This window comes from Populus trichocarpa, chromosome 8 (assembly GCF_000002775.5).
Source record: "Populus trichocarpa isolate Nisqually-1 chromosome 8, P.trichocarpa_v4.1, whole genome shotgun sequence".
NCBI lineage: Eukaryota > Viridiplantae > Streptophyta > Magnoliopsida > Malpighiales > Salicaceae > Populus > Populus trichocarpa.
In genome coordinates, this window is record NC_037292.2 from 16,658,061 (window position 1) to 16,730,149 (window position 72,089).

The 72,089-nt window shown below is 34.8% G+C and overlaps 3 protein-coding genes, 1 long non-coding RNA gene and 1 other non-coding gene across 9 annotated transcripts; 3 read left to right on the plus strand and 2 right to left on the minus strand.

Annotated features, from left to right (window-relative positions):
• Positions 1 to 11,522: 11,522 nt before the first annotated feature.
• On the minus strand, positions 11,523 to 16,962 carry LOC112328494 (uncharacterized). 3 transcript variants are annotated; one of them, XR_008059773.1, is made up of 6 exons: positions 15,097 to 16,962; positions 14,479 to 14,831; positions 13,270 to 13,378; positions 12,630 to 12,682; positions 12,117 to 12,404; positions 11,523 to 11,959 (listed from the first exon to the last, which is right to left on the minus strand). It is a non-coding gene; the product is annotated as an uncharacterized LOC112328494 (long non-coding RNA). The 3 variants fall into 3 exon arrangements; XR_008059775.1 differs by having other exon boundaries at positions 12,630 to 12,868; XR_008059774.1 differs by lacking the exon at positions 12,630 to 12,682.
• Positions 16,963 to 31,907: 14,945 nt separating this feature from the next.
• On the plus strand, positions 31,908 to 37,562 carry LOC18101852 (probable serine/threonine-protein phosphatase 2A regulatory subunit B'' subunit TON2). Its single transcript, XM_024607256.2, has 12 exons — positions 31,908 to 32,276; positions 32,534 to 32,625; positions 32,879 to 32,941; positions 33,044 to 33,142; positions 33,440 to 33,598; positions 33,728 to 33,799; positions 33,940 to 34,072; positions 34,712 to 34,776; positions 35,562 to 35,637; positions 36,175 to 36,276; positions 36,389 to 36,581; positions 36,980 to 37,562. Exons 1-12 carry the CDS (start codon positions 32,138 to 32,140, stop codon positions 37,215 to 37,217), a joined length of 1,431 nt encoding a protein of 476 aa, XP_024463024.2. The 5' UTR covers positions 31,908 to 32,137; the 3' UTR covers positions 37,218 to 37,562.
• On the plus strand, positions 36,727 to 36,842 carry LOC112328542 (small nucleolar RNA snoR104). The gene has a single exon (XR_002983558.1). It is a non-coding gene; the product is annotated as a small nucleolar RNA snoR104 (small nucleolar RNA).
• A 172-nt stretch (positions 37,563 to 37,734) lies between the features above and the next one.
• LOC18101853 (uncharacterized) lies at positions 37,735 to 40,285 on the minus strand. Of its 2 annotated transcripts, none has more exons than XM_006380133.3 (5): positions 39,844 to 40,285; positions 39,439 to 39,564; positions 39,269 to 39,326; positions 38,558 to 38,811; positions 37,735 to 38,449 (listed from the first exon to the last, which is right to left on the minus strand). In XM_006380133.3, the coding sequence occupies exons 1-5, from the start codon at positions 40,203 to 40,205 to the stop codon at positions 38,380 to 38,382; spliced, it is 870 nt and encodes a 289-aa protein (XP_006380195.1). In that variant the 5' UTR covers positions 40,206 to 40,285; the 3' UTR covers positions 37,735 to 38,379. The 2 variants fall into 2 exon arrangements, with proteins under 2 accessions (XP_006380195.1, XP_024463026.1); XM_024607258.2 differs by having other exon boundaries at positions 37,735 to 38,438; positions 39,844 to 40,252.
• An 889-nt stretch (positions 40,286 to 41,174) lies between these two features.
• Positions 41,175 to 47,625, plus strand: LOC18101854 (anaphase-promoting complex subunit 7). 2 transcript variants are annotated; one of them, XM_024606026.2, is made up of 18 exons: positions 41,175 to 41,380; positions 41,462 to 41,530; positions 41,602 to 41,652; positions 41,738 to 41,869; positions 42,163 to 42,225; positions 42,296 to 42,435; positions 43,045 to 43,129; positions 44,073 to 44,132; positions 44,786 to 44,831; positions 45,226 to 45,299; positions 45,387 to 45,437; positions 45,520 to 45,720; positions 45,801 to 45,845; positions 45,975 to 46,068; positions 46,239 to 46,384; positions 46,509 to 46,738; positions 46,885 to 46,945; positions 47,091 to 47,625. In XM_024606026.2, the coding sequence occupies exons 1-18, from the start codon at positions 41,312 to 41,314 to the stop codon at positions 47,175 to 47,177; spliced, it is 1,704 nt and encodes a 567-aa protein (XP_024461794.1). In that variant the 5' UTR covers positions 41,175 to 41,311; the 3' UTR covers positions 47,178 to 47,625. The 2 variants fall into 2 exon arrangements, with proteins under 2 accessions (XP_024461794.1, XP_024461795.1); XM_024606027.2 differs by having other exon boundaries at positions 41,176 to 41,380; positions 42,320 to 42,435.
• Positions 47,626 to 72,089: the final 24,464 nt, after the last annotated feature.

Sequence of the window (72,089 nt, forward strand, 5' to 3'; positions counted from 1 at the left end):
TAATTAGTATTTTCTTTGAATTGTTTTAATTTTCTATGAATTTGGATTTGATTTGATGCAATTAAGCATGAAAATATCAATTAGATTTGATATCATGAATTATGTTTAATTTTTGTCAAGTATGCATTTGTATTAAATTTTAGGAATTCGATTGAATTTGTTATGAATTTTGCTAACTAGATTGAGATGATGCAATTTAGTAAAAATTATGTCCAACCGACTAGAATTCAATAGTTAAACACATCAATCAATCCTTTAAATTGTGAGATATGCCTGCATTCACAATGAGCATTTATCATAAATTAAAGATATCTTATATTATCAAACTTGTTATTATAAAACATGTTTAAGTTAGGGAATTTAATGATACTTTAAGTGTAATATGATGATATAAAATTTGATAAAAATGCACTTTTAAATACTAATCACCCCCCCAACCAGCTTATTACTGGTCCCTAGTAATTAAAGCGTTAAAGTAGAAAAACAATGTACAAAATCCAAAAAGTAAGGTATTCATCATTCAACTTCCATTAATCTATCCAAATAAACAAACTCTCATTAGATTTATTTATCTGCTTCATACTTCTTAAACAAGATATCAATAAACCTTCCTTTTGTGCTCAATAAATCAACACATAGTTATGGGGCTTTGCTTGGATGAAAACACAATTTTGTTCTAATGTTTTTCTAAGGTTAACTTTCTTGGGTTGAGATTTATTATCTTCTTTTCTTTTCTTTTTCTTTTTTCTTCTTTTTTTTGTTATGTTTTTTTTTAATATATTTACATATAACTTAAAACACAATGCATCTTTAACACATGTAATAAGCTTTAGGCTAATGACTCCCAGACCAGTTGGTCTTAGGGCATTAGGTGTTGAGACACCCCTACGAGCTTAGTAACTCGGGTTGCAGATACTGATATATAGATAGTGCAATGTTTGATTCCCTTAAGCTTTTCTCCTCAACCCATGTAACAAGCACTGGGCCAATAGCTCCCAAGTCAGTTGACTTTAGGGTATTAGGTGTTAAAACACCCATTCGAGCTTAATTGCTTAGGTTAGGGAGGCTACAAAACCAAATTTATCTACATTTTTATTATCATCAATATTATATTTTGTTTTTTTTTTTTTACAAATTATATCGTATCCATTTCCCTTAGTTGTTACCTTTAACAAAAGAACATAATTAATGTAATAATCCAATGTGCAACCCACAATCATATGTTAAAGTGTGTGTGTGAAAATGAAGGTTTAAGAATACTTGTTAAATGAGTATATGAGCAGAATCAAGTGATAACAATGCGAGAGTTTGTAAACCTGAATATTTCAAGAAGTGTTATGATAGACTTTGATAAAAATGTTTACTAAGATGTGTCTCAAGAGTCAATAAAATTCCTCCTTACTCTGGCATCCTAACAATAACAGTTTTGTCAAATGGTTTTAATAACAACAAAAGGTTGTTTTTTTTAAACTTACGACTACTACCCTCTCTCCCCAACCAAAATGAAACATTGTCCTCAATGTTCTAAGGTAGACAGGTAGAGTATAGAAGACATCACCTGAAGCAGCGACTACTGACAAGCCTGAAACACACTTAGACAAATATAAGAGATAGCAAAACAAAAAAATATTATGCTATTAATACAACAAAAAAACACAAGTTTTTATAAACTAGGGCTCAAATCCAATCTAAGTTTTTTACAGCTTTTCATAGTTGACCAATTTATGCGACTCATGGATGGATCAAGTACAGGAATGAAAGACTGTAGTTGATCAAGCAGTTGTTCAGCAGTGGCAGCAGAGATTATGATTTGTCGTGCCAAAATTGTTAGAAATTTCTGTTCCACAGCTTGATCAAGAAAAGACAACAAATTATCATAAAAACCATTAACTTTTAACAAACCTATAGGTTTATGGTGAATGTGAAGTTGGGCCCAAGAGGAAATATGAAAGATCTCTTCCAATATGCCTAGACCACCTAGTAAGGCAATGAAGGCATCAATATGGTTAAACATTGCATTCATTCGATCAGACATTGTGGAGAGCTGTAGTTCCTCTCCAATTGTTTTTCCAATGAAGTCCTCTTTTGCTAAAACTTTGGGGACGACCCCCAAAACTTGACTGCCTCCTAAAAATGCAATTGTTGACACACTCCCCATTAACCCAAGGCTGCCTCCCTCATACACTAAATGAATCTTTCTCTCGGCTAGTACCCGACCAAGATGATTTGCTGATTCTAAAAACTCTCTTTCTTTCCCAAGACTGGATCAACCAAAAACACAAATATTTCTTATTTGATGACTTGAGGAACCTGCCATTTCTACACACTTCTATATATGTTGAATGTATGGGTTAAGTAGAAATAAAGGGAAGGAAGAGAAGATTTTATAGATGAAAAATTGAAAATGCAATCATACCACCTATATGTAGGCCAGCTAGAGTCTCACCCTCTCTCTTTCTTTCTCTTTTTTTTAGAACATGTGTATGTACAAGTAGTTGTGATTGTGGCTCACATATTCCCTTGGTTTTACGTCCAGGAATGGCTTAAACACCCTCTATGGGTCGGGGATAAGCTTCCCATCCAGTTTTCTTAAAAACTGACAAACAGAGTCTTTTTAGTCAGATTCCTAAGACTAAGTCGATCATGTTCTTTATGAAAATGGGGTCATAAATCATGAATTGCATGATGCACATCTCCACTAGGATGCGTCTCAAGAGTTAATAGAAGATTATCTAAAAACTTCTTACTCAGGCCATCCTTAATGAATTGTATTTTATCTTCATGGTTTATAGATATCATTCCTAAAGAACGACATTATAAATTACAAGTCCATCTGGCATATTGGTGATAGACTTTCAGTCGTTTTGCGTGACGTTTCTTTGCAAAAGTGCTTTTACCTGTCCCAGGCATATATGAAATAAAAGAATTGGAAGACTCACCTAATAATCGGACCGTTGCTTCAATCATCCAACGAATATCTTCAGGAATTCCATGGTTCATTAACAACCTTAATCTTTCACACCTAGCACGGTAAATTTTTGCAATCGCATTTGGAGGCAAAGCGGGAAAACACTTTTTTAATTTTTCAAGAGTGATGTCTATTTTTTAGATGAGAAGTGGAAAAGAGATTCAAAGAAAAGAGAAGGAACAAAGAATTGAACAAATATATACACAGATATCAGTTATCATGGGAAACTGAAATAACCGACTTAAGAGTCACGGAGTACCGTTATCCACCATTTGACCAGGGTGAGAGAGACTAGCAAAACAAGAGTAAAAAAGAAACACAAAAACAATGTGAGAAAAAAATAATAATCATTCTTTATATACAGGATCACCTAATTCAATGGAGTCATTTTCAATTGAAAAATTATCAAAGTAAACTTTCAAACGATGTCCATTTACCTTAAAAACATTGTCATTCTTTGGATTCTCAATATCAAAGGCCCCATAAGGATACATATGTTTCACAATAAATGGACCGCCCCATCTTGATCTTAGCTTTCCAAGAAATAAATGGAATCGAGAATTATAAAGCAAAACTTTTTTACCAATATCAACGTTTTGATAATTTTCACAAGTTTTGCAGAATGTATGCGTGTCCTTGAACATGGTGGGCCAATAAAATCCACATTATAAGATTTTTGCAGTTGTCTTCTTTGATGAGAAATGACCCCCACATGCCTTAGAGTGACAAAATTTAATGACATTGCTTACCTCATTGTCAGGAATGCATCTTCGAAATATTTGATCAGGACAATATTTGAATAAGTAAGGGTAATCCCAATAAAAATTCTTCAAAAACTTTCTTTTGTCTTGGGTACTCTAATGATTTAACATCTTTAATAGATTTTGGTGTTGGTGAGTTGGCAATTAACTCGATTTTAGATTTGTCAACCTCAATTCCTGTTGATGAAACAATAAGACCAAGTACAATGTCGTTTGTTACCATAAAATGACATTTTTTCCCAATTCAGCACAAGATTCTTCTCTTCACACCTATTCAAAAAATTTTCCAAGTTAGTTAACCAATCATCAAATGAATCACCAAAAACAGAAAAATCATCCATAAAAATCTCAAGAAAACATTCAACCATATCACTGATTATGCTAAGCATGCATCTTTGAAACGTGGCTGGTGCATTACATAATCCAAAAGGCATCCTTCGATATGCAAAAGAACCAAATGAACATGTGAAAGTAGTCTTTTTTTGATCTTCCAATGCAATTTCAATTTGGTTGTAACCTGAATAGCCATCTAGGAAACAATAAAATTCATGACCTGCAACTCTTTCTAGGATTTGATCCATGAAAGGTAAAGGAAAATTATCTTTTCTAGTCATTGAATTAAGTTTTCTATAGTCAATGCACATGCACCAACCAGTAATAGTCCTAGTTGTAATTAACTCATTGTTCTCATTTGTTATCACAGTGACTCCAGACTTCTTGGGTACAACTTGGGTAGGACTTACCCATTTGCTGTCAGAAATAGGATAAATGATTTCATTATCTAAAAGCTTAATGACTTCATTTTTCACTACTTTTTTCATATTAGGATTAAGCTTTCGTTGCATTTCTCTAGAGGGTTTAACATTTTCCTCCAAATAAATCCCGTGTGTGCAAATCAAAGGACTAATTCCTTTTATGTCAGCTGTGGTCCATCCTAATGCATTTTCGTGCATTTTCAGAAAACACTTCTTCTTGTTGGATTCATGTGATTTCTAAGTATTCTAACTCGATTATCTTCATTATTCTCATTATGAAGCGACTGATTATCCTCTTTGGCTATGTTTTCTGAAAATGATGAGGATTTCCTAAAAAGTCTACCACTTAATGTGCATGTCCAAACTCTCATGCAAGTGCAGAAGGAAAGAAAAAGAAAAGGAAGAAACAAAGAAAAAAATTAGAAAAACAATAAAAGTGAAAAGAAAAATAAAATAAAATATATAATTTATAAAGTAACTTACCTCCCTGGCAACGGCGCCAAAAACTTGACACGATCAAAAGATTGATGTCTTATCCCAAGTGCAGGAGTGTCGAAGTAATAAATAACTCGGCAAGACCGGGGTCGAACCATAAGGAGGTGAACTATATAAAATTATAAACAATAAATGAAAAGAAGTTAAAGAGAACTTTTGAGATGTAATATTGATGTAAAGATTAAACAAGGATAAAAAAATTGTCAAGGTTAGAGGATCCACTAATGGTATTTCAAACAAGTATAATATAAACTCTTTTTATTACTCTTTTTAACTAAGTATAGTAAAGAAAATGAAAAGTATAAACAAGAGATTAATATAACATAAAATAAAACTTGAACATTATAAAATACAAAGAAAGAGAGTAGAGTGATCTTGATCTGAACACCAAGATGTCTAAATGTATGGCAAATGCCTCCTTTTATAGGCTAAAATTCGGAACTATTGATTTGATAACTAATTATTGAGTGGGTGGCCACCTTTTGACTTGGTGACAACCATTATCTTCTTGTCTAAACAAAACGTCATTACTAACGTCAGAATTTGAACAGATAGTCTTCATGAAAGTTCTGGGCATTTGTCTCCGCTTTCCAACAAAATAAGAATGAGCTCTTTGGACTTCTAAAACTCGAGATATGGGCTGAACATTGAGCAGTGTCTGGGCTGCAGGACAGATTCCGACATCTCTTTCGTTGCTACAATATGAGCTTGAAAACTGCTATTTTGAATTTTGGACTCTTCATGAAAATTTTAGGCCTATGTCTTAGCTTTTCATCCATATAAACTAGACCTAAATCAAAGTTTTACAGCTCTAGTTATGATCCAATAACCGAATGGTATTCCAGTTTGAATTGAACCAGCATCTCTTCTCCAAGCTTAGCCCTCTCTTTGTCTTCTCAATTTCAATAGTTAAACAAACCAATTAATCCTTTGAATTATGAAACATGCCTGCATTTGAAATGAGCATTTACCATAAATTAAAGATATCTTATATTATCAGACTTGTTATTATAAAACATGCTTAAGTTATGGGATTTAATTATACTTTAAGTGCAATATGATGATATAAAACCTTGATAAAAATACACTTTTAAGTACTAATCACTACACACATGTGTTTCGACCTTTGTCCAAAAATATCATCAACTCAATACAAATTTTATTGCTACTGCTAGAACAACCCTTGTGGGAATAATCTTTCAATGATGGTTGCAAACATACAAGATAAAATAAAATTACATTACAAATATAAAATATCATATAAAAAAGCATGGGTTGCAAAATAAAAGGTGTTTGAGCATCTTTTTAGCTCACATAAGGAGTCTTTTGAAAAATTATCAAAATGTGTTGGAAATAAAGGAATCAAATCCTGGAGTTATTAGTTCGGCACACAAAAAAAATCTTGATAATAGTACAATGGTTTTTTAGATAGTTATTTTTTTTTTTTTTGTCATTCATAGCTTGTATTGAAGGTTTTAAATACTATAGACCACTTATCAGTGTTGATAGCACACATTTATATAGACAATATAATGAAAAGTTAATGATTATAGTTACTTTTGATGCAAATAATAGGATATTCCATGTTCACATGTTCTGGCATATTGTGCTGAGAATCACTAAGACTTTATACAATTTGTCAATGATCATTGCATGGTTCAGAGCTATAGATTAGCGTATGGCATATCATTTTGTTCATTACCAGACAAGTTAGAATAAAGTAATTACAATAAATCTCGAGTTGAAGCAGACTCGTCTAGATGAAAATTCAGGTGTGATTGATGAATTTTTGCTCGTTTTCATAACAAGATGGGTGCAAAGGAGGGTCATGCACATTATAGGTGTGGCATATACAATGACACATGCCATGATAAAAAAAAAAAAAAAAACATGCCTTAATCGACAACGTATGTATGACAATACAATTGTATGACAAATATTTGGTCAAATATATTATGATATTTTTGCAAAGCATATTAAACATGTCTTATACAGGATAAAGCACACATGAGGTAGCAGATCTTCTTCTCATGTTGAATGGCCACATTACGACAATGACATTCCCGGAAAGCATGAAGATGACATTTACGGAGAGCATGTCTATGATTATGAAAAGCATGAGTCATATAGTACATGCCTATCAGACCCACTGATACTTCAGTCATGTTGTTGCGGGAAAGACATTGATCGAACGATATTTTCAACAGGATCGTAAGAATATTTAAATATATTTTTTCATTACTTAACAGTGAAGGTATTATATATTTTAAATTGTCATGCAAGATGAGACCATGATTTAACTCTTTATGATGTCATGGTAGAAAATGAGGTTACTTAGGCATAAGTAGGAGCAGAATGTAGTCGTGCTCTTGACGAGCCCGGATTATCCAGTAGACAACATAAACGTAAATAGATAAATGGGTTATGTTGATATGTTTTAGGATTTCAATTACTAGAATGTTGTATTATTTCAGTATTTAAGATTCATTTTGCATGTATATATGTTTTTTTTTCCATTCATAAGGCTACTTGTGATTATAAAATGTGAGAATTTATTGTGTTTAGTTATTGTGGTTCTTTACAAGGTTCTTTAAGCAAGACAAAATTTTATATATTGTTTCTATATAAGGAAAACTTTGCCTAAATTTTGTTAAAATTAAAAAAAATACTCTCTAAAATTATTAACTAAATTAAATATCAGATTAACAAACTAAAAAATAAATCTTTTAAAACCCTTTTTTATTAGACTTAGATGGAGGAAAATTTGTTGCTAGAATTTCTATGGAATAGATCCCAAAGTTTTATTTATATCATAATTTAGAATCGTAATATTTAATTAATATGGTTGTTAGAAACATAACATTAATTATATATTATATTTCTAAAAAATGAAATTAATTAAATACCACGGTTATGAAAAATAAAATTTAAAAGTATTTTCAGCAAAACTTGTTATTTCCCTATTGATTTGCGGTTTCTTTTTAATTTATAAGCTAATTGAACAATTTGTCCCCGTATACTCAAGTCATGCCTGTGTATCCCGAGTACAAGTAATTACTATTTCACTGCATGGAAAGATCTTCTGCTAATTTGTCAAACAGTAAAAGTCCTTTCAGCCAACAAAAACAATTTTAAACCAGCAAATGGGACACTGCCACGTAGCCTCAAGAAGACCAAACCTAGTACTTAGACTACAGAACTTCGGACACTATTGCCAAGTCATCACATGGGCCCACGCGATACTATTTCCAAGTCATCACATGGGCCCACCTAAGACTCGAGCTAAGCCAGAGTAAAAGCTCAATCTTCTTTGTAAATCATGAATGGACACGTGTCAGATATCTGGACGTGTATAAGTACGATGAAGATGCACGGGGAAGATTTGTCGATGAATGTAAATTATTTGGGCCTGCTTGTAGAACAGTGAAATCGAATCTTAAAGTTATATCTGGTCAAAGATTCATTCTCAACTGTTGGATTTAGATTGGATGGTGGAGAATGAGAAGAAGCCTCTGTCCTTTGTTCTAGTTTTAGGGCACCCACCACCCATTTACGTACTTCCTTGCCACAAGTTGCCAGCACCTTTTTACATCTGTCACATCTCCCTCGTGTTATTAAACCCGGCCAAAAGTTATTCCGGCTAGATACTCCGATCATGAATTAGACGTGTTAAACTAGGCTAGTTTATATTAATAATTCTGAATTAAGTTTGTTAAGCTAGGTTAGTTCGTATCAATATTTTTTTTTAAATGTTAAAATAATGTTATTTAAAAAAAAAAAGTAAAGTTAATAGATCTTGACTAGATCAATCACATCACAATTAATTTGTGTTGAAAAATACTTTTAAAAAACACCTTGCATTACAATACTAAACACATACTTAGTCAAACTATGTTAATTTTAAAATGAATTTTTTTAGACCTATACCGAGTCAGGAGGGCAGGTTAACTGAGTCTCAAATCAACCTGTTAGGCCAAACATATTTAATAATAATGATCTTTGTATTTCAAATATAAAAATATAATTAAATATTAAATCTTTTTCCACGTAGTGATAAGAGATTATACTCTCTTATTAGACAATTGAAAAAAAATTTAGTGATTAGTTTATATGTATTTTAAAAAAAAAAGATTTTCAATTTTTTTAAAAAAAAATTATAACTTTCAGGTTTTTTCTTTAAATTTCATCCTTTAATATTTTATTGATTTTGAATTGATCGTCATAATTTATTTTGGCTTTTTTTTATGAGATTATCGTAGTATAAAAAAACATATTGATATTTGATTGATGCTTAATTTTTACAAACATCTATTTTTGTTATCATATCATCTAATAAAAAAATAGTTTAAAGAAAACAAAGTTTTTAAACTAGAGTACATGATCTAGGTCACGAGTTTTACGGGTTCAGTCATGAAGTCCAGATTGATTCAATATGTTATCATCTCAATATTAAAAAAAAATCATCTTAAGATTTTTTTTAAAACCTAAGTATGTTTTTACTGGTCATTCGAGTTATTTTTGTACCCACCAAGTTAATTGAATCACAAGAAGTCGATTCTGAAGATTTTAAGCTTAACTTATGGTGTTAGATAATAACAAAGCCAAGTACTTTCCTTCTTCTTCTTCTTTTTCAAATTCCATATTTCAATTTTTTAAAAAAGTTTTTTTTTTTTAATCAATGTCATTCTTCAATATCTGATTGATTTTGAATTAGTATTCATAATTGGCTTTCAATTTGCTTTCTATGAAGTTATTGTAGTTTCAAACAAATATCTCAACATTTGATTGGTGCTCAATTTTGTGAGTATTTATTTTTATTATCATATCATTAAGTAAAAATTAGTTTGAGAAAACAAAGTTGTTAAGCCCGATGGAATCCATGATCCGATCATGAGTTTGGCGTAAGTTGTGAAGCCCTCATCGATCTAATATGTCATCGTCTTAATATTAAAAAAAAAAGATGCATTTTGAGTTTTTTTTAAAAGCCAAATCATGCTTTTTACCGGTCATTTAGATTGTCTTTGAATCCGTCAAGTCAACTAGATCGTGTCATAGCAACTCTCACAGAGTTAATTTTAAAACAGGGCTAGGTAAAGAATCGAATCAAATTCAAGGTTAACCTATTAGATCAAATTTAATAACAATATCAAATAGTTCATTGCAACTTAGATTTTAAGTTCAAATTTTTTTTTATCTAACCCGCAACATGTTCTGATTCTGAAAACTAGTGTTAATCTACAGAAAGATGACAAATGATTTATAATCAAATGGAGTGTGAGTTCTACATTACAACAAATTATGATTTATTTTTTGAAATATTAGTATAAAAAAAAGGATATGAAGGGTTTTTTTATTTTAAAAACTATAGTTAGTGATATAAAATAAGTTTTTTTTTTATGAGTGGCATCATAGATATTATAGACGAGAGAAATATGTTCAAGATTAAAGGGATAAAACTTTGTGATATAGAAAACAAAAGGGGCTAAACTAATTCTTTATAACAAAAATTATTCACATCTAACATCTAACCATAGTTTGGAAACATATCCTGACTTGGATCATTACCATAGTTTGGAAACATGATAATAACTTGAATCATTAATTTAATTTTTTAAAAAATATCAAAATAATATAAGATAAACAAGTTTTTTATCAAGTTTTATTCGAGTGGACTAAATCCTTTGTGAGTCAATCCAAGTTTTTAACAAATCAAATCTAATTAATTTTTTTTTATTTAATTAATTTAGGTCTTAGATAGCCAACTTCTGAGCCGGCATGCCGACTTATCAAGTCAATTTTGGTTTTAAAGCTATGCACATTGAAGTTGCAATGAAATTGTTTTTTTATTTTTTTGTTAAAATCATATGGGATCTTATTAAAAAATTATAAGTTATTAACTTTTTATACAATGACCACTATAATATACACTGCAAAAGCTATACCACTGTATCTTTTTTGTCTATATATATATATATATATATATTCAATTTATAACGAAATTTTCTTTCTAGAATTAATAAAACATTATGTTTACCTAATCAACCAGACATTTTAATAATTATCCGACTGTGAAAACTTCTTAAAAAATAATTTTGAAGTAGAATATTTCATTATATGTAGATGATCACCATCGTAAGTTGTTTATATCTTCATATATGGTGAACTATTTTATTGATTCACAAAAAAATTGGAAAACATTTTTTTAGAAACTATTTGGAAAAGAACAAATTTACCCCCAAACTATTTGATCCAACTGACAAGGGGTGGATTACCCATCCAGTGCCTGGAAATCCTGATATATTAGAGTTATCCAAATCCAAATCGATTGGATCCAAGAAAATGAATTCCCATAACGAGATCTTGTCATGTAATTCCTTAACCAATCAGTTCGTTTCGAGCAGTATATAGTGACGGCAATTTCACTCTAACCTGAAAACCAGACGTAGGAATTTTTTAGAATTGATCATATTTGGATAAAACTCAAAGGTAAAAAGAAGTTAGGTTTCAAGTTCAGAATGAATATTACCCGAACCCGACCTGAAATAAAGAAATAATCTCAAATTTTGAAAAGATTATATATATACTAAGCTAATTATATACTAAATAGTTCTAAGTTTTAACATTCGGGTTCAGGTTATGGATGCCCAACCGATCAGGTTCAAGCTCATATATCGAAAATCCATACCCGTCCGAGTTCAAGTCAGGAATTTGATAGTAATTTCAGGTTCAGGTTTTGGTATGAATAGTACAAATCCTCCCGATCAATGGATATACATTGTCATCCTAGTGTGAAGGGCTGTACCGGTTGGATTGCAGCACCAAAGTCCTCCAGGGGCAAGAAAGCAGAAACGAGGATCCACCACGGAAGCAAATTGTTACATACCTGAATTCTTGTCCTAGGGGTAACTCCCACATGAATTCAAGAAGAGGTCGACATAAAGATAGCATATCCATCTGTTTGTCACATCTACCACTTGTAACTGATGAGAAGAGGCAGGAAATGGAAAGAAAATCGGTCTGAGAAAATTATTCAACAAATTCAGTCAAGGAGGTTTCACAAGCATTATTTAAATTTGAGCGAGATCTATTAAACATCACCCCTGCAAATAATAGAAGGATAGATAACTAGATACTGACCTCTAGCATTTTGTGCTGAATCTATGATTTAAGTTCTCTATCTCAAGTAATCTCATTATCAGACATAACAGGATTGGGCCAAAAGAGCTTTGAACTCCACTTTCATTTGCCTTTGCTAGTGGTAACTAGTATCACATCTTCCCAGATGGCATATGTTTGCTTTACATGGTTATTCTATGTGGCAACTGCTGAACGTCTGTAGCAACCTGCATGCCATCAGTCGGATGAAATAGGCCGCAACCACGATCTGCCCACTGTGGAAAATTGCACATGAAGCTACTTCAGAGCCTGCAATGCAATTCTTCAACCCCTTAGAGCTCCAACAAATAGAAAAAAGTAACAAAGGATTGCTAAAGTGTGTAACCCAAAGTAATTTCAGAAATTACGCTATAGCAGCTAGTTAGCACCAAATAAAAGCAACAATGCCATTGGTATAAGAAAGTTGTACACAATGCATTGACAGTTGTATAAACAAGAACAGGACAGCGGGTTGGTTTTATGCTAGTGGCTTACTTGCAAATATTCAAGGAAAAGCTTTACTATTTCTCTGAAGAAGTCCCCTTTTTCTGTCAATAAGCAGAAGAGCAATAAATTGTGGTCACTTTGCTCCATGTAGGTATTCTATCATTATGGTCATGATACTAAGAAACTCAGTCACTATACTCTTGGCATTAAGAACAGAAGGATTACTCCCACTCCATTTGGTAGGATCAAATGATAACTTCTTCACATTCGATAGACCAATCAGAATTCTGCCAACAATGGACTAGAATAAAATTCTATTAAAAAATGACAATCATTAAAAAAAAACTTCAGGTGGACATGAGGTTGGCTTGAGAAAAGAATAGGACATCATGAGAAATGAGTTGTTATCCACTTAAAAATTGGAATCTCTGTTGAATCAGTTACAAGCTTGTGGGCTTCAACAGAGGCAGTTAAGGACTCAAAGTTGATAATGTACCTTACCTGATTTACATGGTCTCACCAATGTTAGTGGCAACTAACCGTGATGGAAGTTTGCATGCTAGAATCTATGAAAGAACATACTTTGAGTGCATATATGTCTGTGTGTGTGTACATGTGTGAGAGAGAGAGTTTAAGAAAGTCATGGTGAGCTAAGTTGACACATCAAGAGGATAAAAGCTCTACGCACCTCTCCAACAATCACAGAGTCACCTTCCTCGACTCCCATCTTCAAGAGTGGCTTGTTAACACCAAAAGCCTCCAACACATGTTGGAATCTTCTCTCAGAATCTTTATATCTGTTCAAAATTATGCATTAAAAACTTCAGATGCAACACAGAGTAGAGACAACCAGGAGGAAAGGATGTTATCTGAAAAATATAAATTATGTAATCGACAATATGCCAGATCTAATGGAAACTAACAACAAAAGTATAGTCAAATGTCAAATGGGAGGCAATGATCACGCACAAGCATTCAAGTTCTGGCAAATTTTGTTCTATCATAGAGTAGCAACTGAATCATTGATTAAATATGCACAAACATAATTGGAGAAAATGGATCCTTAATAGAAAATAGAAGCAATTGAATAGAACCAGGCTATTAAACAAGATGATGATTTTTTCCCAATCAATGAAAACCAGGCAATTTAAATGCAAACAATAATACAGAAATGAGAATCGTACACAACCAAAGTTACACAGTTCCTGATGATTCTGTATTCCAAACAAGTTTAATTCATTCCGGCAAGGTTCTACTGTGCCTAATCATTGTACGGATACTAACATCCACAAAATGCTCATGTCAACTGAATTGGCCAACCCAGGTAAACAATGCAGGTTTGCGGTTTGGTGATCCATTGGCCAGGATAGAAAAGAGGAGAAGAAAATTCAATTTGAGATTCCAGTAAAAAATGATAGCAAGGATTTTGCACGCTCGTCTACCTGGACTGAAACCTAACGTAGTCAGCATCACCTTGCTAGGTTACTGGAACATATGTTCAGACAGAAGACATATGAATACATACAGTATAATCTGAAATCATATTTGGCAAGCTGAGGTGAGATGAACAAGAACATAATCAACCAAAGATTCTTACACAAGAGGTGACAGAAAAATATAGTATAAACAGCCCCAACTACATGCCATGTATAGGATGCGTTGTCATAAGAGATTTCAAAGTCAATGATAAGAGCTCTTTGCTGCTTTTGTACCATATCAGAAACATGATTCAAATTTCAAATTTTCTGGATGGGTCCAACCTAAAACAGATGAAAGCTCTTCAAGAAACTGTAGGATTGAAATAATGGATATGAAACATGATTTTAAGAGCACAAGCATGACTACTAAGCCTTTACTAAAGTCAATTTAAAAAATAAATCAGATGTAGAAATTTGACCTTCAAACCCCTTATTGGCTTCTTTACTTTCTTGCAGAAGCTTATGAGCAGCACGGATCACTTCATGTGTACCTTCTCTCTTCACAGCACTCGTGCAAAAAGTCTGGATCCCATGTGCTTGTGGTTTTCCTTGAATAACAGCCAGTTCTCATATGCCTCCAGCAGGTCCATTTTGTTGGAGGCAACTACATAGGTCTTCTCAGGAAGCTCAGGACTCAACATTTCCAGCTCAAGACAAACAGAATAAACTCAAATTCTGGCTGCTGTGAAGAGCTATCAGCAGAAATATCAAACAAATAATAGGAGAGGATGATGCCCATCCAAAAGGCGAGTATGAAGCCCATCCAAATGTCCTTAATGAAAAAGACAAGAAAAGAAAGAAAATAAGAGAACCATGGGTGAAGAGATGGTAGATATGGATCACATTGTTACATTAATTCAAATTATCATTCATGAGCTCTGTCTAAGTTCACTGTTGTTTGATCAACATTACTCAGTTTTTTATCTTCTTATCAAACTAGACTATGCACTAAGTCACTGATCCAATTGTCATAAAAATATCATGCACATCACGTGATTTGCAGTGACCCAAAAGAACTCAAGGATGGAGAATCTTACAGCGGCAAGGCAGGACGGCATGACAAGCTCAAACTACAAAACTTAGTGTTGTAACCACAGATCTGATAATTAAATTAGCTGTAGCTCATGATAGAACGCCCGTACCAGGGCAGAACACCTTTCAGTGTGTAGTAGAAACTCTGACCTAGACCAAAACCCCGATGCGCTTCTTCAAGTAAACCTGGAAGGTCTGCTAATACCATTGTAGAATCATAATCAAATGAAACTACACCCAGGTTAGGAAGTAAAGTAGTAAAAGGATAATTTGCAAATGCCAGCTGAGCAGCACTTTGTGAAACTCGAAAGTGTGCTCTTCCCAGCATTTGGGGCACCCACTATTCCAACATCTGTGACCAGCTTTGGCTCCGGCTCCGACCACCTGTTCATGCACGCCATTATTTCTTATGAGCACATATCAAAATAAACTCTTCCAGAATATATAGCTATATCCCTCAAGCCTAACAAACAATTGAAATTTAATAACTTTATTGTATTAACCTCGACAATATAACCAAACATAGCATTCTTAGTCATGCAACACTAGATAAACCAACTCCAGCACATTAAAAATGCAGAACGTTAGCAGAAAGATCAATCACTTTAATCAAAGCAAACCAATCGGAGTTCAAAATGTATATTATACTGACTTGTCACCATTCTCATGATCATGGCTTTAATCAAAGCAAAGCAAGATCAATCAAATTAAATCACAGTACTACAAAAAGTATCAATACGAAAACACTATGCCAACAAGCCAATTCAAACACTTAAAATCAAACAATTTATAATACACACACAATCCAAAAGGCAACCTATAGAAAGTAGCCCTAACAACTAACAGTGAAACACAAATCACGATTAAAAATACACTAACTATTTCTAAACCCTCTTCACCATTCTCCGCAATCTTAGGTTCCTTATCACTCCCACACTTCAACGCAGCATTCCCTCTCCCACCAGGCATGACCACAACAAAACCTCCTCATTCCCAGACTCCCTAGCAACCATCCTCGCCGGCACTTTCACCACAACATCCTCTCCTTTCGCTCCATCCATGCTCATCCCTTGCCCATGGACCCCTCTCCCCGTCCTATAATACACTATATTCCTAAATGGAAACGAAGAATTCATTGAACCACCAACTTCTACAGAAGCATTCCATCCTCTACATCCATCCCCTCCAGACGGTCCCCATTGGCACAAATTTCTCGCGCCGAAAAGCCAACACTCCATTCCCACCGTCTCCCGCTTTGACATAAATTTTCTCCCTGACAAAACACCGCGTCACAGCCAACAATCTCTCCTCCTTCCCGACTTCTTCTTCACCCTCAAAATCTAACAAATTCACATTTCCCCGTCAGCAAACTCCTTCATAAAAGCCATCGCTATTACAATCATTCACAGTTTCTTCTTCTTCCTCCTCCTCGCTCTCATACTCATAATCGTCGTCTTTTCCTTCTTCAAAATCTGCATTAATTTCAAACACTTCAAATCGCCTGGAATCGACACGTAAATCACCATTCAGCCCATCGTGAGTCCTGAAACGCTGCGTTTCCCGTCCATCGTCGAGTTTGACTGCATTAGAGTCGGAGAGCTTTACTTCTTTTGGTGCTTCAGATTCGAAATTAAAATACGGAACGGTGCAGTGTTCTAGAGGATGGAGGCGAGCCAGCGTCTTCGCCGGCGGCGGAAGTGATTGTTCGCGGCGGGGACTTGAATTTGGCCTTTTGAGGTTTGAATTTGCGGTTGCGATTGGTGTTAGGGTTTTACGGTGAGGCTTTGTTAGCGTTAGGGTTTTGGATTTTAGGGCGGGAAATTGCTTGGAGAGAAAAGGAGAAGGTAGTTATTCTGGACTATTATGGAATGTATAATATATAATAAATATTATAAGCATTACTATAGTGTTATAATTTCTATTTTAATTATTATGTATTGTTTTACATATATATATATATATATATATATATATATATAGAAAAGGATTCGCTAAATCAAAAGTTAAGCCTTTTAATTATTCTTAACTTGGCATCAAAGCCTTCTGTCATCAGAACTCTTCTCTCCCTCTCCCCTTTGTAACTGGTTTTTTCTCTTCCTCTCCTAAATGGATTCTACCGTTGTTGCCGCTGACTTTTCCCTCAACACTAGTGGTGCATCCATCTATAAGTTGTTGTCGATGGTGTTCTTCCACAGCAGCAGTAACCTTCGCTTGCAGAACACGTCAATGACTCCTCGCATGTTTCTGTCGTTTCTCTACACATTATGGGAACACAAACTCCAGATATCGTCGCTCTATCCAACACCCATCAAGTTGTTTCGTTGAAACTTACAAACACAAATTATCTCTATTAGTGAATGCAGATGAAGCCCTATCTTCTTGGTCAAGATGTTTTTCACTTCGTTGACGGCTTAGTGTCGTGTCCCCCATCTCATGTTTCTGATGGTTCTGTTAGTTCTTCTTCGACAATCAACCCTTCTTTTCTTCGTTGGAAGCAACAAGATCAACTTATTTTGAGTGCATTACTCTCCTCTCTCTCCGTGGATGTGTTGCATCTCGTGGTAGATTGTCATACCTCGCAATGCATTTGGCGCACTCTTGAGAAAGCTTTTGCGTCTTCGTCTAATTCTCGCATCATGCAACTTCATGGTTCCTTTTAAGATCTTCAGCAAGGTGACTCATTGGTTAGTATATACATGCAGCTAGCAAAATCGTTATTTGACGAATTAGTTATTGTTGGTCGACCCATGTCTCTTGAAGATTTTAATCTATATATGTTTTGTGGCCTTCGTAGTGAGTTCAAAGACTTGGTAACGAGTCTTATAACCAAGACAGAACCGTTGTCGTATGCTGACCTTCACAACCATCTTCTTACCCATGAATTTTTGCACAAAAACTCCCTTCATTCCATGGACGCAAATTCCTCTTTGTTGTTTTCACCACCGCTGCTGCCAACACCATAACCCTCTGTTCATCTTGCTATGTCTCATCATAACTCAAATTTTAGTCATAACAGGGGGGCATTCTTGTGGCAATTGGCGCCCCAACAGTAACCGCTACAATCACTAGAACAGGTTCTAATCTACTGCAGACTTGAGGCCAAACAATTGGCAGCAGAATATGTGCAACACAAGGGCTAGACAGTAGAATGTTGGGTGCCAATTGTGGTCAAACTTCAGCCACACAACTCCTCATTGTCCCCAGTTTCACAGCAGTACCCAACAACTCTCTCCTCATCTTGCTATTGGGAACGTTTTTACCGCAACATAGTTCCCTGATACCGGTGCAAATCATCACGTCACACCTGATCTTACAACTCTGACCGATTCTGCAACTTATCTTGGTAATGATCATTTGCATGTTAGTGATAGTAAGGGCCTTGACATTGGACATACCACATTACATTCCTCAAAACATATTTTTACATTATCTAACGTTCTCCATATGCCTCATATTACCAAACCATTATTATATATTCAAAAATTATGTCGTGATAACTATGTTTATTTTGAATTTCATGCTTATGTGTTTTATGTCAAGGATCTCATCACCAAGGAAGTTCTCCTTTTCGGTCAGAGTAATGATGGTCTCTATGTTCTATCCGAGTCTTCTGCCACGTCAATTCCTCAAGCTTTTTGGTCTCATTACCTCTTCATGACTGTTGATCTATAGCATCGTCGTTTAGGTCATCCTACCCCTTGCATTTTAAATTTGTTAGTTTCCAACAATAAAATAGTATGTATTTCTATGCGTTCTCTTTCTTGGTGTCAAGCTTGTCTATTAGGCAAGTCATCGTGTCTGTTGTTGCGACCTACAGGTCATAAAACTATTGCCCTACTTGATTTAATATTTGGTGATGTTTAGGGTCCTGCCCCTATGTTTTCTTCTAATGGTTTTTGTTACTTTATTATATTTATTGATGTGCATACCAAACATATATGGTATTACCCTCTTGTTGCCAAATCTGATGTGTTTTCCATTTTTCATTGTTTTTAAACACTTGTTAAGCGTTAGTTTTCACGTTAGATTAAATATGTTCAAACTAATTGGGGTGGTGAATATCGTAGGTTAAATTAGTTTTTTCAGACTATTGGTATTCATCACCGGTTAATATGTCCTCATACTCATGAATAAAATGGAACCGTTGAGCTTCGTCATCGATACATTATCAAAACCGACCTCACTTTTTTAGGCCAATGTAGTGCACCACTATGGTTTTGGAACTATTCCTTTGAATCATCGGTATATCTTATTACTCGCATGCCTACTCTTGTTCTCCAAAATAAATCACTGTTGAGTGTCTGTTTCGTCGTACTCCTAAATATAATTTTCTGCAAACTTTTGGGTGTCTTTGTTTCTCCTTTTTGCGTCCATATCATGCTCACAAATTGGATTTCCGTTCCTTTCCATGTGTGTTCTTAGGGTATAGTTCATCTCATCTTGGTTATCGCTGTCTTGATTTAGCATTTCAACGTATTTATGCTCCCGTCATATTCGTTTTCATGAAGATGTCTTTCCTTTTGTGAATTCTGAACAGATAACACATACACCAATACCCTCCACACAACATACACACCTCTCAACCTTGAATCCTCCCTAAAATTTTCATCCTACTACTCCACAACCTTGCCAAACCAGCACCCTTGTCCTGCTATCTACCGCAACCCAACAAACCTATCGCTTGCCCATAGATTTTGCAACCACTCCATTACCACTTAGCCTTGCCATACTGTCACCATCTGCTTGTTTTTTCAATGATAATTATGCAAGAATAGGTTCTCCATCACCAGATGTTCATGCTTCCAGGTCTGCTCTTGTAGAACAGACCAGTTTTGCAGCAGGTTCGCCGGGGTCTGCTGTGTCAACCAGCCCCTCCACAGAGTCTCTAGCTGGTCTGCAACTTTGTGTAGATCTCTCCTCGTATCCTCTTCAGCAACTTACAGGTACAGGCTCTTCTCCTCCTCGACCAGCAATTTGGCAACGTCATTGATCCTCTGTCCTAGGCAGCCAAAGACAACACTGCCAACAACAACTACCACCGCCACTACTGCTCCCATCAATCGGGTAGCATCTCCTCCTACTCATGAACCAATTGCTTTTACTGATATTAACAGGTATAATAAGGCTTGGTATAGTTCTATGCGCGAGGAAATTCAGGCTTTTCGCGCTAACAAAACTTGGAGCTTGGTGCCTTTTTCATCCTTTAATGAATGTTGTTGGTAGTCGGTGGGTGTATAGAATTAAACGCAGAGTTGATGGCAGCATTGAAAGGTATAAGACACGCCTAGTTGCTAGATGTTTCACTCAGTAAGAAGATATTGATTACTTTGAAACCTTTAGTCATGTTATCAAACAGGGGACCGTCAGATTAATCTTCTTCATTGTGGTTTCGTGTGATTGGAAAATTCATCAGCTTGATATCCATAATGCATTTCTCAATAAAGTTCTTGACGAAGAGGTCTACATGAAACAACCTCTAAGTTTTGTTAATTCTGCTCTCCCCTCTCATGTGTGTAGATTGCATAAGTCTTTATATGGTTTAAAACAGGCTTTGTGGGTTTGGTACACTCGTCTGAATGACTTTCTGCTATCAATTGGTTTTCGCACCTCCAAGGTTGATACCTCATTATTTATCTTCTCTGTTGGTACTGATATTTGTTATCTCCTGGTCTATATTGATAATATTTTACTTACGGGTAACAACTCTCTTATGCTTAAACGCTTCATACAGTTGCTGAGCTCAGAATTTAAGCTTTGCGACTTGGGTACTGTTCATTATTTTTTGGGTATTGAGATTCAGTCTACTGGTATGAGTCTTATGCTATGACAACATAAATATACACTTGACATCCTCACTCGGGCTGGTATGATATCTTGCAAACCTGTTGATACTCCTATCTTTACCTCTAAAGCTATCATACTGCCAAATCCTTTGTTTTCTGATGCTACACGTTTTCATCAAATTATGGGTGCTCTTCAATATCTCACTTTTACGAGACCAAATATTTGTTTTACTGTTAACAAAGTCTGTCAGTTTATGCATGCTCCTACAAATTCTCATTGGGTTGTCGTTAAACATATTTTGCGTTATCTTAAGGGTACGATAACACATGACCTACATATTACTCGTAGTTCTTCCTTTGCATTACATGGCTTTATAAATACAAATTGGACAGGTAGTATTGATGATCGAAAATCTACGGGTGGTTTTCTTGTGTTTTTTGGTCAGACGCCGATTTCATGAAATCAGGTAAGCAACATGCAATTACTCGCTCCTCTACTGAAACTGAGTACAAAGCCTTAGCAGATGGCACTGTTGAGGTTATCTGGCTTTAGTATTTATTAACATATCTTCATATTCCATCTGTTTCTGCTCCTATCATTTGGTGTGATAATCTTAGTGACACTTATTTATCTATGAATCTTGTTTTTCATGCTTGCACAAAATATATTGAGCTTGATTATCATTTTGTCCGAGATAGAGTTGCGAAGAAGGAGATTCAAATTCATTTTATTTTCTCTCAAATCAACTTGCATATGTCTTTTACTAAGCCACTTCCTACTGCTTTGTTTGCTGCTTTTCGTTTCAAGTTTCGGGTCGATCCTTCATCCTTGGTTTGAGGGGGCATATTATAGAATATAAACTATATAAAAAAATATCATAGGCACTACTTTAGTGTTGTAATCTCTACCTTAACTATTGTATATTGGCCTACACATATAAATAGAAAAGAATTGGCTAAACCAAAGGTTAAACCTTTTAATTATTCTCAACTCGGACAAGACTGTAAAAAAATATTTTTGATACCACACTAAAAATATGTAACTTGTATTATAAAAATAAATTGTAAAATTATAAAATTATGAAGAAAATTTTTTATGTATATTTTAAATATCTTAAAATATATGTTTCAAATAAAATTTTATATATAATTTAAGTAATTAAAAAATACAATAAAATTATTCATATCTATAATTTTTTATTATATAACAATTAATAAACCTAAAACAAACAATATAAAAATGTGTCATATAAACTAAAACTAGTCTTATTATCTTCTTCTTCATTGACTTAGGTTTGAAGTCCACCCTTACTTCACTAAAAAAAACAAGGAATATTCATCAATACTAAGTTTAAAAGTATTTTCTAAACACATTAAAAAAACTTTAAACTCCATAATATTTAATGTCACTAAATAAATTCTTATTAATAATAAAAAAAATTCTTTTCGACAAAAAAATTATAGAAAAATTCAATATGAAATATCTCATCGCAAGTCCTACTAATAGGTCCCACAAATCTAATGGTTAAGACTCTCCTTCAGTGATAAAAAAAAAGAAGATAAAACTAGCATTTATTTTAAATTTCTAACAAACAAATATAAAAAGATTGAAAATTAAAAGAAATGAACCAAAAAGAAAAGCTTTGACTTAATAACAAAAAATAAATATGAAGCTGCTTTTAAATTACCTTCACAGCTACACATAATAGCATATCAATAATTCTTGGCTCCCTGCATCAAGAAACTCACATAGAATGGGAATAAGAAAAACTAAAAAACAATTGTGTACATTATGCTAATTGAAGAGAGATAATGGTGGTGAAAATGGTTTTTTTTTTTTAGAAATTGAAATCTTTCAAAGGCAAGGTAGAGGAAGATCTGCAAACCAAACAAGAATTTAAGAAAAAGAATTCTAGAAAATAAGGAGAAGAAAGAAAGAAAGAAAGAAATATTTAGAGGTTATGTGTAGTTAGACCTCGGGAGATTGAGAGATACTGAATGCAATTTATTAGAAAAAGAAATAAATATGTGAGAGAAAGGGAGAGAATGAAGTGAAGTGAGGGTGGACTTGTCAAATTTAAATTTATAGTATTTTTTATATTTTTGATCATCTTCCTTTTAAAATGTAAAGACATATGTAAAATCACGAGTTTACTCAATTTTACTTGATTTTTCTAAATTTTTAGATTTTAGTTTGATTTTATCAGTTCTTGAGTTTTTAAAACGATTTTCATTATAAGAACATATTGGCTTGTAAAATCATATGATTTTACTAGTCACCTCATAATTTTAATAACATTGATTACAAATATGGAAGCTTTTTTTGTACTTAACTGCTTACTAAATATCAAAACAGTCTTTTACTTTGTTTACAATATTTTTCTTTTTCATTTTTTTTTCAAAATCCATGCATGATCCCGCGACTTTGTATATTTAGTCAAAATGGGTTCTTTACTTTGAATTGTATCCGTTTGTTTCTAGAATTACACTTTTCTCGAAACCACTTTCCATATTTTCAATGTTTGGTAACCTTAAAAAAAGTTGATAAAGGAGATAATGTTTTTCGGTCAAAGAAAAAATTAACTTTCAAGAAAAGAATGTGTTTTTCTTTTGTTTTATATGGAAAACATTTTCCAAAACCTTTTTTTTTTAAAAAAAAAAACAAGGTGAAATTACTAAACACTATCTCATTTTTTTTTACTATTATTTATTTTATTTAAAATAATTTATGAAATTGAATTTTTTTTTTTAATTTCATCCTCCTTCAACTTTTTTATTTTTCAGATTAGTCCCTATTCTTTTGATTGCTATTTGTTTTATTTGAAATAATTTATGAAATTTGATTTTGTTTTTCAATTTTATCCTCTTTCAACTTTTTTATCTATCCAGTTTAGTTTCTGTTTTTTTATTGCTATTCATTTTATTTTAAATTATTTATGAAATTTAGTTTTTTTTCAATATCGTCCTCCTTCAGGTTTTTTATCTGTCAAATTTAGAATGGCATGACCAAACACTGGAAAATATTTTTTAACTTATTATCCATGACACTGTCAAAAATAAAAAATAATCTACTTTCTAGGAATCTACTTTTCATGGGAACCATTTTTTTTTAAAAAAAAATACTTTTCAACAAACAAATAAGGCTAATTATAGAAAACCTTTTCTTTTCTTTTCTTTTTCTTTTTTCATACAATGGTAAATTGTCAAGAAGTATAATTTACCCAAAGTAATGTATATTAAAAAAACACAATAGGTGGAACCCAATTATCATAAACACTTGGTGTTAGTATAAATTAATTTATTAAAAAAAGTCACAAGTGCGTGTGTGTATTACTCGGAACAACCAACCTAGTTGATGACCTAAGCTATAGGCCTAATCAACCTGCTTGATGAATTTTTATTATAGCTGAGCAAGTGCAGATTAGAGGTTGATTTGGCCTCAGGCTTAGGCCATCAATCAACCAAATCAACTTGCTTGATGAATTTTCATTATAGCTGAGCAAGTGCATATTAGAGGTTGATTTGGCCTCAAGCTTAGGCCATCAATCGGGTTAGTTGTTTCAGCTTTATTTCTCTCTCTGTTTTTTTTTGTAGTGATAGGTGTTTACATTGATGTTGACTATTAATTTTCATGAATTAAAATTTTAGAGTTATTGAGATATTGGCCAAATCTTTAGGGAATTTTACAAATTTGGTGTAAATTCCAAAAGATCCAAAGGAAAATCAACACATGTATTTTTCTAAAACCATGCTAATTTTTTTATATATATCTATAAATAAAAATGCAATTTATATAAGGATTGGGTCGTATGCAACAAATATAAATTATTATTATTTTAGGGTTATATTTAGCAAAACTTCAAAACAAAACTGTCAAAACATGCCTAAAGATGTGTTTGTCAAACACGCCCTCAAGCTAAAATTTCTTTCATCAAACAATGGCAAACCAAACAAAGCTTTAAGTATTTGACCTGGTTTTGACTCGACCAGGTCGACCCGAAAACACTAGTTCAATCATGAACCAAACCAAAACACAAGGTTTAACCCAAAACTAAACCAGAACAGAGATTTAAATCGAAACAAATCAAAACTAAAAAAACACAAAAAAATGTAAAATTTTCTAACAAAAACAGATCAAACATCAAGGGAAATGAAGAACATTCAAACTCAAACCCAACAACGTAAACTTCAAATCAGACTAGATTATGGGCAATAAAAAGCAAGGTTTTATTCGTAATCAAGCATAAATTAAAAATCAAACATCCATTTACATCGATTATTACTCAAACATCATGATTTTTTTTTTATCAAAATAGGTTTTAGTTCAAAACCAAAACTATATTAAAACCCATAAAATCATTTTATTGATGCATGAAAACCCTAGATTATTTACTAATGATGATATATGAATTTGTAGAAACAAAATTCAAATCAAACTGAAACTTAAAACTAGCACTCAAGACAATGTTCTTCGGATGAACGTGAAGAACATGAACCTAAGTTGCCCAGAAAACCCGACATATACTGTCAAGCCTAGAAAATACACTTTAGACCTCTAGACTAAGCTCTCTTAGCCCCAACAAGCCACATTATCATAAACAAACAAGTTTGAATAAAAAACACTAACAAATAACCTCGAATCATCAAGAACATGTATAAGATTTCAACTTTCAAAAGTGCAGCCTTATTATTAGCCAACAAAACATCAAAACTCAATCCAAAACTGACTCTTTAAACACTTGAAACCTAAACTAAACTAAGGAATCAAGAACATGAATTAGGAACTTAGCAAAAAACCATCGAACACCTACTGCTACCTTGGACAGATTCCAAAACTACCATTTTTTTTGTCAAAACCAAACACACAAACACCTTTTAAACATCCTAGGAACATCTATAACAACTTCAAAATAGGATTAATCAATCAAAATAATATTTTCATTCATCAATCTACATAAATGCTAATACATAGAATAATGCCAAAAAGATTCAAAAACAACATTAAACATTGAAAAAGCATGGATGGGCAAGTCAGATAACTCCACATTTGAGTTTTTACATGGTTATACCTTTTGCAAGTTTGTTGGCTTTAGGTTGCTATTTTCCTTCTCTTTTCCTTCCTTCTTTCCCTTTCCCTTTCTATTCTTTCCAAAGCTTGCTAGACCTTCTATGTTAGGTCTTCAAACCTTCACACTAGGGTCTTATTTTTACAGAGTATATCCTTATATTTTTCTAGGGTATTTATATGTTTTTTCTAGGTTTTATTTTGGTGGATTCTCTCAATGATAGACCAAAGCTCAGTCCTTTGATCAAAATGAGAGAGCTCTAGACAAATGTTAAAAGTTGGAACCTTTGTCCTTTAATGGTTTTTGGGGATGATGGTTTTGCCTAGGTGGTTTTCTCTTTCTTGGAGACAAAGACATGTATTTCTCACTTTCTAATATTAGATGAAAGATTTATAGCTCTTGATAAGAACCCTCCAGGAGTTTTTAAGTGTGAACACATGAAAAGGTTAAGTGGTTTTGCACAAATGGGTATCTCAGTCAAGGTTGACTGAGTTGACCACTTTTAAGGCTTTATTGGAGAAACTCTGATGTAAACATCATCAGAGACCGCCTAAACTTGGTAGAGGAAATGCACACCTTTCTTTTTTATGTATCTTTGCTCTATTTAGAGGTTTGTAGCTCCACATTCATTTGCTTGAAAATGCCAACTCGATCAGCTTAGAATATGAAAATGTAGTGATTGTGATTAGGGAAAAGATGTTGGAGATGTTTATGGCAGAATTGAGATGTAAACGTCTAATTTTATAGAAAATGAGGTTATAGAGGTGATGTTCTTCTTCCATTTGCAAAAAATCTCATGCCATTCGGAGGTCTAGAACTCCACAAAAAGCTTTTAGAAGGTGTTAACCCGATCATCCAAAACTGTCAAGGAAAGAGATAAACAATGGGTGAACGACGCGTCGTCTAGGTTAAACCCCTAGAAATTTTTAATTTGTCATTTGAAGGATTTCATTTTAGTCTTTATTCTTCTAATTGCACCTGTAATTGCCTCTCAAACTCTTAATTTCATTTAATTTCACCCCTGTCAAATATAATCATTAGTCCCAAAGTTTAACGTCAGTTTCATCTTGGTCCTTGATTTTTGATTATGCATTTGGACTCTTAATTGACCATAAAACATTCAATGTTTTTATAATTTGGTCACTGATTTTTAATTTCTTCAATCAAACCCCTATTTGGCTATCAAACTTTAATTTTTTCACAATTAAACCCCTGATTTGACCAATTAAATTTTCCAAAGTCCAATTTTAGTCCTCAAACTTCAATTTCTTCTAATTAACACCCAAATTGACTCTAAAAAACTGATTTTTCTTGCAATTAAGTCCTCAATAAAATTAATTAAGCCTTTCAAAATTCTCATCGAGTCCTTACTCATCCAAATTTATATTTCTTTATCCTAAATAAAAATATTTTCATCAAATGAGTCTTTTGTCAATTAAAATTGGGTTGTTAATTTTGTACATTCTGGTCCTCCAACGTTTCCACCTTCTACTTTCTTCATGTGTATCCTCTTGTATTTTTGGATTTTTCTTCTTTTTTCTTGATTTTTATAGGGTAAAAAATAGGTAACAATAGATTTAATCAAAGATTAATCCTGATTCATCAAAGCTTGACCCTCTAATCAAAATGAGAGAGTTTTGGGTATGTTTTATAGCTGTAAGCTTTGTACCTATGCTCATTTTACAATGGTGGTTTTGCAACAAACTTGGTTTTTAGAGATTTTGGTGGTTTTCCCAAACTTAGAGACTAAAGATTTTGTTTCTGGCCTTTTGATCTTGAAAGAAATGTGGCCAAACTTTGACAAGACTGATAATGCTTAAAGTGTGAACACATGAAAAATATTAGTAGTTTTGCGAAATAAGTATCACAACCATTGATGACTGAGTCACCCACTTTCAAGGCTTCGTCGAAGGAACTCTGATATAAACATCATCGAAGACCACCTAATCTTGGCAGAGGGGAAACATACCTTTTGTCTAGATCCATCCTTGCTCAATTTGGAGGTCTGTAGCTCCATATTTATTCGTTTGAAAAATGCCAACCCGATCAGCCTATAATTTGAAAATGCAGTGATGGCTGATTGGGGACAAAATGTTATTAAGTTCATTGAATAAAATTGGATGTAAACATTTGATATAAATAACAAATCTTCGTAGAGGGGTGTTACTCAATTGAATGGTGATAGTTATAGCCCCATAAGTGGTAAGAAACGCCGCATTTATTCGTCTAAACATGCCTACTCGATCAACCAAAACTACCGAAGAAGAAGCTAAACAGTGGTTGAACGACACGTCATCTAAGTTAAACCCTAAAATTAGGGTTTTTTAATTTGGGATTTGACAATCTTTAATTTAGTCTATGTTCTTCCAATTGCTTTTAATTGTATACGTAATTGCCTTGCCTTTCAACTTTTAATTGCATGCAATTTCACTTCTGCCAAACTCGAATGTAAACCCCCAAAGTTAACTGCCTGTTTAATTTTAGTTCTTGGTTATTAAATTGTGTATTTTGGCCCTAAATTGATTAACAAACTTCTAATTTCTTCGATTTGACCCTTGATTTAATCAATTTCAACCCCTGCATTCACACACCTTTTTTAGTTTGATCCTTAGTTTTGGATTTCTTCAATCAAGTCTTTAATTACTTATCAAACTTTAATATCTATGCAATTAAGCCCCTGATTTTACAAAATTAACTCTTTAAAATTACAATTTGACCCCTAAACTTTAATTTATTCCAATTAAAGCCTAAATTGACTTTAAAAATTATTTTTTCTTGCAATTAAGCCCTTAATAAATTCAATTAAACCTTAAAGAATTCCAATTTAGTCTTTAAACATCCAATTTTGAATTTTCCTCTTTAATTTGAATTTTCATTACCAATAGGGCCTTTATGAGTCAAAATTGAGTAGCCAAATTTTCTAATCTTGTGTATTTTGATTTTTCTCAACCAGTCTTTGACAATTTTCTAGGCATTCTCCATGTTCTCCTTACTAATATATATTTTTTTATTTTCTTTAAATTTTTTCTATCATTTTGTATTTTCTTTTTTTTCTTTGCATGTTTATATAGGGTCTTAAAATGGGTAACAATAGTCTTTGTGCATTAAGTATTAATATGTTGGAAATTTATTTAAAACATGGTTAATAGACACATATGAGACCAAATTAAAAGTGGAATCAATAAACTTTTGGTGTTGAAACTTTATTCGAATTTAATTCCCAATATTGGTTATTTAACATGAAACATTAACATAACTTAAACAAATTGTTGGTTAATAAGAAATTAATCTCAAAGACCCCTAGATTGACATGTCTCGGAGAAACCCAAGACTCTCTAGAAACTTTTATCTCATATATTAAAGAAACAAACTTTTTTTTGTTGATTATCTAATGGATAAGTGAAAAGTTAAAATTGAGCTCAAATGACACCCAAACTTTTAGAGGTGGAGGACCTAAATGAAGTGAGTTTAAGGCTTAAACTCACACGTGCGTGGCCTGGCCTGGCCTGGCTCAAGCCTAGGTTTGAGTTTATTGTAAAATAGTTTTTGGGCCATAAAAAAATATTTTTTGCCAACTTAATTAGGGCTTGGATCTGGTCTATTAAGGATTATTTCTACCAGCCCAATCTTTGTTAAGATACAGCCCATGAACAGAGAATCTGATCTATTTCTTCAATAAATATTTTTTGCAAACCTAAACAGTTTTTTTTAGATAAAAGACCTCGTATTTATGGTTAAACAATTTAGGTTTAATTCTAGTTTTATGGTGGGTAATCAAAATTGATAATGGTGAGAATTTATTCTTTATCTTTTTAGCTTTCAAAATCCATTATAAAGATTTTTTTTTTACAATGTTTTTCCATGTTCTACACACACTTCATTACCTTGGTTTTTAGCAAGTTTTGATTTTCCTCTCAAATCTAAAGTTCAAGTTCATTTTGTTGAGAGATATTTGAGTCTATTTTAATATATATATATATATATATATATATATATATATATATATATATATATATATACACATATAAGTTTACAAGTTTATGTTCTCTAGTTTATTTCTTGGCAATTAATTTTATTAGTGTGACAAACTAAATAATTCATGCTCACTAGTCTAATTAATTTTTCTTTATACAATAATCTCAAGGCTTTAATGGTTATAATTAGACTTTGTTAGATTTTGTTTGTTTATCTTGGGAAAAAAACATAAATTAACATTTAAATAATATTTTAGCATCTTTAATATATAATAAATATTTCTTTTAAGTTTTCTTTTCCACGTATGAATATTTTTTTAATTGAATGTGTTGATTTATAATCTTTCATTTAGTTTATAACTTATGACTTTTAGTTTAATTCTAGAAGGTTGATAAATATCTTTTTGTTAGAGTTATAGTTAATCTTCTAAAATTATTATTTTTATGCAATTATATGTTTTAATGCATATCATCTAGAACTAAACTTCTAAAAAATTGTTTTTGTTCAGTTTATATTTATCATGCTAATTATTTATTTTGTTTAAACTTGATATTTTGGCATGGTGCATATTAAAAGGATATCATATTTTATTTAAATCTCTGATTAAACTAATCTTGCAATATATGATTTTTTTTATTTAATTTCTTTACAAGCCTTTTATTTTTTTTAATTTGCATGTGAGAAGCCAAAATATTTATTTATAAATATATTTGTTCATTATTTTATACATTTTATCATGTCTTATACTTAAGATTTAGTTGTCCTAACTAATGTTGCTTCGATAAGTACTACTTTAGCAATGAATATTCCACCATCACTTTCTATGGTGTATGATGAAAAACCTAAAAAGTTCAATTAATTGAACTTCAAGATATGACAACAAAAGATGTTATTTTATGTGACCTCATTGAACTTGGCAAAATTCTTAATTGGAGAAGTGCCAAAATTGCTGGATGATGAATCTAATACTAGTACTATGACAATTGTGGATGCTTTGAATCACAATGATTTAGTGTGTATGAACTACATCTGGAATGAATTTGGCAATACATTATATGATGTGTATATTTTAATTAAGAGTGTTAAGCATTGTGGGAAACTTTGGACAAAAAATATAAGGCCAAAGATGCTAAAATAAAGAAAATCATAATAAAAAAATAGATTTCAAGATGGTCAACTCAAGAACAATGATAAATCAAGTTAAAGAGTTTTAACTTGTTTTGCATGATATTCATGCTAAAGGTAAGTCTCAAGGTGAATAATTTCAAATAGATGCAATCATTAAAAAATTATCATCATTTTGGAAAGATTTCAAGAAATACCCTAAGTAAAAAGGCACAAAAATGAGACTTGAAGACCTTATTTTAATGTTAAGGATAAAAAAGAACAATAAGTTATCTCTTAAAGTAAATGATATAAAACAAGAGGTAAAGTCCCATAATAAAAATCAAAAGAAAATAACTTTCAACGAAGGGGAAAAGAGTCGCAAAAAAGTTCAATGATAAATGTTGCTTAAGCCAATGTCAAAAACAAAAGTTGATCACCTCACAAATAAATTTCAAAAATAAACTTATCTGTTCTATTTTTAAAGTCCAGAGCAATGATAAAATGACAATAATGGTGCAAATATATATCTTACTTACAAAATAAATGGTCGAAGAGTGATGATAATGATGTGGTGACGTTAACAATAGAGATGATAATGATTATGTAAATTTATTAGATGATATTGTGTGAATTAGTGTTTATAAAATAATTTATAAAATTTTATAAGATAAAAATATTTTTCAATAAATAAAATAAATTTAAATATTAATTATAAAACATTAATAATTTTCTTATAAAATATTTTATTCAAAAGAAACACATTTTCAAAGCCAGTACAAAGGCTCGACTAAATTCTCAATTTATTCAACAACTAAAATTTTGAGTAAATTATGGAGTTAATTGACATTTCAAAAACTTACAGGTAACTTTTGAGATTCACAGATGGTGGCGGTCAAATTCGATATACCAAAATGAAAATTGAAAAACTCCCTTTTCCCGTAACTTTCAAAATCTAACAGAAGAAACTAATAAATCAAAAAACCACAGGGAGAGAGAGCGCTACGGTTTTTGCCTTCTGAATTAGTAATGCACGTAATTCTAGGGTTTTAACTCGCGGAAACGAACTCCAAACTCTCCCGAGTCAACTCAGACAACTTGATAACTGTAGTTTGGCTATGTACAGTGGATCCAGCGATGGCGAGAGCCACGAGGCCGCGCAGAGGAAGATCCCGCCGGCTACGTCAATGCTTTGGGTCCGTAATCTCCGGCGGTTCATCGGATCCGGTGCCGGGCTCGGATCTGAAGCCCTCATGGGTCCGTTTCTCCTTGCCTTAGCTGATTTTGATTTTAATTGTGTGTTTTTGGAATTGTAGGAAAATTAGAGCTGTAGCCCTAAATATACAATCAATGTGAAATGTTAACTTAATTTTGTATTAGAGTTCTCAGTGTTTGCATGATTAGTGCTTTGCTTTGATGCAGAGAGATCAAGGATAATTAGTTATATTTTTTTTGTACAGATATATTTTAGGCATTTCTAAAATTAGAATCTAAAATTGGGTTTTATTATGTAGAGCTCGAGACGAAGAGAATATTGCTAGATATTTTCAAAGAGAAGCAGCAAAAGAGTGCTGAAGGTGGTACGATACCAAGTTTCTACAAGAAGGCATGTTGGTGGAATTCTTTTGCTTGATGTTAAACTGTTTTCTTACTAGGATACATGGATGTTACTTTACAACTTTGATTTCAGTGTGTTCGTTTGTTTGTGGACAAATTCTGGGTTTTGCTTATTTTATGGAATGGAGGAATTGTGTTGATTCAATGCTAGATTTTGAGTTGTTTATTGTGATGGTATTTTTGTGTTTTCCCTTATCATTTGCTGATTTTCTTTTATCTGTTTTCATTTTTTCTTTGCTTAGAAACCTGAAGAAGGATCAATTAGTCATAGGGTTCAAAGGCTGGCAAAATATCGTTTTTTGAAGGTACTGTGTTTCCACTTCTGCTTGCTATACTTGTTACTTTTTGGCTGGCTGGGGATATACTTGCTGGCTTCGTTGGTAACATTATCCATTTGATTATTGCAGAAACAATCAGATCTTTTACTAAATGCTGATGATCTGGATGCAATGTGGGTTTGCTTAAGAGAAAATTGTGTGATTGATGATGCCACTGGTGCAGAAAAGGTTTGGAAGATTTGCTTTGCCAATCTGTTTCGGCATTACACCATATGTTGTTAATATGTTTGGCAGGATTCTATATTTCAGTTACTAAATCTGCATTTGTTTTCATTTAAGAATGTCCTAGCTTAACATTATCAGATACTGGGAAGTTATGCTAAGCGTTGCTTATAACGTGATGTCTTGGTATTTGTTTTTGGTAGATGCATTTGTTAAGCTAGATTTATTCCACAATGTTTTGTTCCATGGCCTAATATTTTTATCACTTTAACCTAATTTATCTTTGGGATTATCATGTTGTAGATGAATTATGAAGATTTTTGTCACATAGCCTCAGTATGTACAGAGCAAATAGGCCCCAAATGTCGGCGCTTTTTCAGCCCATCTAATTTCATGAAGTTTGAAAAGGATGAATCTGGAAGAATTGCCATTTTGCCCTTTTACCTGTATGTGATGCGCACTGTGAGTACAGCTTTTTGGTCCCATGGTTTTATTCACAATTCTAAAGTATCGGAACTTACACATTTATTGTTTGAGCTATTTGTTGAAGTTAATCTTTGCGAGTGTTGATTACTGTTTATTGTTGTTCAGGTTTCACTTACACAGGCCAGAATTGATATGAGTGAGCTTGACGAGGACTCTGATGGATTTCTTCAGCCTCATGTATGGCTTTATGCATTTATTTTAACACTCACATTTCGCTATCTGGTCCTCCTACTATTAGATCTTTATGAATGCTTATTTATGGCAATTCACTCTTACAATCTTCTGTATAAAACAAGGATTGCTTTGTCCTCTTTCAGGAAATGGAGGCTTATATACGAGGTCTTATCCCTAATTTAGCGCAACTACGGGATATGCCTGTTGCATTCATTCAAATGTATTGTCGCATAGCTGCTCACAAATTCTTTTTCTTCTGTGATCCTCATAGGCGAGGTTTGCATGGCTACCCTCTTTCATTACAGCAGTGTTTTTCCTTTTCCAGTTATTCGGCACTGATATTTTATTTCTTGTTCATTTATGCAACCATTCTTGTTATTTGATTGTTGCAGTAATTACATATGTTTGCTCATTACCATAAGCTGTACGCTCCCTTTAAATGTTTTATTAGAATACAGGGTATGACTCAACTTTTTGGTATCTGTGCTTCTTGGTCTCCCCTTAACTAGCTAGAAAAATACTTGAAATTAAACTTTAGTGAGGATGGGGTTTCAAATTTTTTAGTTATTCTACATTAGATGTTTTTATTTTGCTGATGACCTAGGCTGATAATAAATGTCTGCAAATATCTTGAAAGGTTGAAGATAATATTTATTACCTAAATGTTTGAAGAGTGAATTTCATAAGCTTTTGGGACTTGAAATGGAAACTGACACATATACCGATCTGTCCTTTAAAAGATAGTTTGATGTATGGAATTCTAGTCACTGTGAATGGAAGGGGATCGGTGAATTAAGATCTAAATGGCCTAATTGTTACCTCTTCTCGCCTGGTTTTCCTTTTATTTTTTTAAGAATTTCGACTTTCCTTTGTACTGGCATTTCAGAGTAGTTGACAGTTAGTTTTTCTTTACAGGGAAATCCTGCATAAAGAAGGTGCTTCTTAGCAACTGTCTCCAGGAATTGATGGAACTGCACCAGGTGGATTATGGATTTATATGTTTGAACTTCTAGTTGCATGGATAAACAATTGATAGTAGTTTTACGCCTGTTTGCTTTTCTTTTCTGACACTAAAATCCTTTCCTTGATTCTCAATTTGTTTTGTGCCTTCTCTTTTCCTTCTTCCATGACCCTGTGGTTATGCCTATAAATGAAAAGGTTGCAGCAATTTTGGACATTCTTTCTTAACATCCTGAAAGTTAAAAAACAGAAATATGGAGGAAAACCCAGTAGGTCTTGTTGATGTATCATGTGTAGTATATATACATGAGTTCTACTATAAGATAAGTTAGGAACTAACTAAAAGACACATCTAATGAATACAATCTTATAAGAACCCATACAGCCAAGGAACAATACCCTGTCAGATACATGAATTTGTTGCTTTCAAATTCTATCTACTACTTTACTATCAATACTGAAAAAAAAAATTTTGCTACCCCTTCCGGAGTACAGTGGAACACTGGGAAATGGAACTTGTTTTCCTAGAGATGATTTTTGTAGAAACACAATTGACTTGAATGTTGTCATTGCTTGTTACAGGGGAGCACCCGCACCCACTTCTTGCCTGCTTTCTTTATGTGATGAATAATTAGCTTTTAAATGCATTGTTGTCTGCCTTGTCTGTTCTCTTTGGCCAGTTAAGATGTATAAGACACTAATTTGTGTAAATAATCCCGATGTATAAGACACTAATTTGTGTAAATAATCCCAATATATTTTGGTTTGGATCCATTTTTTGGTTCTAACTTTTTTCTATAAATAGGAAAGTGAGGAGGAAGTCACTGAAACTGAACAAGCAGAAAATTGGTTTTCTTTGATGTCTGCACAACGAATATGTGGTGAGCGCTTTTAATTTTTTGCAGTCCCTTTGTTTTTTTTTCCAAACTACTTTTGATAGTTTCCCGTGTCTCTCCCCTCTGCCCTAACTCTTCCCTTTACCTCTTACCTTTTCTATTGTTCCCCGCATGCATTCTTTTATGAGCCTTGTTAACTCTGAGATTAAGCATCAAGTAGAGATCAGTGCAGTTTAAAGCAATGTGCATGTAGGTTTTGTAGTCATCTAATTATCAAATGGTAATGCGAGAAGCTTTTGACAATCATCACAAAAAGACATGGCAATATAAAGGTAGATGATTGGTAATAGCTGTTAGAGTCCAGGGCAGAGGAAGTAAAGAATTGAGTGTAGAGTCTCTCTTTCAAGGCTCATCTGTTTGTATAAGGTTTATCAATTGAAATTGCTTGCTGTTAGTGACGTAGAATGATTGATTGAGTTACAATGTGTTGACATGAAGAATTAGGCTTCAGGAAATTTTGTAATTTGGCACAGGAGCAGTCCAACTTAGTTGTATATCTAATTACTGTTCATTCCTCCGTAGATATGTTCCTTGCCCTTGATAAAGATATGAATGGAACACTGAGCAAGCAAGAACTTCAAGAATATGCTGATGGTACGCTGACAGAAATCTTTATTGAAAGAGGTAGGAGTTTTTATTAGTTTATCAGAATCTATGACCTTTTGATTTCTTTTCCTGGGAATGTAATTTCTCCAGAGATTGCTGTTTTCATTCTTTGTTTGTTATGCTTTGATAGTGTTTGATGAGCATGTCCGCCGTGGAAAAATTGGTGGAGGGAATACTCGGGAAATGGACTTTGAAAGTTTTCTCGACTTTGTTTTGGCATTAGAAAATAAAGACACCCCTGAAGGGTTAACATATTTATTTCGTTGTCTTGATCTCCAAGGACGGGGATTTCTTACCACTGCTGATATTCACTCACTTTTCAGGTGAACATTCTTTCAGCATTTAAATTAGCCTGCACTGCATTGTTTAATTTTTTTTTCTTCATTTTCTTTGGTTGCCAAGAGTTTATGAAACAAAGACTTTCATCACGAGCAACCAATTTTGAAATTAACTTATGGAAGTAAAGAAGGGGAGCACCTAAGAGCTGAGATGCTACCCGATACAACCTTCCTAGAGAAAACTCTGTAGTTTCCTGCTTGTAGTGCTTAAGCAATCCTGCAAGCCTCAAATGTTCAGAGACATGAACCTAGATATCAGACTGAAATGCATATAAAGATCGCAATAACCTTCTTTGGGATGTCATTGCTATTTTGATTTTACAGTTTCAGCTGTTGGTGGGCTAACATCGTCCTCTTGAACATTTTATTCACCTTTGAAACAGAGATGTACACCAGAAATGGATTGAAGGCGGTAACTATGAATTGTGTATTGAGGATGTGAGGGATGAAATATGGGATATGGTCAAGCCAGCTGACCCACTGAGTATTACACTGGCTGATCTGCTAGCTTGCAAACAAGGTGGGACTGTAGCCAGCATGCTTATAGACGTGCGTGGTTTTTGGGCCCATGATAATAGAGAGAATCTTCTCCAGGAAGAGGAAGAACCAGAAGAGGAATGACATCTGCTATCTAGAAGCCAGCCATTCATGCACTAACACAAATCTGTTTCTTTCCTTGGGATTCACAGATTTTTTTTTTTGTGCGCGCTCTGTTAGGTAAACTATATGAGCGAATTTCATGTAAAAAGATGCAACAGCTGTGCATTCAGATAGTGTAAAGCAAGCATGTACAACAGTTATGCATTCTGATAGTGAAAAGCAAGGCACTGGAATTATTGTTCATTTGCCCGGTCTGATTTCGTGATTCAGAATTCAGAAAGAGTTGTTAGATGTGTTTCCAAGCCTATCTCGTTGAACTGTCAAGTTTCTGAGAATAAATCCTTAGGCAAAAATTCTGAGCTTCAATTCACGGGGTTCTTTCATTTTATTTTGTTTCCAGATATTATGACCTTTGAGATGCCTCTCTTTTGTTGAGGCAATGGCAATGGAGGCTACAACTTGCTATCTCTTTCAGGATTCCTGCAAATTACTTTTGTCAGCTTATCTCAGCTTCTTGTTAATGTTAAAGAACAGCTGATTTCATGTGATTCTCTTCGGTGAATAATGTACCAAAAAGCTAGACGCATGTATGCGTAAATGTTATCAATAATTCAACATGATCAGTCTTTCCAGAGCAAATGGTGTATTCTCACAAGGCTTTTCTTCTTTGGAGATACAATAAATGATTTGCATTCATGCAAAGACCTAGCAGGTGGAATGCTCGTCCAACCCGTTCCCTCCCCGCCTGCCTTGATACAAGGAAGAGCAGCCCATTCCATGGGAGACCATTGAGAAACTGCAAATTCAATGTAATTACTTGGCAGGACCAGCACATCATTTCTGTATCCTTATCCTTTCCTAGAGAACCCTGCTCTAACTTTTACCGCTGGTAAGATCTTCAGCATTGCATCTCCATGTTGCATCTCACATTTCCACCCTCCATTCCGGCGTCTTAACCCAACAGAATTTGGCTCATTCTCCAGCAGCAAGCTGATTATTCATGCAATTGAGCAAAATGTAAATGTTTGAGAAATCATCCAGGTGAATTACATGTAAAACCACAAACAGCTTTCAATTAGCAGTCTCGATGCCTCAGGCAGTCAGGCTCCTAGCATAAATTAAGTGCTCCTCGAGGTGCAATGATGCTAAAGACAAATGAAAGTCCCAAGTCCCAGTTCCACACTTAGTCTGATCGTTTATATTCAACCACCATGTCATAAGTTTCCATGGTAAGCGAGCTTTCTGCAAAACATCTAGAGAGCATTTTCTTCTCATTATAATGTTAATGTAAATTCTACATTATCTTAAAAATGAAGAAGCTGAAATACAGAAAATGATGCAATTGTATTTGAATTGTATACCTTAGTTCATGCCAAAACGTGTTGGTCCAACCATGCAAAAAACGTCGCAGTGGTTCAAGAAAGTGGTCTTCAACACCAAGCTGATCTGACTGAACATCAGACCTGCGTTCAAGGCTTGCAATAAAAAGAGAGGAGGCAAGATGAACAATGACAGATGGATCTGGGTCCTCAAGGATCGCCTGTAGCTCCCTTTGAATCCATGGTTCTATCCTGTGCAGTATCCTTTGTTTCATGCAACCATTTCTTGATATAATCTGAATGTTTAAAAACATGACAATAGAATCAGTAGGAAGAAACAATAAAATCAAACAGATTTCGACCCTCTTCCATGCTAAATCCTCAAGCAAGTCAATGACAAAGCCTTGAACCAACAATCTGGAATCCACTACAAGAAAAATACATTTTTAACAACAAACGAGCACCAATTTTCTCACAAACAAAGAAATGGTTCATGATATTTCCTCTACAAGGGAGATGAGTTCAGCAAAGCCTGTTAGCCTAATGCTATCAATTCTCCAAAACAAACAACAATGCATCATGTCACTCGGGAAAGCAAAAGTAGCAAGCACCCACCATAATCCATAGTAGGAAAAGATGGCAAACAAGTGCATGCAGTGAAGTAAAGTATCACAAAACTATGACTTTGCCAATGTGCTTGTTCAAAAAACAGAACACAACCACTTAACCTCATAAAGGTTTTGAGGAGAATACCTGCTTGAGGCAATTCCTCGAAGATATAGGAACAGCATGCAATCTTTGATTATATATGCTGCAAAAAAGAAAGAAAGAAAAAGGAATCAGCATCATATCAACCAAGAAAAGCATAGTTCGGATTCAATAATCCTCTCTCAAATTAACAAAACTTAGGTCAATTAGGGTACCTAGCACGCCACTGAAGCTTTCTTTGAGCAATAACATCAGAACCCACTGATCCTGGCATTGGCTGTCCAAATCTTCGCCGGCATGGTAATGGCCTACTTCTCCGATTAGCAACATTCAATCCAGCTCTAAAATCAAACAAAGAAGACATGCTCTTTTTAGATTCAAATCTTCAAAATCAATTTAAGTTTTTTTTTTTTTTTATTAAATTTCTCTGATTACATCATGCCGAGCCATACTATACGAAGATAAATTTAATTTATCTAAAGCATCTCCATGTAATTGTTTTATAAAAATTTCAAAAAAATTGACATTTCTACAATAAAAAAAGACAATAAATTTAATCTCGATTAAATCACATAAATATCAACTTAATCATCATATAATAGGACATAACAAAACCTCACCGTTGCCTAGAGCTCAAGATATCTAGCGGAGTGACCCTTCTGCTCTCCCTGACCACCGGTAATTTCTCCGTCGAGAAATTTCGAGTGGAGAGAATGATTCTACAGAACCAAGAATTGAACTCCGAATTACAGAGAGGACACTTCCGCTTGATATCGCTCCACTTGCGGATGCAATCGAGACAATACGCGTGTAAGCAAACCCTAATCACCGCAACTCTTCGGTAATCTTCTTCGCCACCAAAATCTTTTAAGCATACTGGACATGACTGCCCCCGTATTGCTGGCAAAATTACTTTCGATAAGAACTTCTCTTGACTCTGTCTCTTTGACCTCCGCGAGGCAATCGAAGACGACGATTCCATTCCGGTAGTGATGCCTAGATAGTGATGGCCTACCCTCCTCTGTTTTATAGTTTTAGTTTCTGTAGAGACGGCTTGTCGTCTACTTTGGTTAGGGGGAGGCAACCGGTCGGATCTGGTTTTTTAAAAACCATTTGAGAACGCCGTTTCTTCCAAATTTCAAATTTTTTTATTTTTTTTATTTTTTAGATCATTTTGATATATTAACCTTAAAAATAATTTTTAAAAAATAAAAAAAATATTATTTTGATGTATTTTTAAATAAAAATATTTTAAACTATCATTGCTATTATAATACCAAACAAATCTTAATTTCGTTATCTCAATAAACTAATTTAAAATTATTGAATACTTTTTTGATATAGCTGCAAAACCTGAACAAGTGGTCGATTTAAAAAACAAAAACATTCATGAATGAAGAGAGTTGAGTAAATACAAACTCACTGTAAAAAATGTATTTTACAATTTAAATATATATTTTTTTAATTTCATAAAAATTATCCTAACCCTGGTGCATGTTTGTTGACATATTAATAAATTTATGAAAGTGACTTTAGTAAACACTGCAATATTTATAGGATTCATAGCTGTTAAGTCCATTGGTAATATGGTGTAAATTAATTTTTGAAAGTATTTTTTAATTGAAAAAACATATTAAAATAATATTTATTTTAAATTTTTTATATAAATTACTTTTAAAAAGGATTAATTTAATATTTTTTTAAAAATATATTCAACCCAACAACATCCCCATCAAATAACCCAAAAAAATCATTTCTTGCTTATTCAAGACAAGGGAATGAAGTCGGGCAATCAAAAACCTGCCCCTATCCCTGTCGGGTCACATAAAAATAAGGTTCTTCTTGAGCCCAGACAAGTCGGGGTAAACGACACCCATTTCATTGGGTCGGATCCAAATTTAAAAACGATACAAACGACGTGTCGTCTAAACAGAGCGGGCTGGGGTTTTCCTTCCAGGAAGAGCACGAGAGGAGACGCATTTGGCTTTCCAAAATTCAGCCCCGAAAGCACACTCTCTTCTCTACAGTACTCGCATTGCATTGCGTACAAATTAGAGCTTCAGTCTCCGTCTGGTTTTGGATTCAAAAATGGATGTGCCGAAGGATCAAATCACAGCTCTTCTCGACCACGAACTCTACAATTCCGCTCAAATCCTCGTAATTAATACTACATTTTCACCTTTTTTTTTGAAAAATAAAATAAAAAATAAAAAATAAAAATATAATTCGCTTTTGCAGGGTAGCTTTCTGGTCTCATCAGCTACAGTTAGTCTGGAAACCAGCCCTCAGCTCAAAGCCGAAAATCAGGTTTTTCTCATTTTTATTTTTATTTTTAAAACTTTGATAATTTTTTTTATGTGATTACGTTTTGTTTTCAGATTCTCCTTGGAGATGCATTGTTTCGCGAGAGAGAGTTTCGCAGAGCGATTGTGAGTTTTTTTTTTTTAATTTGAAGAATCTGGAATTTAATTATTTTGCGTTTTTAATTTTTTTTTTCTTATGAATTTTTTGTAGCATACGTATAAGCAAGCATTGCATTACTACAAGATAATTCCGAAACAGAGTTCGACAACTTCTCGAAGTTCGTTATCGAACAGGTCTTCTTCTCCGAATTCCTTTAACATTTCAGCCATTAATGAAAATGAGGTACATTGATTTATCTCTTTTATACACATACATTGATTGATAGCGTTCTTAGAAAAGAAAAGATGGATGGAGACAGTGGAGATAAAGGGACAAGTTTCTCAGTACATCTTGTTTTGAAATTACAAAAACTTACTCCAAAACTATATCTAAGACATATTTTTTTCATCTCTGTCTTTGTCTCTTCAACTAAACACGATTTTTCTATCTATGCCTTCCATCCCAGAACAATAATCAAACGCAACCATGGTATGGTGTATTTTGAATTTTTACAGTTTTATTTGTCTCAATGGTAGGTGAAGTTCAAGATCGCATCATGTCACGCCACATTGAATGAAACTAGAGCTGCACTTGTTGAGGTCTTTTTATGTAGTGTATTTTATTGTTTAGTTTTTTTTTTTTTTTTTATGAATAATTTCTTGCTTTCAGTTAATTAGGTTGTTTGTTTTGAAGATGGAAGGAATTCCTAGCAAAGCAAGAACTTTGCAGATGAGTTTATTGATGGCAAAGCTTTATAGAAGTTCTAGACATACTCGCCTTGCTATCACTTGTTACAAAGAGTGCTTAAGGTGTGTCAAGTTGCTTTGCAATTTCTGTTACATAGGCTGGATGCAAGTGGTAGCCTCCCCTTTGGTTAAATTCCAAATACTCTATTTGATCCCTGGTCCCGAGTCCAACACCAGGGAAGTTACTAGCTAAGATAGTTTGCATCCACCAAGTTGCTTTCTTATGTGAATTTAGATTCACCCACTTGATAAGAAAATGTAGACAGATAATTTAATATATATATATTTGCTAATCTTTTTCTTATAAATTTTGTGGTATGATTTCTGTTACCCTGTCATGTCATATCCGGAGAGTCTTGAAACAAATATGGTGCTTCTGATGATGGTTTCACTTGATTGAATTTTGGAGAAACTTGTTGCCTCAGGATTATTTAATTAACATATTGTGGTTCTGTGGACTCCTGTGTACTTAGGACCACTCCTCTCTTTCAGTGTTCAATATGTTTTTTTACCTCTTTTAATTACTATCGCTTACATTTTCAGTGACTTACAAACTGTTGTACATGCTTGTTCACCTATTTGTGTCAAATTAGCAATTCTTTTTTCCTTTATTCATACTACAGAGATTATTATATTTGATCTATATTTTTCTTTTGGGTGCATTTTTGGCAGGCATTGCCCTTTTGTCATCGAGGCTATCGTTGCTTTGGCAGAACTGGGAGTTGCTGCCAAGGATGTTATTTCACTTTTTTCACAGGTTTGTTATGGATGACGTTCACTCCTTCACAAGTATGTGAGGAATCATGTTTCACTTCTATCCCTGTAAAATCATTTTTATCTTCATGAATGCTGACTTTTTTTGCTTTAGCAAGTCCAGTAAGGCTTTGTTGAGCTGGTGTGAAGTTTTACTTTGTCATATTTATGCAAGGTTACATGGCACAAGAAGTCATCTAAGTGAAGACTTTGTCTTGTTTGACTTATAAATAAATTGTCATGTTGTTCCTATCAAAACATTCACAGTTTATATACCATGGAGGAAATAGTTCTCCCTTATCTAGTAGAATATTTGGCTTATCTAGGATTCAATTTTTCAAAAGCATGAAACCATGTAGTGGCAGGTTAGTTGGTTTCTGCTGCCCATAAGATTTTCTCTCAATTCATAGTGAATGATTTGATGTTCTGCAGCGTTGTCGAGTTCATGGAAAAATAAGATTTTAAATGAATCTGCATGGCTTCCTTTTCTTCTTACCTTGGGTTTGAAATGTTTGGATTGTGTTTACTTGTGAGAGTCTTCAAAACTTCCAGGAAAATTTTACAAGAAATAGAAAGCTAAAGAAAACACGTTTACTAATTGAGTAAATATTGTTTTCTTAGAAACATGTGTTTTCTTATTCTCCAATTTTTCGGAAAATTGGAGTTCACCAAAATGTTGTTTTCCATATTCTTCTCTATAAAAACAAGGGCCTTGTTTGGTTTATCTAATGTTTTATGGTCATTCCTTTTAATATTTTCAATTTATGCCAAACAAGGTCCGTGTTTTCTATTTTGGAAAAATTGTATCTAATAAACATGTTTCTTTATTTCTCCACAGAAAAATCTCTTTGGAATATATAAGAAAACTAGAGATAGAGATTAAAAAACTATTTTATGAAAGTAAACACAACCTTGATGTCTTTGGGGCACTTCTATTATGGTTGCAGGTATCAAATAGAAGTGGGAGAGCTCCACTTGATCATACCGATTCTACTCGCTGGCTTCAGGTAAGTATGGCATGAGACAGATTACATTTGGGTCCGTTGTGAACTGCTAACAGCTCTATGGTTCTTCACTATCAGCATTTGTCTTCATTTCCCACAGTAAACTTTTTTCCTAAACAAAACGCTTCTCTGGTGTTAAGTATGTTTGAATGGCTTTAAATTTCAGTCTTCAATCAAAATCATCATTCAAGGAAAAGGGAGAAAAAAAAACAACTAGATGTTCATCCTTGTGTCATGGAAACACCATTCTTTTCCTTATGAAATCAAACATGTACTGTACAAGGATTGTCATTTTGTGCACAGTAATTACCTTGGGGTGAGTGCAGAGCCAGTTTGGCATTGTGGTGGCTAAGAAGTCACTGCAGCTCCACCTCTGCACAAGCCTTTTCTGGTGCTTTGCAGAAAAAGCTTGTACTTCCATGCTATTGGAGCTTTTTTTGACACCATCACCACAAAGTCAATACACAGAATTATTTCCTTGTCTATACTGCATGGTTTGCTATCACCCAATCTTGAAGAACAAATGAACAACCTTGTCCAGTGGCATTCTTGGCAGTATATAGCTTATATTATTAATCAGTTACCTTTTTAACGGCTGGTTTGCATTGCATTGTTTATGCCAGCTTACTATATTATAATTTTTTATTTGTATGCAGCGCTATGTTGAGGCCCAGTGCTGTATTGCTTCAAATGATTACAAAGGTAAAATACTTATGTTTCAAAGATATGTCTGCATGTTTATATGCTAATGCATGCATATCTGCTGCCGACACAACTAGGTTTAGATGGGGACCTCTATTGTAACCTGACCTGATATAAAAGCAAATAGATTAGTAAATAAAGGGGGTATGTTAAATGTTGATCAGCTGCTATTAATTGATTATCTTAGTGAATACAATCCCAAATATTTTTAGGTGAATACAAAAGAAATTTTATATAGCAACTGTAGCAAGTTCGTAATTTACTTTCCTTTCTTGGATTTCCCAATTACAAGATGTTTTTCTTCTGTTGCTTGCCATGTCAGCTTTAGTGGTTATTGATTGATCATTGATCCATTACGGTTCTCGCTCCTGGGCTCTTTCCCTTTTGTTGGCAGGTGGTTTGGAGCTCTTTGGAGAACTCTTGCAACGTTTTCCAAATAATATACACATATTACTTGAAATCGCAAGGGTAAGAAATGCAATACTATAATCTGTGCAACCTGGCTAGATGTATTAATTGTTTATGTTTTACTAATACGTAACCTGATGTCTTAAGGCTGAAGCCATAATTGGGAAGAATGATGAGGCCATAATGAATTTTGAGAAGGTATTAGAAGTTATGTTTTCCACATTGAGGAACTTTTCATTGTCTGCACATGCACAAACATGCTAAGTTCATGAACTTGCAGGTTCGATCAATTGATCCGTATGTTGTAACTTATATGGATGAGTATGCGATGCTTCTAAAGACCAAAGGTGATTTTTCAAAGCTAAACAAGTTGGTGCATGATTTGCTGAGCATTGATCCCACAAGGCCAGAAATTTTTGTGGCTTTGTCTGTCCTGTGGGAAAAGAAGGATGAGATAGGAGCACTGTCTTATGCTGAGAAGGTTAGCTAGCTTTTGTTATAATATGAGTCTTTTCTCCATCTTTGTAATGTCACAAATCCACTGATTCTTCTTGCAACCAGAGCATCAGGATTGATGAGAGACACATACCGGGTTACATTATGAAGGTAAAAGATATTTTATGCCTGATAGAACAGATATTGTTTTGATCAAAGTCTTCTTTGAGATTGTTGTGGGTTGATACATGTCTGGTGTATAAATCTCAATGAACATTATAATCTTTTCTCTGATAACAGGGTACTTTGCTCTTGTCACTAAAGCGGCCAGAAGCAGCCGTAATTGCTTTCAGGGGAGCTCAAGAATTAAGAGCCGATCTCCGTTCATATCAAGGTACAACTGTACAATCTGTAAGAAAAAAAAAAAATAATACCAAGAACAGAACTTCAATTATTCATCTGCATAATTTCCATGTATATCTATGATTAGCTTACACATGTAAACCAAATGGAACGGTAACAAGGAAAACAATCCAGGAATAATTGAATCAATTACAATTTCAGGTTTGGTTCATTCATATTTGGCATTCTCCAAAATTAAAGAGGCTCTGCATGCTGCTAGGGAGGCAATGAAGGCCATGCCTCAGTCTGCAAAGGCACTAAAGTTAGTAGGGGATGTACACGCTAGTAACTCTGGTGGAAGAGAGAAGGTAAAGCTGTAACAGATCATTTTAACTTCCTTTTCTTTTGGTTAAGGATCACCATTCATCAGCTCATGAGTGCCCGTCTCTATATTTATGGTTAAAGAAGGCTATCTAATGTCAAATTCAACAGGCAAAAAAGTTCTATGAGTCAGCACTGAGGCTGGAACCTGGTTACCTTGGTGCAGCATTAGCTTTGGCTGAGCTTCATGTCATTGAGGGTCGAAATGGGGATGCTGTATCTCTGCTTGAGCGATATCTGAAGGATTGGGCAGATGACTCTCTTCATGTCAAGTTGGCTCAAGTATTTGCAGCCACTAATATGCTGCAAGAGGCTTTGTCACATTATCAGGCTGCATTAAGGTAGAACATTAAAGATACACTCAGATTTATTTAATCTAGAATCTGAGATTACTTACCTGAATGTCTGCGTGCTTTTATTGTTGATTCCCAACAATGCATCGCATTGCATTGCTGTTAATGCCCACAATTTAAAACTGTGGTTGCAGAATAAACCCACAGAATGAAGCTGCAAAAAAAGGGCTAGAGCGCTTGGAAAAACAGATGAAGGTCTGTATAACATTTTTCGTTTTCAGTTTCTGCACTGTCTAACTAGTGTCTTTGACCAGGCAAAATGTACTTGGTAAACTGACTTAGGGTGGGGTTGGCGTCTTGGAGAAAATCCTATTTTGCAACTAAATGTTACTTACTGCAGGGGGTGGATCCAGACGCACCTGAAGAAGATGAAGAAAATGAGGTTGAGGATGCCGATGGAGACCAAGAAGAGACTGATCTTTTATAAAAGTAGAGCCAAAGATCTTGTAAATTTTGTATGGGATCAGGAAATTATTTCCACCGATTGTTGGTCGAGAAAAAGCTGTCACTGGTGGACTACGGCAAAAATTGCCATGCTGGCAATGGACCGAGCTCTTATTCCAGCAATTAGAGCATTCGAGTTACATAGAACTGAAAATCAAGTTGGTTCTGTAGAGCTCATTTGCTTGATGGTGGAGGAATGAGAATCATTTATTTTGTTCAATATGTTGTTTGTATGTCATTGTTTCAATTGTGCTCTAGAGGGGGGGAAGTTCTGATTCCAGAGCCTTTCGATCCTTAATTGTCGATGTGTACACGTTTTATTTTTTGGTCCTAAATTCAAATAAGTTACTAGAAATTACTTGGCGATAAACTCTTGAAGGCCATTGGTTTATTTTTCAAATCTATATATAGCACGTTGTAATTTCAGAAAACGGGGATGCAAAGTGTCACTATCTCTTTACTACAGGATGATTAAGGTAATTTGTCATTGGAAAGTGGTTTTCGTTCTGGATTCTAACTGTAAGGAAAGTATAATGTAAACTTGCAAAATAATAATCTTTTCTGCTGTGTTTTATGGAGCAGGTATGCTATGATGCATAGCAGTGCGTCAATTTGGCAAATGACCAAACGGGCTAAGAGAGGAAAAGGAAGAGTGGCCGGCTCCATCACTATTTTAGAACAATCCATGCTGATGACAATGAGAGGTACAAGAATGCTAGGGTTTGCAAGCAATCTGCTATTAATACAGAAAGGGTTGGAATGACAGTTAAAAAAGCACTGAGATGTAAAAGACTTGAGACGTTCGGTTGATGCACAGCCATCTTGCTGTAAAACCTATGGTGAGAATGTGGGATGAATGGAGGCCTCAATGCTGTCGATGATATGTCTGTTACTGTAAGTCAGCTTGTTTGGCTAACTTATTATCATTCTATGCTTGCTCTTGATGGTGTTCATCTGATAAAAGATTTCATCTGACCTGTGTAATTTTAATTTTTGGATTTGGTACACCTTTTCTCAAGGTCTCTAACCCGAGCACAGGAAAGATATCGATTTGATGGTGCGTAAAAGACCCGCAGCGTATTTGTCGCAAACAGGGATTTTTAGCCCCAACAGAACCTAGGAGAGGAGAATTTTCTGGGACTGGCCCTCTTTCCCTGACCTGCCTACTTTCTTTCCTTATTTACAGAGAAATATCATTTGCTCATTTTCAACAATGTTTATGTGCACTGTTAAAGCATCCATAGATGACAATCATCTGTAAATTGGTCAGCGAGAAAATGGCTGTTGAACCTAGATTAGCTTTAGGTGTCGACTTGGTAACCTGATGATCTGGAACCAAGCTTAGGTAAAGTTTTTTTTTTTTAATCAATTTAGACACTCACCTTGTAATGCCATGCACTTTCATGTGTTTATAATTATTTTTCTATGATTTGGTACATAAAAATATAAGTAATTTTTTTCATACACAATTTTCATATAAAAGTCTACTGAAATTTCCACTGAAATTTTGGCAAAGTTCTTTCTATACTGGGAGGTTCCAAGTTATTGACATATACATTGTTTACACTTCTAATATCTCACATCTCATAACTCAATCACAATCCAATCGTTCTGGGTCTCAATCTCACAAATATCATCATCATCATCACAACTATAATGTTTATAATATATATTGAACAACAATATATTATTATAGAAGAATAAATGAGATAAACACACATTGATGAAACATGATTATAAATGTTTTAATATTTCAAAATACAAGGATATACTTCCTAGAACTAGATAATAAAAAGTGAACAAAAGTTAGGATTTACTCCTGTCGTGCATGTGATGGTCTTGAAACAAAATACATATTATTGAAATATGAATATCACAATAAGTATAGTAACACAAAGATCCAACAATTTAGAAAGACAAACACGTATTCATATTCTATTAATTTTTTCTTTTTTGTTTCCATTGGAATTCTTTCTCATTCAACTACCAAAATCGTTTCATCTTTCATTTTCAACTTCAATTCAAGATTTCATAAGATCAACCACGTTACTAATACCAATTTCACTAGTATCATTATCACCTTGTAAGCGTCGATGCATAACGATCTCCTTACCCGAGATCCTAATATACATTAAATATATGCTAGTCGATGCATGATAATCCCCTTACCCGGGATCCTAACATACACTAAATGTATGCTAGTCCATGCTCCATAGGCATTGATGCATGGTGATCCCCTTACCCGGGATCCTAACATACACTAAATGTATGCTAGTCGATGCCAATTTCATCCATTAATATCATCATTCTTTGTTCAACCATAGTTACCATTATAAATTTTCACTTCAAACATGGCTCGTTTCTTTTGGAAGTTAAGATGTAATATCACATGTTCCCCGAAGGGAAATGACCCACTTTTCACTCTTAACACGTCTAAACGACTTTCTAAATCTGCCAGTAGAGGTCGCATTTTTGACTATATCTAGAGTTATAGAACTCTGTTTCAAGCGAGGTTGGTCTCTTTTGAAAGCTAAGACCCGGGGCTACAAGTCTCCTGAAGGGAGGAGAACCCAGTTCTGCCCCTAAGACACTTAAAATCAAACCTACTGTCCTATAGGGTCTGTCATGACCCAGTCTCGGTTGGTGACCCATAACTGAAGTTTTATAGCTCCAAATTGAGTAAGACCAATTTTCTTAGTTAGTCAACATCCAAAACTACAATTACTATGAAGGAACCTGATCCTAATTCCCTCATCCTCCTACTCGAATTCTCTCCAAAAGTTGGGAGACGAATTTGTCCAGATTAATCAACCTTTCCATTTACACACAACATCCATAATTCAACTTTCCCTCTTTTATCTCAACCCCTAGCCATATCACATACCATATAAGAATGTCAAAAATATTTTTTAAGAGGAATTTATTCTATTTATTTCAATCTTTCCTCTTAATGTCAAAATATAACATTTTTATCGATTTTACTAACTTTCCGAACAATATTCTTCTAAACACAATCCTTGCCATTTGAACATGCATTTTTCCTCATTTGGACACAATTAAACACAAGTCATCAAGCTATATATGTCAAATTAAACATCCCCCCCTTGATGCATAATTGGTTGAAAGCATGGCCTTAAGGAACCAAGAGTTCCCTCATTCCTTTCATGCTAATTTCATTCAATTCACACACACATTCACAAAAACAACCTATTATAGTAAATTCAATAAGGAAAACCATAATTTCCCCCATTTACTCTTTGCTCTTCATATGGCTGGCTAACTTTTCTTGCCCCCACTCATGTGGCCGACTTTTATATCAATCTGAGTTGTCCTTAGAAATTAAGATAACAAGCACAGTAACCTTATACAATTTTTTCCCCGACAACACTCATGATACCAACCGTCATGTTTAATCATGTTTCCACTTTCAAATTTCTCATCCTTTACTATCATAAATCAACATACAACATAAACAAATAAAATTTCAGAATGTTTTAAACTTTTCAAAATATAAAGAGATGAGGTGGTAAACACCTACCTGTTCCTCTCAGTGGTCTCGTTTCTGCTAGCTTGAGGTCCCGCAATCGACGCCTCTCCTAAAACTTGTAGACCTACTGTGCAAGAAGCATAACTTTTGTTCGGAGTGATTGTTTCTGATCTCCACCGTTCCGAATCTAGATAGCATCAGGACGAACAACATATCCAAATTACAGCCCGATCCAACGGTGGATGGAGGAGAAAACAGTTGGCGACTGAGACTGTTTAGAAGTGTATTTTTCCAGAAATTTTCCTCCCGCAATATTTCTCAAACAGAGACTGATATAGAAGATCCCTCCAGTGAAAATGTACAAGACATGGAGGAGAAAAACATATCCAAATATTGTTTTGATCCAACGATGGAAGGTAGAGTTATAGCTGTCGGAGTTTCTGCCATCAATATGTCTTCTCTCCAGCCTCTCTCTAAACTCTCTAAACCACCCAAATATCTCTCTTTTATCACTTATTGACTCTTTTAAACCACTATAGGTTAACATTTTGTTGTCGATTTCATCAAAGAATGAGAAGAAAAGATCAAAGAACCCTAACCCCTCTCTTGCTCTTGCAAGTCACCGCAAGAGAGAAAATATAATGGTATTTATAGTGCTATCTTCTTGTTAATTGCTCCTTTACCCCCATCCTTTTTTATTATTTATACATAAACCTCTAACCTTCTGTTATTTGAACATTGACCCCTCTTGATCTTACGTATTCATTTTGTCCCTATAAATTATTATTTTTAACAATTTAGTACTATATTCACTTTCATTTTACTAATTTCACCATTTTTATCTTGATTTATTTTTTTTAATTTAATTTAACTCATTTTACTATCGGTTAATTTTTTTCATATTTTAAAAATCTAGAAAAATTATAACTGGGGTTTATACACCCAATTAAACTTAGGCGATTAGGTAGCTTGTGAGCCAGCTATCTTGGTCAAACTTAAATCAGATCTTGCCATGATAATTCCAATATTATTTTTAAAAACAATTTTATTCAAAACTACATGGTATGGTTTTAGTTAGGGGTGATAATTTTTAGTTCCATTCAATTTTTATCTAAAAAAAATATCCAAACCAAATTTATTTATTTTTAAATTAAAAACTAAAACCGGTTTTTGGTTCGGTTAGTTGAAGTAAAAAATCGGAAAAAGCCAAACCAACCATCATTTTTCTCTCCAACAATCCAAAGAAACACATATATCATCTTTAATCAACTGCCATTGGTATTCCTACCCTTATGCCTCACTAGCACCTTGATACTAGAGTTAGATTTGGAGAGGTGGAATTTGGTTATATCAAGCGGAAAGAGATTATTACGTCTCAGGATGGCAGAATAAAGACTGTTGTTGGAAGGTAAAGAGGAGCTGGGAATCGAAAGTGTCAGGGACATGCAATCTGCTGTTTAGTTGTTAGGATTATGTTAGTTAGTTACAGAAGATTCTGTTAGCAGAGTTTGTTAATTAGTTAGAGTTAGTTGGATTAATCTGTTAGTAGTTGATGCTGATCCATATAAAAGCACATTGTATGGATTATATTGAATAAGAAAATATTGAAGTTCAATTCAATCTCGTTTCTCTCTTCCACATTCTTCTTCTATTCTCCTATGTTATCACCAATTCTATTCTCTTTCTCCTATTTTCTCAATTTGTTAAGTTGATCTTAACAATTCGTATCAGAGCCTTAAGATCTAACATTATGATGGAAAATCATAACTTGAAAAACATTGAAGATCATTATAAGAAATTGGAGGAGCAAATGTAGATACTTCAATAAGAATTCCAGGAATCCTTGGTTGATCAACAAACTAAATGGCAGGAACAATTTGGTGAACAAAATAGGAGGACTGATCAAAATAGTGCACAAATTAAAACACTATCGACTCAATTTCAAACATTCCTTGGTAATCAGATGATAGGGAAAGATTTGGGAAGCACTTCCAGAGGAATATTACTGACACCAGAAAGGGGCAGTCCAAAGGGAATGTTTGATGCAACCATATTATTCGATAGTTTCACCCACATTTAACTAGTGTTTTGCCTATGTTTTATATATAAAATGCTTTGATATTCTTTGTTTTATGTTTTGAAGGCACTTTTGGATGAAAGATGCAAAAAAGGAGTAAATTGGAGATAATTGGCAGATTTGACCTTCAGTCGATGTTTTGTGCAGAGCGTGAGCTCTAGAGGTTGAAATGAAGTGATTCTAGTGGAATTAAAAAGCTAACATCCATACCTTTCTGGAAATATAAGGCAAGAAAATAAAATAAGGAAGAGCATGGAAATCGCAGCCTTCAAAGTCAAATCTCGCAATCTGCCAATGTTGACCTTCAGCCATTTCGACTTGAATATCTTGAGCTACAGAAGTCCAATTGATGCAAACTCAATTGTTTTGGATTTATGACTTAAAGACCTATAAACTCTCCAAATTTCTGCCAAAAAAGATGTCATATGAGGGAGATATGATTTTTCAAAGATGACAACTGAATTCTGCCAGCAAACAGGTTTCGTGAAGAAACGAGTTCAAATTACGTTTCGAAGCATCTAAACCGATATCCGAGTTTTTATTTTAGCAATTTAGCTCCTCTAAGTCAAAGCTTGAATATTTCATGCAAGGCTATTTCTCTTTTTTTAGGAAAATAGTTATTGAAGTACTTAAATGTAAACAATCTACTTAAGGGAGGACTATTTTGTAAAATAGAGACTAGGGTTTCCTAGGATATAAAAAGAATGAGAGAAGAGAAGGGGGGCAGCCAGCCAAGAGGAGAAAAATGCCCCCTTCCTCTAAGAAACCCTAAATCATGCATTCTTCCTTCTTTTTGATTAGTTTTTCAACAAACATGCAAGGCTAAACACTTTTTCTTGGTTGCAAGGACACGAAAACCTTCAGATTTCAAGAACTGTGAGATTTATTTTACCTTTTCTTTTCAGTTTATATGATAAATATGTTTGTTCTCTTATGCTTATTTTTCCTATGATTGTTTTTTTTAATTGCTAGAGCGGACTCTAAGTTATTATTGTAGACAATCTATTGCTAAGTTTGATATCAAAACCAGAGTTGTGGTATATGAACTTGTGAAACAACTGAGTTTAATAATTGTGGCGGATCTACGTTATTAATCTTAGGAAGAACATTCAATCAAATCAAACATAGACTGCAGACAGTTATGTTTTCTTGATTAATCAACTTATCTAGTTCTTAAGGCTGCCATTGAATTAAATTACTAGTGCGGACACTGTGGTTGTTTGATGGTTAGGGTTAGTTATACGGCGGATCCGTTAACTACCTAATGTTAAGAAGAGATAAATATTCAGAATATAAATTGATGTTTCGTTTCCATGATCAGTTTTGATTTCTGTAGGTGGATGCGTGCTTGCAACTAAGGTTTGTTCTCTTGATAATTTTCTGATTTTATTAAATTTTGTTTGATAGTTTTCTGTTTTCTTTTGCTTTAGCCTAGATAATATCCAAACCCCCCCCAAATTGCATATCATTTAGCATAAAAATCTGACTTGAATCTTCCTCGTGGGATCGACCCCTTGCTTGCTCTATACTATCTTGTGTGTTGTGTTTGAAGCTAGGGTAATTAATTTGTGCGACCGCGACATCGCAACAAATTTTGGTGCCGTTGCCGGGGAAGTAATTTTAGTTGATTCTTGTTCTATGATTTTTATTTGCTGTGATTGTTATTTATTTTTCTAAAAAAAAAAAGAGAAACAGAATTTTTGCTTGCTGCGGTACTGTTCATTTACGGCAGCGGTACTGTTCAAAACAGATTTTTTGGTGGAATTAGGTATCGGCCTTTTGATTCCTGAAGGGAAACGACGTTCTGAACAGGATTTGTGGTAAACCACTAGCCCCACCCTATCGAGGCCAAATTTCGCTGTTTTCTAGTGTTTTTAGGTAGTTTTATTTTTCTACCGTAGGATTTTCGTACAATTTGCATTGTTTTCAATCTCTTGTGTGGTTGGTTTTTTTTTAGTTTTCTTGATGATTTATGCTAGTAACCCGTTCTACTAATCAAAGTCAAGTGTAGTTGGATCTTGAAATAGAAAAAAACTTTACGCAGGTTACGAAAGGAAGCTCGCCTCAACACCATGGCTATTGCACGACAACAAACACTCAAGGAGCTTGCTGCTCCTAACGTGGAAAATCAGCCACTGTGCATAAACATTGACATTAATGTAAACTTTGAGCTCAAATCTGGTTTTATACATTTGCTACCAACATTTAATGGTCTTGCAGGAGAAGATCCTAATACTCATCTCAAGGAGTTCCATATGGTTTGCGTTGGCATGAAACCAAATGGAGTTGACGAAGAACATGTTAAGTTGAAAGCTTTCCCTTTCTCTTTAAAAGGGGCAACAAAGGCATGGTTTTTCTCTATTCTCCCAGGTTCCATTGGAACTTAGAATGCCATGAAGAAGATTTTCCTTGAAAAGTATTTCCCAGCATCTCGAGTTGCCAACATAAGGAAAGAAATATGTGGGATTCGACAATCTCATGGAGAGACACTTTCCAAGTATTGGGAAAGATTTGAGCAACTGTGCATTCAATGCCCTCATCATCAAATACCCGATCAACTGCTCATTCAATATTTATATGAAGGATTGATGCCTACTGACCGTAGTATCATTGATACTGCAAGTGGAGGGGCATTGGTAGATAAGACACCCGAGGCTGCACGCCAATTGATCTCAAACATGGCAGCTAACTCGAAACAATTTGGCACGCGTGGAGACTTCGCAAACAAACGAGTAAATGAGGTAAGTATTTCTAACCTTGAAAATAAAGTTAATGATCTTACTTCTCTTGTGCTTTCGCTTGTGGAAATGTACAGCAGGTGAAAGTTTGCAGCATATGTTCCTTACAAGGACATACCTCAAATATGTGCCCAACAATGCAAGAAGATTACATTGAACAGGTTCATGCAGTTGATGGAGGATTCAACGGACAGTCCCAACATAAATATGATCCTTTTTCCAACACGTACAATCCCGGATGGAGAGATCATCCAAGCGTATGCTATGGGAACCCACCTCAACAAGGCAATCAAGGTCGACAGTTCCATCCCCATGGATTTCAATCCCAACAGAATTATCAAGCGAGACAGCCCCCTCCATTCACAAACTCCAATGTTATGGGGTCGTCATCCAATGATGATCTTCGTGAGATGATAAAAACTTTGGCTTCTAACACTGTGACCTTGCAACAAAATGTCATGTCTTTTCAACAGGAAACAAGATCAAGTATTCACAACTTGGAGAAGCAAATGGGGCAAGTAGCTTCAAGTGTGGGGAAATTGAAAGCACAAATGAATGGAAAATTGCCCTCCCTAGCATTGAATCCAATAGAGAATGTTAGTGTGATCATGCTGCGAAGTGGGAAAGAACTTGAAGAGAAAAGGTCGAAACAAATTGAGATGGAGGAAGAAGAAGAGATAGAAACCGAATTGAGTACAAAGAAGGAACATCCTCTTCCTCCACAAACTGAAACATCTACCAACACTCTAAAGGTAACTCCTCACTCAATGAATTCCAGTTTTAAAACAATTCCACAATTTCCTGTGAGTTCTTCTAGGTCAAAGAAAGAGGATAAAGAAAAAGAGATTTTAGATGTTTTCAAGAAAGTAGAACTCAACATTCCTTTGCTTGATGCTATCAAACAAATTCCCAAATATGCCAAATTCTTGAAGGAGTTGTGTACTACCAAGAGAGCTTTCGAACTAAAAGGTCATGAAATGATAAGTATAGGTGAAGTTGTATCTGCTGTTGTTCAAAAGAATATGCCTTTGAAGCAAAAAGACCCAGGTGCGTTTACTATCCCATATGTTATTGGTAATGCTAGTTTCAAAAGGGCCTTGTGCAATTTAGGTGCATCCATTAGTATTATGCCTAAACATGTTTATGATTCTCTTAGTCTTGAGCCTTTGAATAAAACTAGCATTATAATACAACTTGCGGATCGTAGTTTTGTTTACCCACTTGGTGTGATAGAAGATTTCCTAGTCAAGATTGATAGTTTGGTCATTCCATGCGACTTTTATATTCTTGATATGGAACATGATTCTTGTGATTCATCAAACAACACTCCTATATTGTTTGGGAGACCATTCTTGAAAACTGCCAATACAAAAATTGATTGTGCTAAGGATACTTTGTCTATAGAGGTAGGAGATGAAAAAATTGAATTTAATTTTCATGATGCAATGACATATCCTTATAGCAATGTTTATTCTATCACATGTTATAACCAAGTTGATAAGTGTAAGATCCCACATCGGAAGCGAGCGTCCAGAGCTAGGGCCTTATATGAGCATGCTCACCTTGACTAGTAAGACGCGTTTTGGGGCCATGCGTGGCTGCTAAGAACAAACCCGTGAGGGGGACCTGGGTGAAAGCCCTGGATTTGGGTGGACTGGAAAGCCCAAAGCGGACAATATCTTGCTAGTGGGGTGGGGTGTTACATTTGGTATCAGAGCCGAGGACGGCTCGTCTTAAGGTGGAGGGATTGTAAGATCCCACATCGGAAGTGAGCGTCCAGAGCCAGGGCCTTATATGAGCATGCTCACCTTGACTAGTAAGACGCGTTTTGGGGCCATGCGTGGCTGCCAAGAACAAACCCGTGAGGGGGACCTGGGTGGAAGCCTTGGATTTGGGTGGACTGGGAGGCCCAAAGCGGATAATATCTTACTAGTGAGGTGAGGTGTTACAATAAGTGTGTGCAACAAGTTTGTGATTTTGATAGTGAGGATGGATTAAGCGAAGCTTTGAGTTATGGTTATGATTTTACCAAGATAAAAGAGATGGAGAGGCATATATGTGTTCCCCAAAACATGCATGAATCAGCATTGGCTTTGCAAACTTTGCAAACTATTTCCCATGATACAGAAGTCATTTACCCCATTACGAATAGTGAATGGGTGGCGCCTATCCTTTTGGTGCCCAAAAAGATTGGAATTACATTGGAAGAAATACAAAATGATGCTTATGAGAATGCAAGGATTTACAAAGAAAAGATCAAAAGTCTTCATGACCGAATGATTACAAGAAAAGAGTTTAATGTTGGAGACAAAGTCCTTCTTTATCATTCGCGTTTGAAACTTTTTCCTGGAAAGTTACGTCCTCGTTGGATTGGACCCTTTGTTGTTTCTAATGTTTTTCCTTATGGTGCAGTTGAAATTACAAGTTTAGAAACCAACAAAGTACTCAAGGTCAATAGACATCACTTGAAACCTTTCTATAAAGGTTGGACGACAGAACTCACCGCTTCTGCGGAGTTAGCTGAACCAATCTATGAAGAATGAGCATGCAACATGACGAGCCAAAGACATAAAACAAAAGCGCTTACTGGGAGGCAACCCAGCACAAAAAAAAAGATTTGCTTTCTTTTTCCCTTATCTTTTATTTTTCGCATTTTACTTTATTTTTGTCATTCTCCTATATTCCTTTTCTTTTATTTCAACATTGAGGAAAATGTCGTGTTTTAAGTGTGGGGGTATTGAGAGAATGTTGGTTTTCTTATTTTGATTTTCTTTGTTGTTCTAAAAAAAACAAATTTCTATGTTTGATCTTTTGAACTCCTATTGGTTTATGAGAATGTGAGTATTATATATGAGAATTAATTGAGATAGATGAAGATATAAATCGAATGAAGGAGTGTGCATGCAAGTTTTAAGGTTTAATTGGTTTAGGGATTGACTTAGAGAATATGCCATATTGACTTTATAGTGTTATACCAATGCAAGCTTTTGAGCCTTCAACATTATATTCTTTGATTGTGCCTTCTTTCAATGATATGTATCTCTAAAACTTGTTTCATATCTTGTTGAGATTACATTCACATTACATATATACATGAAGATGATAAAGGCATTAGGAATTTTAACCACTTGAGCCAAAAAGTCAACCTAAAGCATATTATCCTTAGTAAGCCCCTTTTGAGCTTGTTCATCTTTTCTTTGCTTTATCCATGTATAAGCCTTAACTTTTTATATGTTTTTCTTTTCCCCTGGCCAAGGATTAGTAGAGCATATACTTATGATATCTCATGGAATTATGGTTGGAAATTATGTGAAAAGAAAGAAGAAGTGATGCTTGATGAAAAGATGGGCAAAGTTGCCAAAGGTAAAACAAAAAAAACAAAAAACAAAAGAAAAAGAAAAAGAAAAAGAAAAAAAGTGTTCATTTATGTTCTTAAGATTTTACATTGAAAAAGCTTGAAATCAAAAGAAGTTAAGCATTGGTGATTAAAGATGGAAAATTTATGTGCTTTGATGGAATATCTTGTTTGAAATATTATTTTTCAGAATGCTCTACTTTCTTTGGTTTGAACCTTTTCTTTTACTTTCTTTTACCTCACCTTAACCTTAGCCCTATTACAACCAGAAAAAAAGACCTTTTGATTCATGCATTGTTTGTAATATGTTAGTAATGGAGATGAGATTGAAGAACAAGCTTATGGTAGAACATATTCATTGATTGAATTTGAGAGATTTAAACACATAAGCCTTAAACATGTGAGTGTTGGAGTGTATATCAATGAGAGGACCTATCACTTTGGCATGACATAGATTTCATTTCAATCCCGACGATTAATGAGTTTTGAAGTTTGCATGTAAATAAATTCATGAAAATTTATACTCTTTATCCTTCTCAATTGTGTTCTTGTTTATAATGCATATATTCTTGGATATTGATGGGAGATTAGAAGATTAGTCATTGTGATTTAATTTAATTTAACTTCAATTTGATTTTACCTATCCTTTCTTGAGGACGAGCAAGAGCTAAGTGTGGGGGTATTTGATGCAACCATATTATTCGATAGTTTCACCCACATTTAACTAGTGTTTTGCCTATATTTTATATATAAAATGCCTTGATATTATTTGTTTTATGTTTTGAAGGCACTTTTGGATAAAGGATGCTAAAAGGAGTAAATTGGAGATAATTGGCAGATTTGACCTTCAGTCGATGTTTTGTGCAGAGCGTGAGCTTTAGAGGTTGAAATGAAGTGATTCTAGTGGCACTAAAAAGCTAACATCCATACCTTTCTGGAAATATAAGGCAAGAAAATAAAATAAGGAAGAGCATGGAAATCGCAGCCTTCAAAGTCAAATCTCGCAATCTGCCAGTGTTGACCTTCGGCCATTCCGACTTGAATATCTGGAGCTAAAGAAGTCTAATTGATGCAAACTCAATTGTTTTGGATTCCTGACTCAAAGACCTATAAACGCTCCAAATTTCAGCCAAAAAAGATGTCATATGAGGGAGATATGAGTTTTCAAAGATGACAACTGAATTCTGCCATCAAACAGGTTTCGTGAAGAAACGAGTTCAAATTACGTTTCGAAGCATCTAAACCGATATCCAAGTTTTTATTTCAGCAATTTAACTCCTCTAAGTCAAAGCTTGAAGATTTCATGCAAGGCTATTTCTCCTTTTTTAGGAAAATAGTTATTGAAGTACTTAAATGTAAACAGTCTACTTAAGGGAGGACTATTTTGTAAAATAGAGACTAGGGTTTCCTAGGATATAAAAAGAATGAGAGAAGAGAAGGGGGGCAGCCAGCCAAGAGGAGAAAAATGCCCTCTTCCTCTAAGAAACCCTAAATCATGCATTCTTCCTTCTTTTTGATTAGTTTTTCAACAAACATGCAAGGCTAAACACTTTTTCTTGGTTGCCAGGACACGGAAACCTTCGGATTTCAAGAAATGTGAGATTTATTTTACCTTTTCTTTTTAGTTTATATGATGAATATGTTTGTTCTTCTATGCTTATTTTTCCTATGATTGTTTTTTTTTAATTGCTAGAGCGGACTCTAAGTTATTATTATAGACAATCTATTGCTAAGTTTGATATCAAAACCAGAGTTGTGGTATATGAACTTGTGAAACAACTGAGTTTAATAATTGTGGCGGATCTACATTATTAATCTTAGAAAGACCATTCAATCAAATCAAACATAGACTGCGGACAGTTATGTTTTCTTGATTAATCAACTTATCTAGTTCTTAAGGCTGCCATTGAATTAAATTACTAGTGCGGACACTGTGGTTGTTTGATGGTTAGGGTTAGTTATACGGCGGATCCGTTAACTACCCAATGTTAAGAAGAGATAAATATTCAGAATATAAATTGATGTTTCGTTTCCATGATCAATTTTGATTTCTGTAGGTGGATGTGTGCTTGCAACCAAGGTTTGTTCTCTTGATAATTTTCTGATTTTATTAAATTTTGTTTGATAGTTTTCTGTTTTTTTTTGCTTTAGCCTAGATAACATCCAACCGCCGCCCCCCTCAAATTGCATATCATCTAGCATAAAAATCTGACTTGAATCTTCCTCGTGGGATCGACCCCTTGCTTGTTCTATACTATCTTGTGTGTTGTGTTTGAAGCTAGGGTAATTAATTTGTGCGACCGCGACATCGCAACAATGTTATTAAGGGGAAAAGGTCCTGCTAGGGGAGATCAAACCTATGGCCAGGAGCAGCAGAGAGTGGTGCATAATGTTGTCCTTCCAAGAATGGATCTGACAACATTTTGGGGAGATAATCCTAGGGGTTGGTTGAGGAGGTGTGGTCAATCTTTGGAACCACCAAAATATAATTCTGACTTAACTATCACAAACAAAATAAATTTGTAGTATGATCGTGAAAACCAGGTCGAACCCAAGGGAAATTTCGTTTAATTTTCTTAAAGTATACCGAAATGAGAAAGAACAAGGGATTTTAATGAAAAATTCAAGGAACAATAATTTTGAAAATAATAAATTGATATTTCGTTAAATCAATTCAAGGGTCCACACATCCATTCCTATAAATTTGTTGATCATCGAAGTAAAATAAATATTCTTTCACGTCAAGCAAATAAATTCGATATCCCTTAAAGCTGAGGGAAATTGATGAGATTACGAGTACATCAATTAGGATAAACTCTCTAATCAATTTTTTACCATCAAGCGAATGTAATATTGAAAGCAATTTTTATTCACTCGACAGTAGTCTTAGAAATAAAATCTATGCATTTATTCTAAGCAAACGTTCAAAAGCTTGACAATTTTAACTTAGTTTATTCTTCCATAATAAATCAACATGAGAGTTGCAGCAATCAAATTAATTCTTTTGCTTCTTACTGTAGTCCCTAAGAACAATTATGGATTGAAAGAAACTAGAAAGCATACATGTCATCTCAAAAGAATTCAATAAGCTTGAATAACAATCAATAGCATAATTCTGAATAAGAAAAAAATAAATACTTGAATTTGAAAGAATTAAAATGATAACGTTACTTCTCACAACGTGCTAATGGAGATGGTGTGTGTCCCTCTAGAACCGAATTCACTAGTTTAGTTCATGGTTGTTGGAAAATTAACAAAAACAGAGAAGAAATGAATGTTTTTCAAACCGTATTTCAGTTGTGTTCTGCTTTCTTTATCCTCCCCTTTGCTACCGAAATCTTCAGGATTCTTAGGCTAATTAGGAGTCTTCATGATGCTAAATTTGTTCCTTCTTTATCTGGTCTTTAAGGTTGGATAAATCTCTCAGAATTTATGTTGAAATCTGCTTCTGCTGCTGTCACAATTCTATTGTAATACCAACTCTGTTGCAATTTAGACTTTGATTATGACTTGGTTTCTTGCAATATCCGACCATCCCATCTATATTCTTTCATTCATGACATGTTAAAGGCTTGATTTGCACCTTTCTTGGGTCCTAAGGCCCACTGTTTTTATGTCAGACTCTCAGTTATATTGGGATGCTCGACACTATTAGTTTTCGAATCAGATCAGGGGACCCATTTCAACCAACCAAATTGTGTCTGGATTCTGTCCTTCAAAATGATTTTATCTGACTTTGAGTCCCTCATGAAAGTTGTAGTACTGGATGTGTAGATGAATTTGGGTTTTTGAATCTCCTGATTTTGATATCAGAAGCTCAAGATATTCCCGTTTGAATCGTTAGTATGAAAGTAGAGAATCCTACTAAGAAAATGATTCTAACCCGAGTTTGCAGGTCTGATTCGAGGTTCAAATAAGATCATAATTTTCTCAATACCTTCCTAGAAAGCTTAACATGTGTACTTCAACTTAGATTAGCCCACCTTCTCATTCTGGAACTCTAACTTGGAAACAAACCTATCACAAGAAGCTAGGTCCAAAACATAAAATGCATAATTTCTTATCTTTTAACGATTAATTCACGAAGTCTCTTCTGCATGCCAAACTCATAAAAATAACTTCCAACTCAAATAAGTTCAAAATACATTAAAAAGTATAGTGTAAAAGGAACAAAAACATGTATATTTTGCACTTATCAAGGTGCAAGAAGTTTTTTAAGCTCAACTCAACTTCTTTTCAGCAATGGGTAGAACTAGCATCTCTTTATCTGGAAGGAAAGGTAGAAATCTGGTCTGAAATCTACATGTGTGGCGTGGAAGGTAATATTGATTAGGAAGAATTCTCAGGAGCCATATGCAGCCGGTTTGGTAATAGAGCTGGCATTGTAGAGGAATTTAACAAATTAACACATGAGGGTGGTATTGAGGAATACGTTGAGAGGTTTGAGGAACTAAAATCATTAATGCATTCATTAAATTCCTTACTTCCTGAATCCTACTATATCTCCAGCTTCATTAGTGGGTTAAAGGAAGACATCAAACCTATGTCGAAGATATTAAAGCCGGTGACATTGATGACAACTTTTGATCAAGCTAAATGGCAAAAGGAGTCAAACAATGTGCTGGCAAGAAAAAACAAGTTCATGCCCAGGCCAGCAGCAGTGGGAAGACCCATAGGTAATCTTCAAACCAATTATGTGAATGATAACCAACAAAAACAAAAAGTTCCAGAGACCATGTATGAGTAAAGGCGAAGGCTGGGACAGTGTTTCAAGTGTGGGGACGAGTTCATACTAGGGCACAAATGTAGTGTTAAAGGACTACACATGATTGAAGGCAATGAGGAGGAAGAATTCCTGGATGTTGCAACAGAAAACATCATTGAAGAAATGACCCCTAATAAGAAGATTGGAGAATATGGCCTATCATTAAATGTATAGGCAGACAATTATGCACACAACACCATCAGAATCAGAAGCAGTTATCAGGGAAAGGAACTGGTCATTCTCATTGACAGTGGAAGCACACACAATTTCATTGATTAACACATAGCGGGAGAGTTGTAAATCTCTGTGGATAAATCCTTAGTACTAGCAGTAACGGTTGCTAATGGCAGCATCATGCTATATGATTCCTATACAACAAGGTTTAAATGGTTTATGCAGAACTATGAATTTGTAGTAGACTTAAGGATTTTGAAGCTGGGAAGGTGTGATATAGTATTGGGAGTAGATCGACTAAGGAAGTTTTCACCGATCCTATTTGATTTTTATCAAAATGAAGATTTCCCTTAAAAAAGAAGGAAGGATGCTTGAGCTCAAAGGCATTGTGAAAGTAGCCAATCTTTAGTGCAGGATAGTAGATAAGGTTTAAAAGAATTTAAAGGCTTCCATCATGGGGTTTGTAGGGCAATTCTTTTTGGTAGACGCAACGACAATACCACATCATGTACTTGCTAATGCAGAAATAGTAGGGTTATTGGTAAACTATGCATTTGTTTTTCAAGAACCAATAACATTGTCGCCTACCAGGAAATATGATCATAGAATTCCACTAAAAACTGGAGCTCAACCCGTCAATTGCAGACCCTATAAGAGCTCATTCTTTCAGAAGGGGGGAGATCGAAAGGATGGTCAAAGAGATGTTACAGAACAACATAATATAACCAAGTGTCAGTCCCTTTGCCTTTCCTATTCTACTAGTGAAGAAGAAGGACAACACATGGTGTTTTTGTGTAGACTTTCGACAGCTGAATGAAATCACTATTAAGAACAAGTTTCCCATTCCTCTGATCGATGACCTGCTAGATGAGCTACAAGGATCCAACTTCTTTTCAAAATTGGATCTAAGGTTAGGATATGATCAAGTTTTTAGGCATGAAGGGGATATAGATAAGACAACATTTTGCACTCATCAAAGGCATTATGAATTCAAGGTAATGCCCTTTGGTCTCATAAATGCCCCAGCCACCTTCCAAGCCTTGATGAATGATATCCTAGAGCCATTCTTGAGAAAATTTGTCTTAGTATTCTTTGACGATATTCTCATTTATAATTTTTCTTTAGAAGCACATATCAGTCATTTGAAGCAAGTCTTAGAAACTTTTAAAACTAACCAATTGTATGCGAAGAGATCCAAGTGTACATTTGTAGAGCCACAAGTGGAGTATTTGGGACATATAATTTTAGCTGAGGGTGGCCACTGATCCTAAAAAGATGGAACCAATACAGGAGTGGCCAGTTCCAAAATCCATTAAGGAGTTAAGGGGATTTCTTGGCTTAGCTGGTTATTAACGAAAATTCATTAGAAAATTTGGTATTATCAGTAAGCCCTTGACAAATATGTTCAAGAATAATAACTCCCTTTGGCATGAAGGAGCACTAGAGGCCTTCTACAACCTGAAATGAGCATTGTGTGAGGCTTCAATCCTAGCCCTGCCTGACTTTACCAAACTGTTTTTACTGGAAACAGATGCCTGTGACACTGGAATTAAAGCAGTACTCAGTCAGGAAGGAAGACCACTAGCCTTTTTTAGCAAGGCTTTGAGAGTTAAACACTTGGGGTTATCTATCTACGAAAAGGAGTACCTTGATATTCTAATGGAAATCGACAAATGGAGGCATTACTTGGAATAAGATCACTTTGTCATTCAAACCGACCATGAAAGTTTGAAGTACCTACTCGATCAGAAGATTCACACTCCTATTCAAAAGAAAGGACTAACTAAGTTGTTGGGGTTGAACTATCGGATCATGTACAAAAAAGGGAAGGAGAATAAGGTTGTAGATGCCTTATCTAGGAGGAATACATAGGGGGAAGGAGGCTGGCGAGGGGACAAAATAGAAGGGGGAAGGTTCGCAGCCATAACACAAGTAGTTCCCTCCTGGTATGAAAAGATTTATTCCTCCTATAAGGACGATGCCATGCTATAGGATATAATACGGAGTAAACTGGTGGATGCTGCACTATCTTCCAACTTTACATATACTGAAGGCGTGGTCAAGTATAATGGAAGAATTGTCATAGGATCTGCAGGGTTATTGAGGGAAGAACTCATCAAGTCTACCCATGATTCCTATATTAAAGGACATGCTGGGATCCAAAATACATATAGACAACTTAAGGCTCACTTCTGCTGGCCTTCTATGAAGAAATTGGTGCAAAGGATAGTTCAACACTATGACATTTGTAAACAAGCTAAGGCCGAAAGGGTTCCTTATCTTGGATTCCTACAGGCCTTTCCAGTTCCACGTGGTCCTTAGTAAGATATAACCATGGATTTCATGGAAGGACTTCCAAGGTCAGAAGGAAAAGGTGCAATTATGGTCATTGTTGATCGATTTATGAAGTATGGGCATTTTATCACATTAGCCCATCCATTCATAGCTCAAAAGGTAGCTAAGATTTTCTTGGATCACATTTATAAGTTTCATGGCTTGCCTGCCACTATATTAACTGATAGACTGATAGAGATAAAATTTTCACAAACCTGTTCTGGAGAGAACTGTTTAGACATCTGGGAGTAAAGCTATTACTAAGCACCTCCTATCATCCTTAAACAGATGGTCAGATCGAGAGAGTGAATCAATGCCTGGAAACTTACCCTACGATGTATCACTATGCACTACCCCAAGAAGTGGAACCACTGGATATCAACAACATAGTGGTGGTATAACAATAGCTTTCACTCGGCTATCAATATGATGCCATTCCAAGCATTATATGGATATGAACCTTTAGCAAGGGAGATGGTACTCATTGAGGCTACTCAAGTTGCTGTTGTGGAAGAATGGATACAGAGAAGGCTTAATATGGATCAACTTATAAGGGGGTTATTGGAAGGGGCAAGAAATAGGATGAAGCAGGTGGTAGATGTAACGACCCAGCTTTTCAAAGCCAAAATTGATGGAATTTTTTTCTCATCCAGTTTCGGAATGTTTTTCACCATATCATTCTTCAGATTTATCATTGCATTTTGTTCATTAACAAGGCACAATTTACGTAGGATAACATAAATCAACATTTCCATAAAATGGATTCTCAATACATGTGCCCATAATATTATATTTTCATACTCATAGGTTTACATTACATCATATTGACATACTCATAAATTCATATTCTTCTTCTAGTCTCGTTAACATCATGAGATTATACAAGAGTGTCGAACAATAAGTTACACAACTAGTACTTTCATTATCCTGACCTTATGTAATTTCACAACACGACATCCTCATTAGATGAATACCTCATATGTATATTCATACACATCATATCAACTTGTTCGCACATTCACATCTGTGTTCCATTTCAATTTTTCATTACTAGACTTTACAAAAAGGGTCGAACGACTAATTTAATGATTAACACGTCTGTTCATATAGAACTCATATCACTCATAACATGTGAATATATAGTTCTTTTCAAAATGTGTGAGCTGCGAAGCGGATTTCCCTATGCACCATGCTAGTATGATGTCCCCGTTACATCATAAGATAATTTCAAGCATTATAGGCAATTTAAAGAAACATAATAAAATAATATTAGCGTTACACTTCATTCCTGGACCAAAAGAGCGTAATTCTATCATTTCTCCTTACTTATATAAATACCACCATTAATAATTCACCAATTACTGAGGCTAATTATAATATTCAAACCCGATCATCCATCTCGAATACTGTTAGCCGAACTAATATTATTCTCTGTTTAAAGCATAACAATCATAGTTCTTTCCTATACTTGGTATATACAGAACATAGTACCCAATGAACGCATTAACTCTTGAAAGTAACTTATAACTCCCAAATTCGACAGTCCACTTAGGATGCCATTAGCCAAAGCTAATCATTTGTTCATCCCCGTCATCCACTTAGGATGCCATTAGCCGAAGCTAATTATTTATCAATCTCGGTCATCCACTTAGGATGCTATTAACCGAAGCCAATCATTTGGTTATCCTGGTCATCCACTTAGGATGCCATTAACCGAAGCTAATCATTTATCCATCCTGGTCATCCGCTTTGGATGCCATTAGCTGTAGCTAATCATTTGTTCATCCCGGTCATCCATTTAGGATGCTATTAGTCGAAGCTAGTCATTTGTTCATCCCGGTCATCCATTTAGGATGCCATTAGCCAAGGTTAATCATTTATTCATCCTGGTCATTCACTTTGGATGCCAGTAGCCGAAGCTAATCATTTATTCATCTCGGCCATCCACTTTGGATATCATTAGCCATAACTAATCAATCATTCATCCCGGCCATCCATTCGGATGCCATTAGCCGAAGCTAATCAATCATTTATTTCGGTCATCCACTTAGGATGCCATTAGCCGTAGCTAATCAATCATTTATCTCGGTCATCCGTTTGGATGCCATTAGCCAAAGCGTTGTCCCAGTCATCCATTCGGATGCCATTAGCCGAAGCTAATCAATAAGTTGTCCCGGTCATTTGCTTTAGATGCCATTAGTCGTAGCTAATCAATCATTTATCCTGGTCATCAATTCGGATGTCATTAGCCGAAGCTAATCAATCATTTATCTCGGTCATCCATTCGGATGCCATTAGCCGTAGCTAATCAATCATTTATCGCAGTCATCCTTTGAATTGCTCATTCAAACGATTCACAACAACTTGACTTTCACTGCAACATATTAGCAGACCCTTCGTGATACTTGTACGGGCATTCCATAATAGTTTAACATTTAGTAACAAGATAATACGTCCTTTGTAATACACAAACAAACATTCCATAACAGTTTAGCATTCAATATAACACAACAATACACCATTCGTATTACTCATCCAACCATTTTTGAAAGTTAATGTTCAATACATTACAACAATAGATCCCTCATAATACTCATACAACTATTCGTGATAATTAACATTTAGTATAGTACAACAGTAGATCTTCGTAGTACTCCTACAACCATTCGTGACAATTTTATTTAATATAATTACAACGATAGATCCTTCGTAATACGTATACGACTATGCGTCACAATTACATTCAATATAATAAAATGGTACATCTTTCATATACTCATACAATCGTTCGTCACAATTACATTCAATATAATAAAATGGTAGATCCTTTGTAATACTCATACAACCATTCGTCAGAATTACATTCAATAAAATGCAACAGTAGATCTTTCGTAATACTCATACAACCATTCATCACAAATACATTCAATAAAATACAACAGTAAATCCTTCGTACTACTCATACTACCATTCATTAGCAACCCAAATTCATAATAGCCCAATCCACATCTCATAGTCAATTTAATCTTCATCACAACACAATAGTATATCCACCTCAAACAAGTCATTTCAGAACATTAACATTTTTGTCATTGTCTCAACATTCATCAATAACTCAATCGACATTTCATAGTCGTTTTGACAATCATCACGAACTCAATCAAACACTTCATCATCGTTTCATCATTCAACAAGGATTTAATAAAATATCACCATAAGTAAATCATTTCAAAACATAAACATCATACGAGAAAAATGTGGAAAACACCTACTTGCTCCACCTGCAGATTGTCCTTGTCCTGACGATGGTCTGATCCCGACCACACCACCTAAGACATCAATGGCCACAAATCAGTACATTTGCATCCTTAAATCACATTCATCACCACACTTATTTCAAGAGTCCATATGTTCACATTCAAGTGTTCCACATTTTACCCCATCATAAAATGAAATTGTTACAAGCACTTAAGTCATTTATGCCCGGGGAATCTATTGTAGAAAATCGGCAGCGAAACAGATTTGCTGCTAGCCACCCAATTCGGCAGCGAAAACTGTTTCGCTGCAGGCCACACAATTCGACAGTGAAAAAAAATTGTTTCAATGCAGGCAACAGGACTTCGGCAGCGAATACTGATTCGCTGCAGACAACGCACATTCAGCAGCGAACACGAGTTCGCTGCGGACAACACAATTTTGCCAGCAAATACTATTTGGCTGCAGACAACACAATTTCGACAACGAACACTAGTTCGCCACTGACAACACAATTTCAGCAGCGAGCATTGATTCGCTGCAGACAACACACTTTCGACAGTGAACACTAGTTCGTTGCAGACAACATAACTTCAACAACAAACGCTCATTCGCTACAGACAACACACTTTCGACAGCGAACACTAGTTCGTTGCAGACAACATAACTTCAACAACAAACGCTCATTCGCTACAGACAACACACTTTCGACAGCGAACATTAGTCCGCTGCAGACAACACAATTTCAGCAGCGAACGCTGATTCGCTGCAGACAACACAATTTCAGCAGCGAACGCTAGTTCGCTGTAGACAACATAGTTTCGACAGCGAAAACTAGTTCGCTACAGACAACATAGTTTCGGTAGTGAAATCTGATTCGCTTCTGACACACAATTCGGCAGCGAAAACTCATTCGCTGCAGGCAACACAATTCAGCAGCGAAACAGTTTTGCTACCGACAACACAATCCAACAACGAAAACTCAGTCATTGCAGACAATACAATTCGGCAACGAACACTGATTCGCTGCTGACAACACGATTCGACAGCGAAAACTCATTTGCTGCAGACAACACAGTTTCGGCAACGAACACTAGTTCGCTACAGACAACACATTTTTGGCAGCAAAAACTAGTTCGCTGCAGGCAACACGATTCGACAGCGGAAATTGATTCGTTGCAGGCAACACTATTCGGCAGCGAAACCTGATTCGCTGCAGACACCACCATTCGACAATGAAAACTAATTTGCTGCAGGCAACACAATTCAGCAACGAAAACTCAGTCACTGCAGACAACACAATTTGGCAGCGAACACGAGTTTGCTGCAGATAACACAATTTCCGCAGCGAAAACTAATTCGCTGCAGGAACACAATTCAACAGCGAACTGATTCGCTGCCGACAACACAATTTCGGCAGCGAAAACTGATTCGCTACAGGCAACACAGCTCTGCAGCGAACACGAGTTTGTTGTAGATAACACAATTTCGGCAGCGAAAACTGATTCGCTGCAGGCAACACAATTCTGCAGCGAAATCTGATTCGCTGCTGACACATAATTTGGCAGCGAAAACTCATTCGCTGCAGGCAACACGATTCGGAAACAAAAACTCAGTCGCTCCAGACAACACAATTCGACAGCGAACACTGATTCGCTGCTGACAACACGATTCGGCAGCGAAAACTCATTCGCTGCTGACAACACAATTCGATAGCAAACACTGATTCGCTGCTGCCAACACGATTCGGCAGTGAAAATTCATTCGCTGCAGACAACACAATTTGGCAGCGAAATTAATTCGCTGCCAACAACACAATTCGCAACAAAAAGTCATTCGCTACCGACACCATAATTCGTTCTTTGGATCCAACAAAATCCTGCACATAACCTTACTCTAAGCCCGTTATCACACCATTTCGTCAAACACAATAAGAAATCAAGTCAATAGCACTAATATGTTTTCTATTTTGACTTTAGCATGGTCTAAGGTTCTAATAAGGTCATAATTCCTGCTTTTCTTCTCATAATGTTTGCATTCTGTCCAGCCCCTACCATGGTCGGTCTTCCACCTCAGTTTGTGTATTTAAATTCCAGTGTAGTGCATCCTTTGTTCCATGTATCGATATTAAGAAAGAAGGTGGGAGATGTGGCCATAGTTTCTCAGGCTCTACCAATCGTGGATGAAGAAGGTAGAGTCAAGGTTTATCCTGTAGCCATACTTGAGAGGAAGCTTATGAAAAAAGACAATAGAGCCGTAGTGGCAGGTTTAATTCAATGGTCTAACTCATTTCCTGAAGACGCAATATGGGAAGAACTAACAGAAATTCAATTGCAATTTCCAGAATTCAGTATTGACCTTTAGTTGTCAAGGTTTGTAGATTCTTGGGTCAAGAATCTTTTCGAGGAAGGGGTATTGTTACGTCTCAGGATGGCAGAATAAAGACTGTTGTGGGAAGGCAAAGAGGAGTTGGGAATTGAAAGCATCAAGGACATGCAATCTGCTGTTTAGTTGCTAGGATTCTGTTAGTTAGTTAGAAAAGTTTCTGTTAGCAGAATTTGTTAATTAGTTAGAGTTAATTGGATTAATCTGTTAGTAGTTGATGTTGATCCAGTAAAAACACATTATATGGATTATATTGAATAAGAAAATATTGAAGTTCAATTTCTTTCTCTCTTCCGCATTCTTCTTCTGTTCTCTTCTGCTATCA

What these genes read in the sequence shown, in the direction of transcription:
- LOC18101853 (XM_006380133.3), bottom strand. Translation starts at nt 40,205, where the DNA reads ATGGAATCGTCGTCTTCGATTGCCTCGCGGAGGTCAAAGAGACAGAGT. An exon ending in AAGCTTCAGTGGCGTGCTAG is followed by an intron (nt 39,327 to 39,438) that starts GTACCCTAATTG and finishes TCTTTTTTGCAG; the next exon opens with CATATATAATCAAAGATTGC. An exon ending in CGAGGAATTGCCTCAAGCAG is followed by an intron (nt 38,812 to 39,268) that starts GTATTCTCCTCA and finishes TTAAACATTCAG; the next exon opens with ATTATATCAAGAAATGGTTG.
- LOC18101854 (XM_024606026.2), top strand. Translation starts at nt 41,312, where the DNA reads ATGGATGTGCCGAAGGATCAAATCACAGCTCTTCTCGACCACGAACTC. An exon ending in GAGAGTTTCGCAGAGCGATT is followed by an intron (nt 41,653 to 41,737) that starts GTGAGTTTTTTT and finishes AATTTTTTGTAG; the next exon opens with CATACGTATAAGCAAGCATT. An exon ending in CGATCTCCGTTCATATCAAG is followed by an intron (nt 46,069 to 46,238) that starts GTACAACTGTAC and finishes TTACAATTTCAG; the next exon opens with GTTTGGTTCATTCATATTTG.
- LOC18101852 (XM_024607256.2), top strand. Translation starts at nt 32,138, where the DNA reads ATGTACAGTGGATCCAGCGATGGCGAGAGCCACGAGGCCGCGCAGAGG. An exon ending in CTGTGATCCTCATAGGCGAG is followed by an intron (nt 34,073 to 34,711) that starts GTTTGCATGGCT and finishes TTTTCTTTACAG; the next exon opens with GGAAATCCTGCATAAAGAAG. An exon ending in AGAAATCTTTATTGAAAGAG is followed by an intron (nt 36,277 to 36,388) that starts GTAGGAGTTTTT and finishes ATGCTTTGATAG; the next exon opens with TGTTTGATGAGCATGTCCGC.